The sequence below is a fragment of the Peromyscus eremicus genome, chromosome 13, assembly GCF_949786415.1.
Source record: "Peromyscus eremicus chromosome 13, PerEre_H2_v1, whole genome shotgun sequence".
Classification (NCBI taxonomy): Eukaryota; Metazoa; Chordata; class Mammalia; order Rodentia; family Cricetidae; genus Peromyscus; species Peromyscus eremicus.
The window spans coordinates 45365640-45437728 of NC_081429.1; the positions used below are offsets into that span (position 1 = coordinate 45365640).

The 72089-nt window shown below is 37.9% G+C and overlaps 1 pseudogene; it reads right to left on the reverse strand.

Annotated features, from left to right (window-relative positions):
* Positions 1–4744: 4744 nt before the first annotated feature.
* On the reverse strand, positions 4745–23078 carry LOC131923181 (alcohol dehydrogenase class-3-like; annotated as a pseudogene).
* Between the last annotated feature and the right edge of the window lie 49011 nt (positions 23079–72089).

Genomic DNA, 72089 nt, shown 5'->3' on the forward strand with positions numbered 1-72089 from the left:
AAATTGGTTAGAGATCATTACACTTTGAATTCTCACCATACCAGAAGCAGATCACTAGAAAGCTCAAACAAAGAATATTTAATCAACATTTCCTGTTATTAATTTTTTAATTAATATACATATATTAATATTGATTTGTAAACATGAGAATTCTAAAATACTAAACCAAGTCTTTTCTATTTGCTCCACACAAACACTTGCCTTTATTATTTTGAATTTTAATGATTTTCTGTATAATAGGCACCTTCCCCATGGGCAGTTTAGTTGTTATTCTTTTTCCCTGATTACCTGGAGGAAAATATAGGATGTATGCTGAATTAATTAGTAATTATTCATCTCACGCAAGGATGCCTTTGATCATTTGAAATCAACAGGTGATGACTTGGGTCACCACTGTATGTGTTTATCTTTCCGTGTCCCTCTTAGTGTCCACACAACCCATAATAGTCATCCCACAGATAAAAGAGACACCGTGCTCTCCTCGATTTCACTTGAATTGTGATACTGTTGAAGGTACCAAAGGAAGCAGCTATCTCAACAAAGATAGAATAAGCTGTGATGGTCACTCTTGGGGAACTTCCAGGGGGGAAAAATGTTTTATATAGAAAAGTTCAATATGTGTCACTGATTTTCATTTCTTTCTGTCTTTTCAAATTACTACATATTCATTTATGTTACGCTTACTCAGTTTACGTATTTGAAGGAACTCCACAAAACATGGGCTGACATGCCCATTTTAAATTTGTAAATCTGGGTACCTCGAAGTTCATGGTTTGCTAGGGCAACCACAGAACTGAGTTGTGTAGCTGTGGTCACAGTTCAAACCTAATCAGTTCCAACTAGTCCTCCCACCATGACATGAGATGTCTGAAAAGATAAAAAATGTATCACAGATCCTTAAAGAAAATGTGTGTGTGTGTGTGTGTGTGTGTGTGTGTGTGTGTGTGTGTGTGTATTTGGTTTTTCGAGACAGGGTTTCTCTATGTAGCTTTGTAGTCTGTCCTAGAACTCACTCTGTAGCCCAGGCTGGCCTCGAACTCACAGAGATCCATCTGCCTCTGCCTCCTGAGTGCTGGGATTAAAGGCATGCACCATGACTGCCCGGCATAAACATTGAAAGAACTTCTGTATTAAATAAACTATATTCTTTATAATATCTTTACTTCTGTGATGATCCAGATCATTTATATTTTGCTTCTACTGTTGAAAAACTTTGTCATTTTATACATTAAGCTATCTCCTACCATGCTGAATTCTTACAATACATGACTTTCTTAATTATTAAAAATGTGTTGTGAAATTTATGGGAACCAAAATTCTCATTTCCTGGGAGAGTCTTAGAACAAAGTAAAAAAAAAAAAAAAAAAAAAGCCTTGTTTTTATTCTCTTGTTTAAAATAAATACAATTTCCTTTTCAGAAACCCAAATTATATGAATTTGCCCAATGTTTTAAGTAACAGAATAGTATAATTGTATATCCTGCAAAACATGTCTTTGGGAATTTCTTGAGTGAGAGATTTTTGTTTTTCTCATTAAGCTGTGTTGCACATAGTTTCACTAGAAGTAAATGCTTTGACTGTTCCTGACTGAGAATGCAGAATTTTATCATTGATTTAAAAAAAAAAAAAAAAAAACTACAACCCTTGAAAGCTGACAGATTGTTAGTAGAGATGTTGGTTTCCCGAGGGGGATTTTTTTCTCTGCCATCCTTCCTCATTTTCTCTTTGGAAAGGGTAATGAAGTGGTTAGCAAATCCAGGCAAAGTTTTCCTTTTTGAGCCTAAGCTCCGTTAACTATGAAAACGTAGACAAAGTCCAAACAGGATAATTTCGACCATGCCACTGAAATATGCTGTGGGTTTTACTTCTATGTGAAAGGGCTTTGCTGCCATTAACTTATCTAGAAAGAGACCTTTTCCCTGGAAGTACTAAAATGGATAAGACCTATTAACTACACAACTCAAAAAAAGGAAACAAGGACAGACAGGTGGGAGGAAAGAGAGGGTGGAAGGGAGACCCCCCACAAATTAGTTAAAGAAATCATAGTGTCCTAACCATACCATAAGCTGTGCTGTGTGTTACAAATGCAGTAGATACCTGAAAGAATCCTAAAACAAACTAGCTGCCCTTCTCTCTGCTTTCTTATTGTTTCTATAACCAAACGTCTTTGTTTAATTTCTGAGTTTAAAATGAAAATGTCCAGAACTTTGTAAGAAGAGTGTTGCCTTTTTCACCATAGCCTATGTGTAACAGCATTCTGCTTAGGAGCTGAAGTCATGCTTGCTAAAGACTTTGAAATGCACAAGTACTGCCAGTTAGCTTCCATCATCTCAAGAACTGAAAAGCAGTTTAGGAAGAACATTGTGCTGGCCTGAGCTGATGAATAATGCCAGAAACCTGAAACACGATGCAGACATCATATGGGATGGGTCTAGTCAATCAGCATTTCACAAATGGCCACCAGTGCTATGATGCCAAATATCTGCATAATTGGGTAATTACTTTCTCCATTTTAATTTGAAATTGTGCTTTCCTTGTACAGATAATGATGATCGCCAGCTGCATTAGAACTATTAGGAGTTGACAGAAAAAAATTCTCAGTGTCCCCTGACAGAGCAAAGCATGCATATTTCCCAACATAGGATTCTGTGAAGACTGATGGTGGATGTGGGAGCACATAATACAGGAAAAGTCAAAGGGAGCTTAAATTAAGTCAAACAGGGCCCACACTGATTAAACATTAATGGGATCAAGGCTAGATAACATGAAAATACCAAAAGTACATGCTTTGCCACACAGTGGAACATCAATTTAAAGAGATGATTCACACGAGGGTTTCTCTTTTATATTAATAGCTACTTAATTGCCTTTGTGACTTGGGGAATGAATGCCCCATATAGTAGCTAAACTTTCATAAATGTCCCTAAAATGAATTTAGATGTTATGATTTTTGTTTCTGTTGAGTAATTTGTGCGAAAACATAAAATTTTAAATGCATTAAAACAAGTTTCTGCAAACATATTTAATTTCCAATTACCCAGGCCTCATCTCATGAAAATCTTATTTTTAACTCAGTAATTTTATTTTATAAGAAATGCATTAGAAATGACAGCAGATGTTGCCATTTAAATTATAACTAAGAGAATCTGTATTTTCCCCCCCAAAAATTCTGAGAATAACATGTTCATCTCCTTTTAATGTATTGTAATATATTTTATCATGACTAGCATGCAGAAAGATCAGGATTTCAAGCAGTGTATTTGAACAGTGTTCATATTACTATTAAAAGGCATAAGCATCCCTGATGGGAAACTACTAAGAAAAGCATAAAGCTATGCTGGTAATGCAATGTCAGGATGTAACAGTAGAGCATCCACTCATAATAACAATTCCCAGATAGTACACTGGGCATCCTTGTCTTATGGAGAACAGAACATGGCTCAGATGAACTGTTAGGCATTTATTATCCAACACAAGGAAGTTAGAAAACCCAAACAACTGCTTGGGCTTTGGAGGAATGAATCAACATTTGAAACCATTCTGGTTACCATGGAGACCCTTGGGATCTACTGGACACTTGTATAACATTCCTCAGAAGCCAGCTTTTGCTTCTTGCATTCATTCTACTTGAATTCATCATAATTAAGGACAAGCTTGTTTACTTTTTCAAATGCTCATGTCAGTGTCTCTGGTCCTGTTCCCCTTTGTCTCTCCGGAAACCTGAATGTAGCAAAAATGAGGGTATGAATAGTTATCGTTAGTCATCATTCTGCCATTAGTTAGTCATCACCAGACTGTCACTTCATAGGCTGCTGGTATAACGAGCCTATTGGAAGGATGAAGATTTAAGTTAACCAGTGCTTTCTTTCCACTAAAGCCAAAGCACATGATGAAATGCAATGAAAAAACCAATGTGATCACATGGACCACAGACCACTAAGGCACTTAATATTACACAGGGTTTTTTTTTGGTGTAATGACAGAAGGTATAAGTTATATATTATTAAACTATTAAAGAAAGTTTGGATTTTTAAGGAGGTTTTGTTTCAAGCCACATTTCATTAGTATTTAAGTAAAGTGTTATTAAAAGTACTTATATAATATTCTAGGTTACACATCTTCCTTAGGTTTATGTAGTTTCTCTCCCTGAAACCATCAGGCTTTGCTCTATCATAGATAATAAGTATTTAGAATGAGGAGTGATGAGATTCCTCCGTGGGGAAAGTCTTGCAGAGCAAGTATAAGGATCTGGGTTTAAATTCCCTGTGCCTACATAAAAGTCAGGGATGTCTGTTCATGTTCTTATCACTGGGACGTGGAGACAAGAGGTTCTCTGGGTCCTGCTGGTTAACCATGGCTGAATTGGTGAGCTTCCTAATCCATGAGAGACTCTGTCTCCAAAACAGTAAAAAGTGGAAAGTGCTAGAGGACGTCATCTAATATTGAGCTCTGGCCTCCACACATATGTATACACACACACACACAAAATAGTCAAGTTAACTTATTTCTTCTCCTTTTGCCAACTATTTTTATTGGGTTAAAATATTCTTTGATGAGCAGAAATTATTTATGTGGAGAGTTCAGAAAACCAACTTGTGACTATTTGCCTTGTCTTTGGTTACAGCCACGATTACACACATTCCTTCTAGTAGTGTTGGAAGTCTAAGAGGCTGTTAGCTTGCAAATCTGTCTCTCTGTTTATATCCAATCACAGGAAAAGGTACAGGGTGGACAGTGATCTCTTTTCAATGTAACATCTTTAGGACAGTTCGAATACTTTCTCCCGAATGCACCAGGTGAAAGGCTTTGTTAATTTGGTCCAAGGACTCATTGCCAGTAATGAAGTCATCAACTTTTATCTTGTTGGACAGATATTCAGACATCAGCTTTGGGATGCTCTCTACACTCTTCCCTCCTCCAAAGGCAGCCCCTTTCCATGTGTGTCTTGTCACTAGGTAGAATGGACAAGTGGCGATTTATTCTCCTGAAACAGCTACGCCTACCACCACACGCCTCCACAACCTTTGTGGACAGCCTCAAGGACTGCTCTCACACCCTTCACATTGCCAATACATTCGAAGAAGTAGTCCAGTCCCCCATCTGTCATTTCAATGAGTACTTACTGAAATCTTGGGGGTTAATACATTCAGAGGATCCAAATTCGTTGGCCATTGTGAATTTATCTTTATTGAAGTCGATACCCAGAATGCACCAGCCACTTTACATCCCATGGTCAGCACCAGTTCCACTCCTTCTGGGACAAAGATGGAGCAGGTAGAACCAGGCTCTGCCTTGGCAGTGTTCACAGCAACACTCTAACAGGTTGAGATGCCACAACCGATAAGGCAGGCTTTATCCAAAGGGGCTGCAGGATCAATTTTAGCAATGGAGATGGAGCATACTTGGAGATGTGCCGGTTCCCATGATAGGAAAAATAGACTTCCCTTTGCAGGTAAATCTGCTAGTGCCATCTGGCATTAATCCTTACCCCTGAGTGACTCTTATCTTCTGGCAAATGTTTGTTTTAGGATTCAGACAAAATGTAAAACGGGATGACAGTATCACCTGCCTTCAGCTTAGTAACCCCCTCTCCAATGGTTTCTACAATTCCAGCACCTCCATGTCCCAAGATCACTGGGAAACATCCCTCCTGATCAGCTCTACTTGGGGTAAAGGCATCAGTGTGACAAATAGCATTGGAAATGATCATAATTTGAACTTGATGAGCCTTTGGAGGTGTTACTTCTATCTCCTCTATAGAGAGAGGCTTTCCAGCGTCCCAGGTGACTGCAGCCATGCACATGATCACCTAGTTGTCCACTTTTGCAAGTTTGGATCTGCACACCGATCATCCACCTATTTCTTCTCCTTAAAGAATGTGTGCTACTTTAAAAGATTATCTATACATATGTATCTATCTACATACCTATTGGCTATTTAGGAACTATTATGTCTACACTCAAGGCTATATGTTTAATATTATAGTATTCCATTTTGTGTTCTTAGCTGATTAATAACATACCTTTGTACAATATGAGAAATTCTAGAAAGCAGTAACATAAGCATTCTGTGGCATACAGATACATGCAACCATATCTAACTTTTTTACATGGGTTCTGGGAATCAAGCTCAGATCAAGAGATTTGTGTAGCAAGGGCTATCCCACTGAGCTATTCCTCCAGCCCATAATTATATGACTCTGTAAAAGTAGAAATAAAAAAGCTACACCACAATTGATGAAGACTTTATTAGATACATTCTGACACATCCTGTATTTCTTCACTCAGTCTCAAAGCATGATCATTTTATAATGTTTAGGAGCAGATATTATTTGCTATGTCAACGATTGTATAATTGTAATTGATATTTTTCTTACTACTTTGTCCACCTTTTATTTGACAGTGTTCATGAAAATGATGGCAATAGTCATTCTGTGGAATCTTCAGAGTAAAGCCCATGCCGGCAACATCTTAAAAGGCACTCAGGGAAATAAATGTTCTTAAAATGTTTACTTATAATATGAATAATAGATAAAAAGTAAATGTTGTCAGTGATTCCCAAGAAAACACAATGTGGGGAAGACAGACACATGAAGTATTAGGAACTGGGAAACAAATCTAAATCTGAGCACTCAGGGACTTTTGTAGCTGTTTACATTACATAAAGACATATGGGAAAACTGCTAAAATTACACAAAGCAACCAACCAATGCAAAAATAAAATCCATTAAAATCACACAGGATCTGGCATAATTAAACCAAACATTTCTTTAATGAAAGAATCACTGTTGTTTTGTTCTTGTAAATTGCCAAGAAAATCCTTCCTCAGCCATCAGGAAGGGGTCACAGAACATTTCCCCCAGAGGTAAAATGGGTTACCAATGCTCATTCCCTCATCCACTTATATTCTCCTAGTGTTTGTTGTTTGTTTGTTCATTTGTTTTTTGATTTTTGAGGCAGCTCTCTCTCTTCCTGAACTGTGAAGGGGAGAACATGAGCAAACTTTATGTGGAATGTCATCAGGGAAGAGCAAAAATACTTCTGTCCTGTCCTGTGTTGTGCAAACAATCCCATCTCAGAGGCCCTGTGTCTCTCCTGGGAGCACTCAGCCTCTGGACAGGATTTGAAGTTCAAGACGTAGAACCATATACCTGGAAAGCTTGGCCTAAAGTTAGTAGAACTGTTTGGGAAGGATTAAGAGGTGTGGCCTTGTTGAAGGATATGTGTTACTGGGGGGGGGGGGGGGTGTCAAGATTTAAAAAGATTGGCACCATTTCCAGTCTCTGTAATGATGTAAGGAGCTAGTAAAACATTCTAGTACAATATAATAAGTAGACGTATGGATACCGACAAGAGGAACTTTAAACTGGGTTCTGAGGGGTAACAAAAAGCCCACAAGAATATCACTTGATTATGGTCTTAGGTGAATTTTCTGGATATCAGAGTCCATATGCCCAAAGTTAGTTGGCTTTTTTATGTGTTTCCACAACAATAAATCTGATCCACTACTAGCAGGACATAAGTTTTGAAGAGATTGATGGGAGATGGACATTTTAGGACATCAACATGTTGCCTTTCTGTAGCATAATCTATAACTTCAAACTTACATTTCTCTGAAGTCTTGTCATGTTAAAATTCATCTTAAGTATCTCCAGGCAGAAACCCCTAGAAATGACCTGTTTCTGGGCTGTGTATACATTATAATAATCTTTAGGTATGTTCTCATGTTTTACTGTCCTGATTTTTACAGCTGTATATTAAATCTTAAAATCATGCATAGCAACTCCTTGATCTTTGTTATCTCCAAACAGAAAAGTAATAGTTTCATGTATATTGCACAAGCCAGAGCTAGTCTGATTTTAAAACCAGAATGTAGTGGTTTGAGTAAGAATGGCTTCCATAGGTTCATATATTTGAATGCTTGGTCCCCAGTTAGTAGAACTGTTTGGGAAGGATTAAGAGGTGTGGTCTTGTTGAAGAATATGTGTTACTGGGGGGGGTGTCAAGATTTAAAAAGATTGGCACCGTTTCCAGTCTCTGTCTCTGTCTCTCTGCCCCCTCCCTCTTTCCCCCTCCCTCCCTCCCTCCCTCTCTGACTCATAGCTTTGTCTCACTACATAAGCTCTCAGCTCCTGCTCGAGTGCCATGCCTGCCTCCCTGCTGCCATTCTGTCTACCATAAAGTTATGAACTCTAGCCCTCTGAAACTGTACATGTCAAGTTAACTCTTTTGTTCTATAAGTTGCTTTGGTCTTAGTGTCTTATCACAGTAATAGAAAAGTAACTAAGACATGGACAATGAGCACAAAGAAAAAGTCTTACAGACTAATAACAAATAAATATGGGCACAAACTTGTTTTTATCAGCAAATAAAATCTAGCAATATATAAAGAGAATAGTACATTTGACCAAGTAGATTTTATTTTCTGATGAACTCAAATTTGTTTTGACAAGTCTAAAAACTTTTCATTTTCTTGTAAGGTTTAAAATAAACTTTTTTAACTTCAACAAATTCCTGCCAGGATTTTGATTGGAATTAGATTCAATATGATGATCAAATTAGGGCAAATGATGCCCAAACAATAATGAGTTGCTTAACTCATGAAGACATATTATATTTTTCATTGATCATTTGTTTATTAGTTCATGTTTGATTCTTCTCTGCAATGTGTTAAACTTTAAAATAGTGCATGATCTGAAAATTTAACCATGGATATTTCACATAAATAGATGCTCTTGTAGATGGTGGTGTCATTATATGTATATTAATATTTCATGTATTTTTACTTATTATATTTCATTGTTTTTATTTTTTAATTTTCATTGCCTGTATAAAAACAGAGCAGAAGTAACAAAGGCCAACTCTTAAAGTAGAGATCATATTTAACAAATGCTTCACTCAAAAAAGATTCTTAGGAACTAAATAAGCTTATGCAAAGATGTTCAACATGATTTTTAGCCATTAGGGAAATGGAGTCATTAAAACTGCAGTATAATTCCACCTTTCATCTATTACTGAAGCTACTATTTATATGAAATGCTAATAATCCAGTACTTTTGGTAACAGAATACTTAGAATTCATATATATATATATATATATATATATATATATATATATATATATATGTCAAAACTGCATAATCATTGAAGAAAACTACTCAATAGGTTTTTATATATTTAATCATCCATTTACATATCATCTATGAAGCTCATTGCTAGGTTTTTGTCAAATTGAAGTATAGCTTACATTTATACAAAAATCTGTACATGAACATCTACAGCAGCTTAATTATAATTGCCAAGGATGGCACATAAGGGGATATTTTTAGTGATGAGTTTTCATCATCACTAAAATACCTGGCATCTTAGTTATGCTGGTAATTACCTGAGTGTACAATTTTGTCAAATATCATTAAAATGTATATTTAAGATGGAAAAGTTTCTTCTATGGTAACCATACCTCAATAGACTTCACTTAGAAATGCTGTAGTCATTTGTAAAATTACTACAAGGAAGGTGATTTTTAAGAGGGGCTGGAAAGCTGTGCCTGAAGAAGGAAAATAGAATTATTAAAATCCACAAGGACTTTGATTTCCCAGGATTCAGTTTAATGAACAATGCTGTGTTGATCACAGCTTCAAGAGCACTTGCGTTACTTTACCTCTTGTTTTTTCCATCCATACTTTCAAAAAGATTGAATTTCCTGCCTCCTAGAGAGGGAAAGAAAAGCTATAGAGCAAACAAGAATGACGCATCACTCCTCACAGGGTTCATTCATATCTTTTATGGAACAAATTCCGTTTTCAAGATGCGAGCATTTCTTAAGTTTTATTTGGAAAGTCATTACCTGATGAACAATTCTTGTTCAAGAGTACCTTATCTTGACAAAGCTCTCTTTAAGTCACATCTATCTATTTCTTCTGAACAAAACACTGGTTCTCACTACAGAACAAATAACATCACAGTATTCTAGAACTCTGGGCGGGTGGGGGGGAGAAACTGTCTTATTTTAAATAACAAGTCATTTTATAGACAGAAGCTAGTGAAGCAACTGTAAATGATACATGGAATGCCTTTCACCCAGCATATATGCACCTACCAAAAATTAGTTTCAATGTCTATCATCTCTGTAATTCTGACATGTGAAAGACATTATTATCTTAATGTCATTATTATTTTAAATATCATGAGTTTCATAAAGATGATGCATGTGAAGACATAGATATTTAAGGAATAACTCAAATAAAAAACACTGGTGAAGATTATCACAATACCATAGGGTGTGTGTGTGTGTGTGTGTGTGTGTGTGTGTGTGTGTATACACATATAGTTATATCTGCCCTCATTGGTTTAAAAATACATAAAATCATTCCCAGTCTATGAAATGTTTAGGAATAAGTTTGCATTATTATTCAAGTCTTTATTTAATTTGCTTATTTATAGATTTTCCTTATTAAAGGCACCTTAGGACTCAGAAGGAAAAGGGAGGGGTACAATTTTAAAGACTGCAGGACCAGAACCCTCTGAGCTGTGTCAAGTTACAAACAGCCATTCTTCACAGGGTAACCACAAAAGGAAAAATGGAATTCCTTACCAGATGGTAAGAGCTGACAACAAAATGCTGTTAAAATTGTTTTCTAATATATATCAAAGATAATCTAGATCAGGTAGGTACAAGTGAAGGGATAGATACAGAAGTAAAGGACTACCAAGAAATATGAAAGACTTTCCTGTAAAATTTTAGAGTTAATAAGTAAATATCATGAATTTGAAGCAAGAAAGGTATGTGACATAGGCTTCACATACAAATATGAAAACAAAAACTTATATTTTCATCAACTACAACATAATTTATCATTTTATTCATAGGGAAAAACTGATGTTTTGAACATTTTAAATCTGTATTACTTTTTTAATGTGTAGATGCAATATATGTGTTACAATTTTAAAAACTCAAAAGAAAAATAAAATTTCAAGAACTTAGTGAAAATTGTATTATTTGCTAAGAGGGAATATAGCAGGAATAATAAACACAAATGCACAGAGGGGCAAATTATTTCAAGGAGTAAGAGAAATGAGTTGTGTAAGTAACCATGTGGTGGCCTGGTTTTTAACTCACTAGAAATAACAAAGTATACTGTTCTTTCTAAATTCTACAGAATCTACAATCTCTACTTTAGGGTGTGTGTGACAGAGAGAGAGAGAGAGAGAGAGAGAGAGAGAGAGAGAGTATTTACTGGAACATGGGCAACTCATCTGCTGCTATATCACTAAAAATGATGATATCTCCTTCCTCCTAGCACCCATTAACTGCCCCTCAGTGAAAGGCAGGGTCTTACGAGCCACTCTCCCTACATAATGAATGGTGACTGGTCCAACCTTGTGCAGGTCTTGTACAGGTAACCACTGCTGCAGTTATCTTTTGATGTTACCATGTTCTCAGCACTCCTTCCCAATCTCTCTTCTCTAATGTTCCTTGAGCCTTGGAAGAGGTGGGCTAGAATTTGTAACAACAAAGTGGAAACTCATTCCTCATTATTTAAAATAATATTGAAGTTTATTAAGACAAAGTATTAGAAGATGTTTCATGTAAAAGACTAAAGTTTCCCTTGAAAATAAAAAAAAAAATGACACGAATATCCATCTGACTAGCACAGATTAGGTGTGATCCACTCTAAATATCAGACCTTCTCCAACTTTCTTGTCATGTATCACATGTATTTTTCCTTGGTATGTTTGATAGAGTATTTATAGGAAAAGTTCACAGGCTTCAACTCCAATAAGACGTGAAGTTAGCAACCTTTAATGTAGCTTTTTCTAAGTCTCATTAACATGACAACTATTAACAATTTAAAACATACCAAAAAAAAAATCTAGGCTTTAATCTCAGCACCTGAAAAGAACTGACATTACAACGCTGCCGGAAAGGTCTGGAGGAACAGCTTAGCTTCAGATCACAGGACAATATGAACAAAAGTAGTCTACATCTATACTATTAGAAATTGGATACCTGAGGTCAGAGAGCACTTGCCTGACAAGCATGAAGTCTAGGGCTTAGTCTCCAGCATCACAGACAAAGTTGGTCAATTGCTAATAACAATGTACTATGTTCTTAAAATTTTTTGAGTATAGAAATTTTATGCAATCATACCACACAGAAAAGACATATACTGGAGTGATGCATATGTCAATAAGCTCCATTTAGCCACTCCACGATGTACACATATTTCAAAGCAATGTATTATGCAAGAGTAAGTACAAGAGTAAAAATTTTAGAACCTCTCCAACCAACCAGATCCTTCACATTCTTCAGGATATGGCCCAACAGTCCTCATCCTTCATCAAGGAAAATTATCTTTGCAACAGTTAGAGACCATTACAGAAAACCACAACTGATCAAAATGCAGAGGTGTAGAGCTCCGTCCCAAAGGATACATCTACAACACGGTTCCCACACCTGAAAGATCATTGTGGAAGAAAGAAAGAAAGAAAGAAAGAAAGAAAGAAAGAAAGAAAGAAAGAAAGAAAGAAAGAAAGAAAGAAAGGAAGGAAGGAAGAAAAAAAGACAGAGAGAGGAAAGAAAGAAAGAAAGAAAGAAAGAAAGAAAGAAAGAAAGAAAGAAAGAAAGAAAGAAAGAAAGAAAGAAAGATTGTAAGAGTCAGAAGAACAGAGTTTCCTGTGAGATCATCTCCTAGTAATGTCAGAAGCTACACCTATAAAGTCTCACTAATATGACCATCCAACTGTAGCAGGAATCTTAAAAGTTCTTATTACTAAAATCAAACCTGTGGCCAGTTATTGGGGTGAATGCTGAAAGGTCAGAGAAGCAGAACAAGCCACAGCTAACTTCACCTGGCCAACTGCTCAGCTGGTCTTGTTTCCTCAGACTGGAAGCTTTTGTGTCCTCATCCCAATGGCTCTCAGCTGAACTGCTGCTCGAAAGCCTGAAGCTTAACCAGCTAAAAGCTTCTAGTTTCTGGTCCTCACGCCTTATATACCTTTTTGCTTTCTACCACTACTTCCTGGGATTAAAGGCGTGAGTATGCTTGGCTGTATCCTTGAACACATGAATTTCTGCCTCTGGAATGCTAGGATTAAAGGCATGGGCAACCACTGCCTAGCCTAAGTATCTAGTGGCTTTTCTGTTCTCTGATCCCAGATAAGTTTATTAGGGTACACTATATTTGGGGGAACACAATAACACCACACCCAACCATGAGCTAAATAAGGACAACACCAATAGGCATGCCAAGTGGATGGGGGAAACTCCACAAGGAGTCAACCCTAGAAAAAGAACTATAGGAAACTAAGGAATGCTGAGAGCAGGAGAAGGTCTTCCCCTGGGAAGATCACATCAATTGGTTATCCCATACCAAATGTTCAGCCTGGAAAACATACATAAAAGTAACATTATACAGACTGAATTGGGTTGTACTTATGTGTTTGGAAATACACACACAAAAAAAAAAACACCACAAAACAACAACAACAATTAAACAATTGGGGCCATGATCACATCAATTGGTTATCCCATACCAAATGATCAGCCTGGAAAACATAAATAAAAGTGTTGGTATTAATGGATTTTTCAGAACCTCTCAACATAGTAACTGACTCTCAGTATGCTGAAAGAGTAGTATTACATATTGAGACTGCAGAATTTATCCCTGATGCTTCAGAATTAACTTCACTATTTATTCAATTACAAGATACAATCAGGAAAAGGAGTCATCCTTTATATATAACTCACATTCGATCCCATACTGGTCTGCCAGGCCCTCTAGCACAAGGCAATGATGAGATTGATAAATTATTGATAGGAAATGTGCTGGTGGCCTCAGAATTTCTTAAAAAAACATCATGTTATGTGAGGTTGAACTGTTGACCTTGTGTACATCCTGCTTCACAAATGAGTCTGTCAGGTACGCTAAGCCTATAGGCTGAAGATGATGCCCCAACACTGTAGAGAAACATCAGATGACTGTCCAAGCAGCTGGCTGTTTCTGTTAACTCACAATTTTTTGGAAGTTGCTTGCATGTACTTACTGTTTTTATTTTTGTTAGCTAATATTATTTCCTTCTTGGGTCTCTGAGGGAGTTGAAGATTAGTTACAATTGAAGATTAATTAGGATAGAAAGTGAATTAGATACAATAGGATAGATAATGGAATTATTTTCTCTGAATTTGTCAAATATAAATGGACTAGACATTGTTTAGGTATTTATTACCTGTATATATTGTATATAGTTATTGTACTTTTGTATATAGTTTTTCTTATGTTAGTTATAAGCTTTTTCCTTTTTTTCTTTTTATTAAAATAGAAAAGGAGAAATATGGTGATATTTTATTTGTATTAAAATGTTATTTGTATGTTAATAAATAAAGTTGCCCGGGGGTCAGAGCTATTAGCAAGCCATAGGAAAGCTGGGTGGTGGTGGCGTACGCTTGTAATCCCAGCATTTGGTAGGCAGAGCTAGGTAAGTCTCCGTGTGTTCAGGGATATAGCCAGTATTGGATACACACGCCTTTAATCTCAATACCAACCATAGAAGACCTGGAGGTTTATACAGACAGGCCGTGATGAGGCGGTCATGTGGTTGGGTTTACAACCAATGAGAAGGCAGAACAGAAAGTCTATATAAAGACTTTAACACAGGAAGTAGCTCTCTTTCAGAGAGGTAGGACCACTGCAGGAGGAAGAGTAAGGTTTTTGCTCTTAGCTCTGACCTCTTGGCTTTCTTCTTTGCATTGGTTCTGTGTTTCTTATTTAATAAGACAGTTGGCTACATTTACATAAAAGAAACATTATACAGACTGAATTGGGTTGTATTTATATGTTTGGGAATACACACACACACACACAAAAAACACACGAAACAAGAACAACAACAAGTAAGCAATTGGGGCCATGAATTTGAAAGTGAGGAAGGAGGGTTTGGAGGGAGGAAAAGGAAAGGGGGAAATGATATAATTATATTTTAATCTCAAAACTTAAATTGTTAAATGTTGGAATTTGTTCCTTTCACATATTTAAAGTTCTCTTATGAAGCTTTTCACAGCCCCTCAATGTGTAGCCTGCCATACTACCATTGTTTTCCCATAATCAGAAACGAGAAGTCCATGTTTAACCGCTGTAGATTCTGAGATACATGCACTCTCCAACAGCTGAATTCTGTAACATGAAATGAAACAAAGTCCTGACCGCAATTCAAGTTCTTGCCCCATCAAAATCAGCTTCCTGTGTGTTTGCTGCGAAGCCTGGAGAACAGAATGCTATGATTTTCACGGTGTCGTTTATTCTGTTGCCTCAGGACAAGTGAGAGTCTGCTACTGAAAGCTCTTTGAAGTAGAAGTGCTAAAGATAAAAGCGTAATAGGCAAACGGAAGTAGACACTGCACTAGTCTGAAAAATAAGCATCAGGCATATAGACAGAAAACAGAAGCAAGGTCAAATTACACGGGAGCCAGCAGCAAATGTATGCCAACAAAAATGCTTTGAACTGGAGTCTCAACAAAACTAGTTAATAAGTACGACTACAGAAATGATAATGATGGAACAATGTCTAGAAAATGTTCAAGGAAATCAAACCACCTTGGGTCTGAAATAAAAGGGAGACAAGAAAAAAATCTCTGGAATTCAAGAGTAGAAACAGAAACTACACAAAATCTGAAGAAGTGGCTAGGAAATCCATTCAAAAGCAGGAAGGACCAAAATATTTTTCTAACAAAAAAATAAGAAAATGCTACAGTGATTTTAAAAACCTGGAAATATTCACAATAATCAAAGCATAAATAGTTTAACATAGAAAAAAGAATGAATATAAAATAGGCAAATTTCAAATAATTTGTTGACTCAGAGTAAGGTCTGTGACTCTAAACTGAATCGACTTTTAGATTATTTTTAAAAACAGATTTATTTTTCTAATGTACTCTATCCTCTCTGGCTCTTACACTCTTTCTGCCCCTGTCTCCATGGCGTTTCCAGAGCTCTGAGGGAAGATATTTGATGGAGACATCTCATTTAGAGATGAGGGTTCCAAGGTGTGTGTGTGTCTCTCTCTCATTCTCTCTCTCTCTCTCTTTCTCTCTCTCTCTCTCTCTCTCTCTCTCTCTCTCTCTCATTCTCTCTCTCTCTCTCTCTCTCTCTCTCTCTCTCTCTCTCTCTCTCTCTCTCTCTCTCTGTGTGTGTGTGTGTGTGTGTGTGTGTAATGTCTTTCTTTGGGTCTCTTTATTTGTTCCTATCTGCTGCAGGAGGATACTTCTCTGATGATGGTTGAATAAGACACCAGTCTATGAGTATAGCAGAATATTAAGAATCATTTTATCACTACTTTTTTTAGGACCAGCATTTGAGCCTTCTAAATCAAGTGGGCAAAGTTCATTAGAACACACAGAGGCTGAGGCAGCAAACACAGGAGCTGAAGATGTCTGCACCAGGTCCTCTACACATACCTCACGGCTTCCAGTTTAGTGCTGTATGGGACTTCTGAGTGTGCGAGTGACTGAGTCTCTGACCCTGGTGCCTTCCCTCGGTCTTTTTCTTCTGTAGGATTGCCTTGTCCAACTTCAATGTGATGGTTTTTGTTTTATTGTATTAGACTTTATGTTGCTTTGTTTTGTTGTTATCTCTTAGAAGACTGTTCTTTTCTGAGAGACAGGATGGGAGTGGATCCTGGTGGGAGGAAAGATGGGGTGCAATTGGAAGGAGTAGAGAGAAGAGAAACTGTAATCAGGACACATTGTATGAGAAAAGAATTTATTTTCAATAAAAGGGGGAATTTTTTTATTTTTTCTTTATTAGGACATTTTTAAATTAATTTTATATACCAACCACAAATCCTCCTCTCATCCCTCCTCCCACTCCCCCACAGCCTCCTCCCCCAACCCATCCCCCATCCCCTCCTCCAAAAAGGTAGGCCTCCCATTTATTTTTGTTTTCTGTGTATGGGTTTTCTGTTTGCATGTACCTGTGCACCACATGGGTGCAGTGCCCACAGAGGCCAAAGAGGGTGTCAGATTCCACAGAACTGGAGCATGTGGGTGCAGCAGTGCCAACCCAGGTCCTCTCAAAGAGCATCCAGTGCTCTCAACCGCTAAGCCATCTCTCTATGTCCCTGATTTTCAGATTTTAAGCACAGACCAAAATTCATACTCAGAATGTCTGGCAAAATTTTTGAACTACAAAGTTTAAGTTCACTAACAAAATCTTAGCATTAAAAAAAGGCAATTATCAAAATGTGATTATTATCAACATATCATGATGTTACTGATATTGTCTGTGCAGTTCTGGATGAAAATACACAAGGGGAAAATGATTATATAAATTTTTGTAAATGTTTGTATTTTTTCTTTTATTACATTTTTTTATCATGGATTTAGTTTCATTTTAACGCTTTAGTTAAAATAGAAGTACATCACTTTTCCCCTCTCTTTCCTCCCTCCAGCACCCCCAGATACCCTCCCTCCAACCTCTCCCATGCTCCACCTCTCAAGCTGATAACCTTTTTTTTTTTACATATGTAAGTGTGTGTACAAATATGTAATGCAACCTGTGAAATCTACTTTTGTTGTTTGTATGTATGTGGTTTCACAGCTGATCACCCTTCATTGGGGGTGATTCAATAAGAGGAAGGGGCTAATTCTCCTTCTTCAAGAATCTATTACTTGCCTATAGTTCTATGTGCATGAATGAGACCCCACAAACATTACTTCTCCCCTTTCCTTTCCTCTGGTCAAATCCTCCCATGTGCCCCCTCACTCCCTCTCAAATTGTTATTCTTTTATAATTGTTATTATAATTATTATATATATTCATAAACATGTAAAAAACCAACCTACTGAATCAATTTAGTGTGGTTTTGTATGTATACGATGTATATGATTTTTATGTATATGATTTCAGGCCTGGCCACTTTGTACTGGATAACCAATTAGAGGTTTCATCCCTGGGAGTGACTCATCTTCTCTCTCTCAGTAGTCATTTAGTTGCCCATAGTGCTTTGTCTAGGGGTTGGACCCTGTGAGATTTCTCTGCATTTGTATGTCTATTCTCATTATGTGTTCAGGTCTTATTTAGGCATCATGTTGTTGAAATATCACGGGTGTAGCTTCCGTGACATTTCTAGGAGACAAGATCTCAGAGCAGACTCCCTGGTCCTCTGGCTCTTACAATGTTTCCACCTTCTATTCCAAAGTGTTCGCTGAATCTTAGGTGCAATCTTGTGTTGGGGCTGTACTCTACAGGGTCCATCGATATCTGCATCATGACCTCTTGTGGTTTTTCTGTAAAGATAAAGAGAAGCTTCTTTGTTGAGAGCTTTGGTGAGAAATATAATTATCTGTGGGTATAAGGTTAAGTTTTAGAATGTGGTTAAGGATTGCACTAGTTTAGTAAAGTGATAGTAGTAGATTCTCCTCTAAGATCCAAGACCTCACTAGTCTCAGATAGTTGGATATGTTTCTAGTCTAGGCATCATTTCCCTCCTGTGGAGTGAGCCTTAAGTCTAATTTAAATAGCTGTTGGTTACCACCAAGATGTAAGTGCCACTACTGAACCTTTATAGGTGTTTTGTCATGCTGGTCATTGCTATAATTTATTGGCATAACAGTTGGGTAGGACTACTGATTGCTTCCCTCCATCAGCAGCATACATAGTACTTTCAGGGACTATAAAAGCTGGACTGCAGTAAAGAGACTTTCAGGTTATCTCCAGATCAAATCATCTGAGTCCTGTGTCCAATGTGTGCAGTGTCTTCATGTAAGGACTTACCTTCGACCTCTGAGTGGCAACCAAGGGCAACAGCATCAGCCTATATTGTTTTGGCACCCCTTTGGACTAGCCTGATCAATGAATTCAAGTGGAGGCTTCTCATGCCTGGTACTGGAGTTTTTGTTATAGTGTATATGGCTCTTGTGGGAAGCATTGTCATCCCCTGATGTAACTTCACTTAATACTTAATACACATATGTGTACTTTTTATTATGTTAGGTAAATATGAAATGGCATGATTCCTTAAGATACTATCAAACATCTTCAGTGCTATTTCTTCCCTCCTCCCTTCCTCTCCTTCTGTATTGGACTCCCTCCCCCTCACAACTTTGTTTTTTTAAAGTTGCAACTGGAGATGTTCATAACCAGTTCCAATGTAAGAAGATACAGGTTTAATGTAAATACATTTCATTTATTATTTTAAGTAAAAGTGCTTGAAGGCATTGCTCAAAGAGTTCCCTGGCAGCATAAATATTTGCTCCAATTGTAGACAGTGTTTTGCAGTATATGGTATAACAGAAGACTGCCTGAGCATAGAAAGGTTACTGGTGTTTTGCTATTGATCTCTAGTCTCATGAAATAGCTGAATTTTATTTTAGTGGTTCTAATATGCTCTTAATAGATCATATTGGCTACAGTTTGTGGACAATCATATCACCTGCAAACAACAGTATTTTATTTTGTGCCTTTGAGTTTTTACCACTTAATTCTATTTTCATCCTGATGACATTGACTATAAGTTATTGCTGTCATACAAATTTGTTTCAGAAACATGTTAACAGTCTTTGGTGTCTGAATCTATAGACTCAATTGATTTCACTGCTCAACTCTGGTCCTTGAGAATTTGGTTTCTAAAAATTCAGGTTCATTTTTTCTAAAAAATTGGTTCATTCAAAAATCAATGGAGGTAAATATAAGAACATTTTGGTCTGTTCGTTTACTGTTTTATAAAGGAAGGTACATTTTGGAACTCTTTTCCAATATTGGCTTATTTTTATTTGCTCTCATCCACTATGCTTACTGTGACACTTTACTCCCCATGGGAGGCCTTACCTTTTCGGAGGAGAGGATGGGGGGGTGGGCCTAGGGGGAGCAGGAGAAGGGATGAGAGGGGTATCTGTGGTTGGTATGTAAAATGAATAAAAAAAATCTTTATAAAAAAAGAAACTGTCTTTTGGATAGTTTACAGGATGTACGTGGTCATCAAATGTGAAGCTACAGTGTGATGATACATGGCTGGATTTGTCTTGGGTGTTACAGGATACTATGAACACTAGAGAGCTAAGAACAAAACAATTAGATAATTACTGACTTGGAAAGTAGTTTCTGTTAACTTGGAAAGTAATTTTCAAGTTCTGGAATGAGTCTTGAAAACCATGAATCTAAAAGACTACTCTAAGTTTTATGAATGTCCTTTAGATAATTGAAGGAGAGGGTAAGGTGTTATGCCTGTTAAATCTAACATTTTTAGAAGAATGCTCATAGTTTTTATATACTTTTATTTGTATCTTAAAAATAATAACTTTTTTATAGACTTAAGGTACTTAGTGGGGGGATGTCAGAGGACAACTTGGGGAAATTGGTTCTATCCGTTCATCATGTGTGTCCTGGGAATCAAACATGGGTGGTCAAGCTTGACTACAGGAGCCTTTACCTGGTATGCCAACTGGTCAGTCTTATAAGCCATACTTTGAAAGTTTTACTATCCTTAATTTAAATATAGCAATTGACAAAATTATGGCTACAATGTGATGTTTCAATACATGTTACTTATTTCTTGGTTTTTATTTTTATTTTTTGAGAGTATCTCATTTTATAACTCAGGATGAACAGGAATTGGTTACTCTAGCTAGCTGGCTGGCTCTAGAGAGCCCCCTTGTATGCATCCAGGGGGGGCAGAGTATAGGAGACTGCCCCCTCTGCCCAGTGGCATGTTCTGGAGACTCGAACTCTCATCATCAGATGGTTTACACAGCAAGTGTTCTATCCAGTGGGCCACGCCCTCAGCTCCTAAAAGACTTTTTAAAAGGCTATTTCATCTTAATTTTCTAGAAAGACGTTATTATGATAGATTTCGTCTTTCAGTGTTGATACGTCCAATTTAGATCCCTTCCCATTTAACTATATGGAAACCACAATGTCAGCAATCCATAATTTACATTTAAATTTGATAAATTACTTCACATTATTCCCATTTATTGACTTGCCCAATATTAGTTTGTTCTGATCTAGAAGGCCATGATTCTGGTATTTATTTGCTTAGAATTTTAATAGGTTCTTTTTTTGTTCTTTTTCGCTTTATTTACTTACCCAATGATAGATTTTCTCATATTCAACTTAGTTTTCACTTTGGAAATTTTAACTAGAATAAAAAAGGAAAATTTTTCATATTACAAACCCCGCACCCCAAAACAAATTTTAAAAATCACTCAGATGGGTCAAAGTGACAGTCAATCATATTGAGTGACTTCATGGCTGATTCTTATTGCACTAATATCAGTGGAATTTTAAAGAAAATCCAGCTTTCACAATCATATGTCAAATCATTTTACTGTAATGCTATTTTATATGTAAACTGTATTGCTATACATAAAATAAAGCATGGTGTTTAAAATAAATTTTAAAGCCAGGCAGTGGTGGTGCACACATTTAATCCCAGCACTCAGGAGGCAGAGGCAGGTGGATCTCTGTGAGCTCAAGGCCAGCCTGGGCTACAGAGTGAGTTCTAAGAAAGGCACCAAAGCTACACAGAGAAACCCTATCTCAAAAGACAAAAAATAAAATAAATAAATAAAATTTAAAAGATATGAATTAAATTTGTTTAAAATGAATCAATTTTTAATATACAATTTGAGTTGTCAATGTTTATTTGAATTTTTGGATCTGTATCTGTAGCTAATACTTGATTTTCCAAATTGAGTATTAAGCTGTCCTGAAACAAATGGGAAAATCTTAGTTTTTCTCTTTGTTATTAATATTTGTCTTATTTTCCTTCAAAAACACATTTTTCTTCATGTTATTAATGGGAGTCCTTTTGTGAAAAACATATTTATCTATGCCTCCAGGTGGAAAATTTGGCATTCTCATGATTGGATTTTCCTTCATGACCAACACTTTTTTTCTTATTAAATGAAAGGTATGATAACATATATACAAATGTATGTATTTATATGTGTGTGTTTCATGTGCATGTGTTTGCATGTGCATGTGTATATATATTTGTATGTACATATGTGTGTGCATGTGTGTGTATGTGTGTGTGTATATGCATATGTGTATGCATGTGCATATATGTATATATGTGGCTGTATGTGTGTGCAAGCATGTGTGTGTATATATATGTACATGTGTACATATGTATGTGAATATATATATATATATATAGTGTGTGTGCATGTATGTGTACAAACACACACATACAACTAAGTGAAGCATATGAATTTAGAAATACTTAGGTGGTATTTCTAAATGAGGATGAGGTTTCCAAATTCCCTCTTAGTCATTATTTCCTTCCCCCTTTCTTCTTCTATTCCTATGTGTCCCCCGAGTTTTATGACTACTGATTTTATAACTTTTCCTTTTCAGCTTGCCATATATTGATGCTTCTGTCAGCAATACGATATACTTCTCTGGTAGTAATAGACAAAGAACAGAGCATGCAAATTCGCTTAAATCTCACTAAGTCAGCACTTTTGCAATAATCGTGCATATTCTGTATGGATTTTCTTTTCATAGATGTTTAAGTTACTCGGATCTGGGCCACAGTAGTGGAGGGTAAATTTTAGTTTGGAATGATTACAAATAATCTATAATAATTTTAAAAGTCATATTATGTTTATTTATTTATTACATACATTGAGATACATGGGTGCCGTGGTATGTACTCAATGGAAGTCAGGTAAAAACTTTCACCATGTGGAACCTGGGGCTTGAACTTATGTCATTAAGCTTGGTGACAAGTGTCTTTATTCACTGTGCCATCTCACTGGCCCACAATAATCTCTGGTATTCTTTTACGTATAGTGACAGTCCTATGCAAGCATTATTCTAAGGTACACACACTCATATACCCTACCAGTAGAACAGCTGCTTTGTAGACACTGTAGTCTACAAACATTCCAATGAACTACATAAAGTCAAAATGCTTTCCAAGCTACTCTATCAACTTACCCTTCCATTATCAGATACGAGTTTCTCTTGCCAGTATACTTGCTGAAATATGACTTTTTCAGACTCTTCTTTTTGGTCTGTTTTCTTATATCTTCTGGAGAAGCTGCACTACCTGGTTGAAATTTTCTTTGTATGATCATTGCTATGGAACTGTTTCTCTTTTATATATTTCCTACAGGGGCTAAGATCTGCCTTACACTCGTTTCCTGACTGTATCAAAAGAAAATTGGTGTAAAGCTGGAAATGGAACAAGTTTGGGTTAGAATCTTGGCACTGATTTTTATAAAATGGAACCACTTTTGTTTCCTATGAGGTTATAAGGATGAAATTATGCTGAATGAAAAAAAAAGACACAAAAGAGCACACTCCATATGCTTCCATTTATAATGTATTTTAGAGGAACTGAATTTATTAGATGTATGACCTTAGAATAATCAAACTAATTCTCTGAACCTAGTTACCTTTATTTAAAATGGAATTAATATCCACTTCAGTGGTTATTTTAGAATTAAGGTATGTCGTATAAATTATAGCCTCAAACACAAAACCTCATCCATATTGGAAGCCTAATGTCCCTCTGTCTCTTTTGTTCACTTTCACTTTTTGTTACTTTACATAACAATTACCAGACACCTGTGGGCTGAGACCCTGGTGTCTGCTCCCGCAGACAGACGGGAAGGCAGACTTCCCTGTTTCCTGATGTTTTTACAGATTTTAAAAACCACAGGCTGATTTTATGAGAAATCTTTTTTAAAATAGCGCATCTCTTAGAACTATTAGTGTATTTTAGAAATGTAAATTGTTCCCCATTGATGATATTGTTTCCTGACTTCTGAATAAATTTGTTTGTATTGTGTTTCCACGCAATTTCATTAAACTAGGCTAAAGCAATGGTTCAACTATTCTCTGCTACAATGTTACAAAATTCTTATCGACTTCCCATTTGTCCTGATTTTTTTAGACAATAAGCTTTCGTTTAAGAGTTTCCAAACAGCCACCCCTACACCACTGATCACACATGTGGACCCATATATCAAGAGTGTTCCATTAGAGACAGCTAGAGAACAAAGCTAGTAAGGCTCAATGTTGCCAATATCCTATTTCTTCTGTTTCTATTTCCATTGCATGACTCACAAGGGAAAACTGACTAACTGGTTTAGAACTTTATTCCACTTATGCTAGAAATATCTTTGCAGGAAAAAAAATGCATCAGATTAGATAAAAGCAGTTTTGAAAACCCTGTGCTCATTTTGAAATTTAGGGAGCAATTATAAAGAATGCACAATTATTAACTTTGAATTTTGGGTCATATACATACATCGACCTTTTATTAAGCTGCAGATACATAGAATTTATTTTAAATTTCTGGTTTTAGGAGGATCATTTTCACCATGCCATAAGTAAAACTCAGAAATTTGGCATGGCCATTGAACTCTGTCTTTAATAATGGAAAACTGATGCTATTTTGTCTATCAGTAAAGAAAGAAATGCAGCTCTAATGAATGAAGACGGTCAGCCATTCTGAAGAATGAGAACAGTATTATAGCCAACTCCTATACAGCTCAAATTCTTCCCTGTTATTTCTGGAAGGAGAAGCCACAGCCCAGCAAAACAAACTCAAGTATTCAATGTCCTACTCCTGCTTGCTATTCTACTCTTCTTATCAACTCCAAAGACTCTCCCGTTGTCATACTGCCACTGTTTGTGCTTCTTGCACTTCTGTTCACACTCATGTATGCTTCTACACACACACAAGCATGCACACATGCATGCATGCAAATACAAGAGAGAGAGAGAGAGAGAGAGAGAGAGAGAGAGAGAGAGAGAGAGAGAGAGAGAGAGCCTGGCAAAGCTAGACCTTTCTTTAAAGTTTGAAAACATAAGACCAAAGCCTCATGTGGTGGCGCATACCTTTAATCTCAGCACTAGGGAGCAGAAGGAGGCAGATCTCTGAGTTCGAGGCCATCTTGATCTTCAAAGCGAGTTCCAGGACAGCCAGCCAGGACTATTACACAGAGAAGCCCTGTCTCAGAAAAGAAAGAAAGGAAGGGAGAGAGGGAGGGAAGGAGGGAAGGAGGGAGGGAAGGAGGGAGGGAGAGAGGAAGAAAAAAGTTGAGACATAAAAAAGAAGAGAAGACCATTTTAAAATCTTACTGTTTTGCTAGCACAGAGATGTATAAATTATCTGTCATTTATTGAGTATTGACAATTTGTGAGTGACGTTGGAGACCTCTGGTCATGTTCTATGTTACTTCATCATCATGGCAACCTTATGAACTAAATAATATCTATATTTACACATCATAGATGAAATAAAGGTGCAGAGAATCTTATTATCCACACAATAAAAAATAGTATCCTAGCTCTCTCTTAAACCTTAATATGAGTCACTTCAGTCTTTTTATTTCCTAATGAAATATGAATCCTACTTATTTTCTATATGAATATAAATCCTTACATTTCAAATAATTCTTTACATTAGTACAAATAATTGCATTAGAGGCAAGGTTAGTCTATTACATAACAGAGGCAGAATTGTCTGTTAGTTGTTGATCTGATCCTTAAAATGAATCTAGCTTGTCTGACTCAAGATTATGAAACTGGGAAAGTCATCATATTGGCTATGGACTTAGTTAAGAAGGGAGGAAAAATTTCTTTGTGATTCCTGAACTTGTTTCAAAGGTATCTCCAAAAGTTAGTAAGTTCTCTAAGTTTTAATGTCTGGGCACTTACTCTTAGAGAGGCATTAAAGCTCTAGCTAAAATCCAGTCTTGAGACTGTAGGCATATAGGCGTATACAATTGTCTTTTATAAGTAACAAAAATATGACTGTGCAATGTGTTTAAGATATTGAAATACTAGAAATGAGAGCAACACATTATATGCAAGAGCCATTGACTTTTATGCTAATTATAATAAATTAATTAATTTACAGCCATCAATTTATATGTGCTATATTTGCAACTGAAGAATAATTAAGGAAGTAAAATTGACTGATTTTAATAGGAAAAATTGAAAGAAATTAATATAGATGGCAAAGCAAATGACCATGATAAGCCAGAAATGAAAAAGCAAGTGAACTTGAGAGACCATTATTGCAGGTGAAGACAACACCACAGAGGCTGAAAATACCATTTTCACATGATCAGAAATCTCCCCATAGACCTAGAGCAACTTTTTGCTTCTAAACTCAGGAAGAGATTTCTCTTCCATGTGGCACCTGGGCATCATTGGTTAAAACCAAAAGAAGCAAGCAAACAACAGCAGCAAAAACCTTCCTGCATAAATTAGGAGAGGTGGAAGAATTAACACGTGTTAGAGGGACAGGAAAATAAATGTAGTCATTAGCATTGGACAGTTTGGCTATGGATGAGCAAATAGGGCCTTAATGACCCAATATGTCATAAATTTCCTGCTAGTTGTGAAATTAACAAAGTTGACCTTGTAAAATGGAAACACTTAGAAATAATCTTTCAATATTGCTTCTGAAATGTGAATAAAAGAGAGAGAATTTCTGTAACACAAAAGAAGCTATTTGTCTCAATATGGCTAATCTAGGTATTCATTTCTTTTTAAAATACGTATTTTTAATTTATTTTATGTGTGTGTGTGTGTGTTTGAGCATGCATGCACACTTGTGTAAATATATATTTGCAATGCCTGCAGAGTCCAGAAGAAGGAATCCTGGAAACGGAGTTGCAGATGGCTGTGAGATGCTCCTTGTGGGTCCTTGCAAAAGTGCAAGAGCAGAGTGTGCTTTTAACCATTTAGCCATTTCTCCAGTCCCAGGTACTTACTTGCTGCATTGGCTCATAACTGTTCTTCAATCGCATCCAAGGCAGCAACTCCATACTTCAGTTTATATCAGAATGCCTTCTTCAGTGACTGGATAAAACATAGATTCCCAGGCCTTATCCTCGGAGTTCCTGACTTGGCCTTGGATGAGGCCTTGGAATCTCAGTTCTACCATGTGTTCAGTGATGGCAGCTTGAGTTGAGCTTTGAGACCCTCTGATCTGGATTCCTGGATGTGTGTTATCCAGGAGAAGAAAAGGAGCATGAATACCAAAAGACATTCTCAAGGTTCACAGTGACCTGATGAACTCAACTGTAGAATAACAGAAACACCTTCTCAAAGCGCATGACTTTTCACCTTTCCTTTACTCAAAGCTTTGGTCCTTATGTATAAACATGTAGATTGTAGTTTAGTGTGCTAGCTTTTTCCATCAATCTAGAATGCACAGTTTGAGCACACTGCACGATGCGCTTACACTGCAATGCAGTCTTCCAACTGTGTATAGAGACAAGTGCGTTTAAAATATTATGTGTATATTGTTCATTTTGTTTCTCAATCTGAGTAGAGAAAAATGCCTTGATGTCAGTCAAAACACTTCTAACTTGTCAAATTGTTTTTCATGAAGTTACATAACTATAAAAGACAGAATTTTTCTGTACAGTAAACAAATGCTTTTTCACTCTGTAGCAATGTTATTTGTATTTTGATTCTCAATGATGACTCAGAGTGAGTGCAATATAAATGTTTCCTTGAGCTGCAAAGGAAATTATTAATAGAGACTAAAGTTATATTGGAGCAGATTCTGGTTACCTGCTCACAGTTCTCTCTTGGTTTCCTCCTGTATCAACTAATTGAGTGCACATTAACACCATTTGCTTAAAGGACAGATGAGAAGGCTTTTTGGTGTTCTGTGGAAAGAGAGAATAGCGGAACCACCTTTGCCCTCTCCTCTATCCCTGTCTGTGTTCTTCACTCTTATCCTTTAGGTTTATCCTCTGCAGGGTATGGAATCCCTCCCAAAATACATATGTCTGAGAACAGATATGTCATTAATGGCTTCACTTGGGCTGTGATACCGCTGTTTGAAAGACATCCATTCAAGGGATCTGACTGGATCTGAAAGAGTCATCTACAGAAATGGTAGTCATCCCACATCCCTCCCCAGCCTTCATTGGTGGGTGGCCTTTTTCGCCAATCAGTGAGCTATATTACAGAAAACCAGTGCCCTTTCTCTCTAATCTGGTTGCATACCTGAGTAAAATCCTTATTTAGAAAAACAAACTTCAGTGTTACATCTGAAGTGTGGGTTGCAGTTTCATTGATTCGTTTCACCTTAGGAGCCTCGCAGTAGAGATATAATGGCTCAACCAGGACTAGTCTGTTCACTAGCTCTGGAAGTCTCCTCACTCGTCTTAAAGGAAAATGTAGTCAACATGTGCCTTGCCATTTCCAACGTGAATGCACCAGGAGAACACTATGCTAAGTGAAATAGACTTGTAACAGAAGAACAAACTGCATTCCTTCCCTGCAAGAGGTATCTAAAATCCTCAAATTCATAAAAGCAGAGGAAGGAATGGTGGCTGTGAGGGTCTGAGGGAAGAAGGAAAAATGGAATTAATATTCTGTGTGTGCAGAGGTTTTTCTAACCACGGTGAATTAGCTAGATGTCTGCTACCGAGTTGTTGTTGTGCCTGCAGTTAGCAATATGGAAATCCATGCTCAAATTTCATGTTAAGCATCTATTATTTGAGAAGCTTTCTGCCAAAATATACACAAAAGGGACCCAAGGAAACGTATGGAGGTGAAGAATGGCAACTGGTTCATTGTGCTGGTTGTACCATTGGTGTGCGAATAGGACTACGTTCATCAACCACATGTATTAAACAGGTATAGATTTGTAATGTAAAAGCTATCACTGTCACTTGATAGGGCTTTCTACTTACAATAAAACTTTAAGATAGAAAATAATACACGCCTTGTCTCAACATCTTAAGCAACTTTGAAAAGTGGACCTTACCATACTCACTTTTCAGATAAAGAATTTGAAGCTAAGTTAGATAGTGTCCTAAAAATACTTGTGTGCGTGTTTGTTCACAAACATGTATGCTTACATGCATATATATGTACATGCATACATCCATAGAAATTACTAACTTAAAAACAAAAGCAGAAAATAATCAAACACACACACACACACACACACACACACACACACACACACACACACACGTCACACTAGAAAGACTTTAATGATTCATCTTTTGACTCACTTTCAAATCCTCTTATTTTGTGTATATAAAAGGCACTGAGAATGCACTTTGGAAAAAAGGGAATTTAAAATATTCAGAAAACTTTTTTTGAAGCACAGTCTCAATCTGTAATGTAGGCTGTTCTCTAACTTATGCCAATCCTCCTGCCTCAGCCTCCTAAGTGATGGCATTATGAGGATATGTACCATGCCTGGAATTATTTCTAAAGTAGGAATATATATTGGTTGTGTTTCCTCCCTTGAAAGAAACCTTATAAACATTGATGTAAGTCTTAGTTATTGTTCTAGTGCTGTGAAGAGACACCATGACCAAGGTAACTCTTAAAAAAGAAAGAATTTAACTGAGGGCTTGCTTACAGTTTCAGAGGGTTATCATTAATATCATGGCAGGAAGGAAGCAGGTATGGCTCTGGAGCAGCAGCTGAGAGCTTTCCATCCTGATCTACAAGCATTAGGCAGACAGAAAGAGAGAAAATCACTGGGCCTGGTGTAGACTTTTGAAACCTCAAAGCCCACACTTCCTCCAACAGGCCATACTTCCTAATCCTTCCTAACAGTTCACCACCTTGGAACCAAACATACAAATATGGGAGCCCATGGAAGCCATTTTCATTCATTAAAACCACTACATTGCCTAATGACACACTCTAAAGTATAGCCATTTAATTATAAAACTTGGTAAACACATCTGTAATCTACCTCTCACCTGCTTGTGGCTAGTTTCTTGATGAAAGATAAGCAAAATATTTACTGAAAACTAATAGAGGATTGGAATAAAAATCAGTTTTCAATACACATCAAATCTTTCTCATTCTTCATTCAGTAATAAACGATTAAATTTTTGGCAAACTTATTTCACAACAAATCAAAACCAATTTGCCAATAAAATTTTTAAATGCCCCATATGCCTAAATAGTTGTAATAGACTGATCGAATTTACCACACCTCTAAAATATTCACTAACACTGATATTATGTTTTTAATATTTTCAAAACAATTTCTTTTTAATAAATAAATATATGGAAGACAAGATGCCCTCAGGCCAAGTGATGTAAATTTAGAGTCAAGTACCAGTACATGTTTTCCTTCCTCAACAATACTCCTCATTACATACTGCTGTATAAAAACCCATAATTATAAACAGTTTGCACAGAATGAGTTAGATACATCTTTTTTAAATATTTTCGTTTTTGAATGTTTCACACATGTATACAATATATATTGATCACATCCTTCCACCACTTCCTCCCTTCAACTATCCTCCATTCTACAACTCCATCTCTCTCCCAACTTCATGTCCTTTTGGTTTTTATTATCATTAATAACGTAACACTTGGTTGATTTTATTTTATAATTTTATGTACAATAATCCATGTCTAAATGTGAATGGAGTATTAAAATAAATCTTTAAATTTTTAATTTTAACAACTTTTTATCATTTTCTATCCATTTCTACACTGTATTTTTCCCAAATGTTATTCAAAACCTTTGAATCATTCCTTTTCTGCCTTCATCCATCACAGATTTTCTTACACTTTGGCCACAAAAGCTATTGTGATGAATTAGACTCAAATTAGTCCTTTAATTATCCAGTCTTAGTTCTGAATGTCCTGGGAGATATTTATTACTTTAAGGTGAATCATTCCCAAAATGAATTATTTGGTTTCTTCCCAGATTCTAAGACATAAACAAATCATTACCAATTTCATTAAACAGAAAGTAAAGATAAAAATTAAGACAGTACATTTTTCTTGAACATCTCAGTCGGTTTTGTATTATAGATGATGTCATATGCTCCAAATCTTTCATTTAGTTGATGATGATTGTTGCATGACGACAAGTTGATTTAGGAGAAATTTTATTTTTAAAACTGGCAACCGTTTAATAAGACTTAGCAGAAAACACCCAGCCTTTGCATGAAAATAAAGTATATTATTTAGATCCTTTGGCTGGACTTTTTCGCTGAAATATTATGAACTTTCTACAGAGAGGTCCTTGTGCACAGAGAGAAGCACTGGAGAAGCCAGGAGAAGTTAAACACGCAGGCTTATTTCGTCAAAGGAAGGGTATGTTTACCTGTCCTCTTCCCAGAATGCTGGAAAAGGATGTGGTTTACAACCTGGTGATCCCTTGCCATCTGTGGAGCCAGGCTTCACCTTTATCCTACAGAATGTTTTGTTTATGACCCTTTACCCCTAAATCTTGAGCATTGTTTCTATGCCATAAAACTCATCATTCTGAGAGATGTCACTTGTAGTTTGCAACAGCCTAAGTGACTTCTGTGTTACCTTAGGGCCAGGCCAATGCTGACTCCCACAGGCATTATGGTTACCTCATTCTCCCTAGACCCTAAGCCTTGAGCACTGATTCTGAGTCAACATTACCCATCTTTATGAAAGAAGCCAGTTGTACTTTGCAAAGATTTTAATATGAACATATCTTAAGTTTTGCTATACTCACAGGACTGAGTTAATTGTCATCAGAAAACTTTTTCCAAAATTGTATGGCTGAAATAAGTAACCTGGTGTCAGACTCCAGAAGTTTGAACCAGCGACAGCTAACTAAGTGAGCCTGAACGGACTTTCGTTCTTACCAAACCTGGATCATTTCCCTGCCAGCCATAAAGCTTGCCAGGAACCCCACCAACTTTCAACAATACAATTTGAATGAAAATGAAAGCAATCAAGTAGTTAATAACAAATTAAAACATAAAGCTTATTTGCAAAAGTCCCAAGTAAATTAGCATAAAATATATCTGATAAATCACTAAGAAACCATTCTATAGACTGTAAATTTAAATTTAAGCCATATTTTCTAATTTGATGGAATCAATTTCACTTTACTCTAATGTTAAGCCATCATTGGCTTCCTTTTGAAAAATTTAAATACTCTTCTTTCTAAATATAGACTTGTATTACTTATATGAAATGAACATATTTAATTTGAGAAAGTTTTTAAGAAAATAGTAAATATCTCAATATTTAAATGTTTCAAATTTCTAACTGCAATTTTTGGTAAATAGATGGTTTGCTGTTTAGAAAGACTTTCTGTTGATCACTGGTGTAAATCCAATCTAGATCTATTCAATAAAACAGACAAATAAAAATGTGTCCAATAAAATGAGGCAAATGTCTCAGTTTGTAGATGGCATGGTCCTATATGTAGAAAACTCTACAGACTTTACATATAAAAAATTAGAATTTATAAAATAAATTTCTTAAAGTTGTAGAACGTAAAAATCAACAAAAAGTCGGTTTTCCATACTAGTAAGGAAGTATATGAAAAATTTAAAGAAATGATGCATTTACAACAGGAACATAAATAAAATTTTAAGAATAAAACAAATATTTGTATATAAACATTCAAACTTAAGATATATAAATCAATAAAACAAAGGAGGTGAAGACTTTTATATTCAATAACTATAAAAAACACCAGAGAAAGAAATCAAATGAAAGACAAAAATATATACTAATGTTTGTGATATGGAAAAATTAATGTTATCAAAATATTTGTAGTACCCAAAGCTAACTATAGATTCAAAGCTTTCTATATCAAAATACAAATAATAATAGAGGACTTGCATCTGCAAATAATCTGAAAGATTGCCAAGAACTACACAATGGAGAAAGACAGCCACTCTATAATGACAGATCTGGAAATCTGGGCATTGTAAATTCCAGTGTTATTGATATATACAAACTTAACATAGGGCAGACACTACAGCTGCTGAAGATGCATGTCCTAACCCAGCTGCTGAAGACGCATGTCCTAACCCAGCTGTTGAAGATGCATGTCTTAACCCAGCTGCTGAAGATGCATGCCCTAACCCAGCTGCTGAAAATGCATGTCCTAACCCAGCTGCTGAAGATGCATGTCCTAACACAGCTGTTGAAGATGCATGCCCTAACCAAGCTGTTGAAGATGCATGTCCTAACCCAGCTGTTGAAGATGCATGTCCTAACCCAGCTTCACAAATGTTTTCTTGCTGTGGGATGGTCTGTATGTCAAGTGTGTTGCTGACTGGTCAGTAAATAAATCACTGATTGGCCATTGGCTAGGCAGGAAGTATAGGCGGGACAAGGAAAAGAATTCTGGGAAGTGGAAGGCTGAGAGAGAGACACTGCCAGCCGCCACCATGACAAGCCGCAATGTGAAGATCCCGGTAAGCCATGAGCCACATGGCAAGGTATAGATTTATGAAAATGGATTAATTTAAGCTGTAAGAACAGTTAGCAAGAAGCCTGCCACGGCCATACAGTTTGTAACCAATATAAGTCTCTGTGTTTACTGGGTCGGGTCTGAGCAGCTGTGGGACTGGCGGGTGAGAGAGATTTGCCCTGACTGTGGGCCAGGCAGGAAAACTCTAGCTACATTTTCTCACATAGGTTTTACAGCTCTGGGTTTATATTTAAGTCTATAAATCATTTTGAGCTCATTTTTAAAGACTTTGATATTTGGATTCTAGCTCTTTTGTTTTACTGATTCAACTAGTTCTTTGACGATTACAATTGAATATATGCATAGTGCATTCTTTTTCCCGCCAACCAATATTATCCCCACTTCCTCCACACAGGTCCACTTCCATATTCATGTTTTTTATTTTGTTTTGTTTTGTTTTGTTTTGTTTTGTAACCCACTGAATTAAGTCATCACTGGGTCCATAATCAGGATGTGGAAAGAGATGGACACTGTTTCTCAGCTACTTTACTCTTTATATGGAGTCCAGGGAACCAGATCATAAAAACACTGCCCATATCAGGATAATTTTTCCCTGTACAGTTAAACCTTTCTGAATACATTCTCATAGATAAACCCAAAGGTGTGTTTCCATGGTGATTCTAAACCCTATCATGGGGATAATGAAGATTAATCATCACATTGTTTATGAATAGCAGCACCTCTGGAGATGAAAAGCCACATGTGTACCGTATACACTAATGTTCATGGGAGCTTCATATTCTACTTGTAAAGCCCATTTCTACTTTGGGCTCCCAAATAGAGTTATAATTTAAGCTACACTGGTATCATTTCTCACAAGGGCTTGCTATAGGCACTAGATGTTTGAAATTCAAAATCAATTTCCTTCAGAACTGTAGAGAAAGAGGAAATTTTCTTTTGCTAGAGAAAATGGAATAATAAAAAGATGATACCTATGCAAATTATCTTCCCAGGGACATAAATCTTCCTAAAACTCTTCTCTTTTCCCATTCATCCTTCCCCAGATGCTTTTGTTTAAAATGAAGGGTGTTTTCAGCCTGTTATCAAAGCCAGCATTTTGGTCCCATGTACCACCATAGGCATCTTCATCCATACCTCAACGTTAAGCAGTCATGGAGTCCTCCTTCTAGTTCATTCTTCAGCAGACTCTGGGAAGCCCATTAGGAAGAATTTCATCCAGAAAGACTATGAATGAGTGTGCCAGTCAGAAGAAGAGAGAGAGAACATGCACAGAAAATGAGAGTCGTTGAAATGAGGCAGCAGATTTCTTCTCTCTGCATTTCTATGTGAAGCTGCATCCTGGTGAATCAGTACCTTCCACATATAATCACCTCCTGTCAAAGGAAAATACTGGAAGAGGTGAGGGTATAAACTGCAGTAAAAAGGAAGAAGAATAGCTTAGAGGCTGAGGATGTAGCTCAGTTGGAGGAGTGCTCACCCAACATGCAGGAAACACTGGGATCAGTCTCTAGGAGTGAATAAATTGGGCCGTGTAACCCCCACATTCTTAGGGAGATGGAACAGTAGGACCAGAAATTCAAAGTTATCCTCAGCTATACAACAAGTCTAGAGTATGAGGGCAGTTTGTGATACACAAGACCCTGATGAGAGAGAGGGAAAGCCTGAGGGACAAGAGGAGGAGCTGAACCATGCAGGAGAGTATAATGCTCTCTTTGTAGACCCAGAGACAACCTTGTTGTTTGGTCTTTTATTTATGGCCTATGTCATCTCACTAAGAAAAGAAAAATCAAGGTACCAGAAGATGTTCAGTTAGTAAGAGCCCTGAGTTGAAATTCCTAGCATCCACATATAAAGCCAGACATGGCCCATGTGTGTCTGCAACCAACCCCAGCACTGGAAGAAGAGAAAGGCAAAAACAAGAGGATCACTTGGACTAGCTCCAGTTTCAGTGAGAGAACCTGCCTCAAAGGACTAGAGTAGACAGTGACAGAGTAGAAAACCTATGTCCTCAGCCCCAAAGAATATATATATATATATAATACACATATAACACACACACACACACACAGACACACCTATAGAGGAGGAAAAATTACAGAGATAGGGGAAAGAAAGGGAAGAAGGGAGAGAGAGAGGGAGGGAGGGAGGGAGGGAGAAAGGGAAGGAGGGAGGTCAATCAAGGCCAGATGTAGTGACACACAAGCAGGAGAATCCAGAGCTCAAGGTCATCCTTGGCTACAGAGAGACTGAGGGCAGCCTGGGCAATATGAAACACTGTTGAAAGGAAAGAAAGGAAAAGAAAATAAAGGCCTCATGCCTTTAGAGTGGGGAAAACAGTGGCATTATGGCAATGGTAAGAACAACACATTCATTAGCAGACAGTGAATGTAATAATAGTTATATTTTAACAAGAGAAGTTACTCACAAAAGAATTTTCTTTTTTCACAGTATGTAGGAGGGTAAAGTGAAACTCTATGTGGTATGGTTTGGAATATATATATGTGTGTGTGTGTGTGTGTGTGTGTGTGTGTGTGTGTGTGTATTTGATATATATATATTTGATGTATATGTATGTATACATGTATGTGTGTGTGTGTGTGTGTGTGTGTGTGTGTGTGTGTATGTGTGTTTGTAGGGAGGAAGGCCAAGAATCTTCTTTGGAATAAAATCATTCCAAAGGAATCAACCAAGGAAGAAGAATGACTACATGTGCCAGAAGGGAGAGGCTGTTAGAGAAGTCTTGTGTAGCTGCTCTCTGAGAATTGTGTCATGTGAACCCAAGGGATGTATATCTGTATGCAGAGGGAAAACTGTGAATAAGAAAGAAGCAGGCTTTCATTAAAAGCTGTCACAGGATGTCTCCAACTGCCACGTTGCTATTAGCCTGCACAATGTAGCACATGAGTCCAAGAGAGAAGGATCATTAGTGGAGCCTGAGGAAACAGCAGATGGATGGATGGATGGATGGATGGATGGATGGATGGATGGATGGATGGATGGGAACCTCAGGAAACCAGTGTGGTCAAATGATCCTCAAAATGCTTGGTCCAGGTAGGAAACTGAATACAATCTGCTCTGGGCAAGACAAAGAAAGTCATTATTTATTTAAATTCACCTACTATAGCAAACGGAAAGCAGAAGATGTAGCTGTGGTGGTATGCTTTAGTTTCTGAAACTCAGGTCATCATCTGAGAGAATTAGGACATGGAGCTAAGGGTCTCCCACAATAGCTACCATGATTTATCATAGTGGAAGAAATGAGGAGGAAAAAAAAGAATAGCTGTCCTGGAAGAGAGGCAGAGGAGAGACACCATGCTAGGTTCTTTGCCTTCCTTGTGGATTGCTGATGCTGGAAACATGGAGAATAAGCAACTCTAGGTCTTATGTCAAGTATAGGGAGTGATGGTGCTGATAATATACAGGGACAGGTTTCCATTATGACTGGCAAAGGAAGAATATGTGCCCAGTACTTATTGTTCTCAACATGAAGTACAGGCTCACCTCACTCCCCGAAAAACTGAAAAATCTTGCATGGATAGAAAAGATTTTAGACCAGAAAAAGTAAACTCTAATACATTTCTTTAGGCACATTTATGGAAGAAAATATAGCAGGAGTCAAATGTATTAACAATGATTAGAGGCAACCACATTAGACTACAGGAGAAGATAAAACAAGAATAGAATAAGAGAAACAGATCTAAAACACATAAAGTGTGTATAGTGACTCTATTTGTAATTGTTAAATTCTAAAAAATAACCCTCAAATCTCACAACTGAGAAATGGATAACCAGATTGTAGCCCATCCGTATGACTTAGAAATCATATGTTGGTAAATACAAGAACAGAAATTCACTCAAGTGCACATGCTACATGAAGGAAGAAAGATGCCAAATGCACTGTACTGCATTACTTCATTCCTATAACATTCTGTGAAATAAAATTCTAGAAAGATGAAGATATCCGGAAGGATATTATACATGTATGTATGTATGTATATATAAAACATTATAGAATATTATTTTAAGGTATGTTATATTGTTTATGCTGTGAAATATTTGTTGAATGATGCAAAGATATGTTGTATTCTTTATGTTGCCTTTGTTTAAATGTGAAGCTTTGTTACTTTGCCTGTCTAAAACACTTGATTGGTCTAAAATCAAAAAGAGCTGAACTGCCAATAGCTAGGCAGGAGAGGGATAGGTGGGGCTGCCAGGCAGAGAGACTAAATCGAAGGAAAAACAGAGAAGAAGGAGAAACGAGAAAAGGAGAAGGAAAGGAAGATGCTGGGGACCAGTCACCCAGCCACACAGCCAAACACAGAATAAGAAGGAAAGAAAAGATACACAGAAACAGAGAAACATAAAAGCTCAGAGGCAAAGGTAGACAGGTTAATTTAAGTTAAGAAAATCTGGCTGGAAATAAGCCAAGCTAAGGTTGAGTATTCATAAAAGACAATAAGTCTCCGTGTGATTATTTGGGAGCTGAGTGGCAGGTACTTCAAAGAGCAAAGAGTAAAAATATAAATAGATGAAACCAACTACAAACATCAACTTAAATGGAGAGAAACTCAAAGCAATTCCACTAAAATTAGGAACAAGAAGAGGTTCTCTACTGTCTGCATACTTAGTCACTATAGTCCTTGAAGTCTTAGCTAAATCATTAAGGCAACTGAAGGAGACTGGAAACTGGAAATTGGAAATGAAGAAGTCAAAATATCTTTATGATACTACACGTAAGTGATCCAAAATTTACCTGGGGAGCTCCCACAGCTGATAATAACTTTCAGCAAAGTAGCTGGTTACAAAATTAACTCACAAATATCAGTAGCCCTCCTATATACAAATGACAAATGGACTGGAAAAAATAAAGGAAATAACACCCTTCACAAGAGCCACAAATAATACAAAATGTCTTGGGGTATCTCTAATGAAGCAGTTAAAAGATTTGTATGGTTAAAACTTCAAGTCCCTGAAGAAAGAAATTGAAGAAGATATCAGAAGTTGGAAAGATGCCCTATGCTCATGGATCAGTAGGATTAACATAGTAAAATAGCCATCCTACCAAAAGCAATCTACAGATTCACTGCAATCCTGATCAATTCCAACACAATTTTTCACAGATCTTGAAATGACAATTCTCAACTTCTTATGGAAACACACAAAATACCCAGAGTAGCTAAAACAATCCTGAACAGTAAAATAACTATAGAAGGTCTCATTTCTGATCTCATGTTACACAACAATTCTATAGCAATAAAAAAAACAATGTGGTTTTGGCATAAAACAGACCCGTTGATCAATGGAATCAAATTGAAAACCCAGACATCAATCCACACACCTATGGATGCCTGACTTGATAACAAAGACAGAAATTCATAATGGAAAAAAAGACAGCATCTTCAATAAATGCGCTGGTCAAACTGGATGTCTGCATGTAAAAGAATAAAAATAGATCCATATTTTTTAATCTACACAAAACTCAACTCTAAATAGATCAAAGATTTCAACATAAAGTCAATACACTGAACCCTATAAAGGAGAAAGTGGGGAATAGCCTTGAATGTGTTGGCACAGGAGAAGACTTACTGAACAGAATACCATTAATGCAGGCACTAAGATCTGCCTTCTTATTTTAGCTGTTGATACAATAGTTGCATCATTTTGCCCTATTCCATACAGAGAGCTTTCTTGAAATGTCTCCTTTTACTGCTATTAATTTGAAGTTGTATATCAATTGTATATATTGATATACTATATATATATATACATATATATTTTTTCAGTCATTAATATTACAAACCAAAGACCTGAAACAACCAAAGTGTCTTACAACTGGAATTGAAAATACTCATTCACTTTTCACTCAAGCCTGACACCAAGTTCTGTCACACATAAATACAGTGAAAACTTTCAGCTGTTAAAACAATGATGGTACATGAATATGAAACACATTCTCCCACTGTTATCATGGAAACTATTATTGTTGCTTAAATAAGCAACTTATTCTTGTAAAATCATCCCTGAGCTGGGTAGGAGCAGCAAAGGCAGATAAGTGGGAGTTCTGAAAGCAGTCAAAGATTTTTAACTCATTTAATCCTCAAGAAAGGATTGCAATAGTTTATTAGGGGTGAGGAATGGGAATTCCTGAAGAGCTGGTATATTCCAGGTACAACAGGGAGATAAGAAAGGAAGGTTCAATATCTTTGGACTGCATCTTAAGGCCCGAAGAGAAGACATAAAAATGTAGGTGAAATATATAAAAGATCTTAAGACAAGTTACACAGAGTGAGTCACAAGACATCAACAGAGTGAAATACAAAAGAAGCAGTTGAAGAAAAGCCATAAGTCCCAGAGTTCAAGGGCATGGACAAGCAGTTCCAGAGAAAAGAAAATAGTTTGAGAGGATACACTTTGTTACTGACAAAGTATGGCACATTTTGTTTTACTTTTCATATGTTAACTTTCCACAAATAGGAATTAATCGAATAATTAATCAAGGTATCCCATTCTCCAGTCACACTAAGTACCAAGACAGGACAGATATGACGCTGGTTTCAGAAACAAATCTTAGAGGCTGCCAGCTTCCTGATTATGTAAAGAGTATAAATAATTAGGGGGAGAGTAGAAATTACTTTCAGTTTCTCAAAGTGTAAATGTTCCATTTAAGGTGTAGAGAGTAATTAATCTGATGAAATCTGTTAGAGGAAGTATTTAAGGGAAGAGTTTTTCATTAAAGTGGTCAAATTATAGTCTAAAAAATTAGACTTAATTGCTAATGAACCATTTCTGTAGGGAAATGCTGTTCATTTCACTGAAGGAATAGGGATAATAAACCAAGTAAAATTCCCATTTGTCTTTTTGAATCCAAAAACAATCTGCCAAAAATTTCCCATAAGTATTTCTCTTAATGAAATTGGAAGATGAATAAATACATCTGTTTTGTGTGACTTATATAAGCACTTTCTAGTATATTGGTATACCATGTCGTTTTTCCTCTCACTCAAAATGCTATAATCATACAAGCACTAAGAATAACTTGTGTCTAAGCCGGGCGGTGGTGGCGCACACCTTTAATCCCAGCACTTGGGAGGCAGAGCCAGGCGGATCTCTGTGAGTTTGAGGCCGGCTTGGGCTACCAAGTGAGTTCCAGGAAAGGCACAAAGCTACACAGAGAAACCCTGTCTCGAAAAACCAAAAAATAATAATAATAATAATAACTTGTGTCTAATTCAGTAATAAAAGTGACAATTGTATTAAAATATTCATTTCTCATTCGTTATTTCAAAAATTTGTATCTCCCCCGTACACACCCCTATAAGGTTCAAAGACCATATATTTAAATTTTAGGTAAAATATGTGAAGAACATCACTAAGAAACAAAATAATAGGATCCAGTCTTGAAGAAAAACAGCATATCCATATTTAATCATTTCACTGATTTTACCAAAATGGCAATGTTCTTCACTTATGTAATCTGAATGGAATTATGCAGCCAAAGCAGTGAGCACTATCACATGTTAAAGGACAACTCTGAGTGAATGGACTAAACTATCCTACATTAAAGTGAAGGCAAGAAGCTGCTTCCAACTTGGGAGGAATGAACCATAAAGACTGTCTCAGCTCACCCATTCTTTGGAGTTTTGGGTACCTTGAAGAGTAGCAGAACAAGTTGTACCCTAGAAACATCTCAGAACATTTGCCACAAAAAAAAAAGAGATTTGGGGCATCAGTCTTCAGTGTAAGAGCACACTTCCTCCAATGTGATGGTATATTTTATGGCATCTTTTCAGGCAGTTTGAGAAATTTTACAGAAAACAAAGTTTACAGAAATGAGTCAGAGGGGAGAAACCCACAACATTTGGGACATAAACTTATTCTGCTTTCCAACAGCATCAACTGGCATTTTGGGGAATTTCTGCATAGAGTGGCTGTGGATAGGACTGATGGCCCGTCCTCTTTCCTTTTTCCTGGCCCATTTTGAGACTAGTGAAGGCCCATGTACCATATGGAGTACATTTGAACTGAAAGAGTAGTTAGGAGAAAATAAAGCTTAATGTTAAGGAAACATTAACATTTATTTTAAAAAATAGCACTGTCTGAAGAAAGAAAATAATTCAACTGAAACCTGGGTTTGGAATCCCCTCTGTACCTTTCAGGTGTCTAAGTGACTGAGTTTTCTTCAAATGGGCAGCCAGGCTTTTCCTGGCATTTTTATCATTGAATTTCTATGAGGATGTGAGAGAGCTTTTGGCTTTGTAATATGGGAAGGAAGCATTCACATTTCGATCTTTAGCAATGGGAAACTGTAAAGAGATGTCATCCTTTTGGAAGAAAATGATTCCAGATTCTATTTTTCTGCTACCCTTTTTTTTCTACTTTCGACTGCTTTTTAATTTCATTCTTTTAGTCATAAGGTTTGGTTTGGTTTTGCCACTTTTGAGAAATGCAACACGTTCCTGCTTTATCTTCCCAAGAGATCTCAGAAATGGGAGCAAAAAAAGGTGGGCTCACCCTGACATCTTTCTGAAAGTGAAGGGAGATCTTTGTAGACAGTCATGAGAAGGGATACTTCCAAGTAGCTGGAAATTGGGTGTTATCTTTCTTCCATAATGCTCCTTTCTTAGAGTCCTTAATAATAGTCTTTTTATTAAAAGATTATTCATATTTCTGAACCCTGGACTTGTAGGGATTTCTTCACATTTTTATATTTGTGAGTTTTCATTTTTATGTGTTCAAAAATGTCAGTCTTAGAGTATTGCCAATAATGTCTAGTTTGAATTCTGCCACTATTCTGTGCTTTCAAATACCTTTAATGTGTATGTCACTTCCCTTTATCAGTGGAGTATATATAATTAGTAAATTAACAGTGCATAAAAAATGCCCTCATGCTAAATTATTTGCTGTAAGCTCTGGAGTAGGAGAGCATCAAAAGATAGAAAATTGATATTTAAAAATTAAACCAAACAGGAACTAAGAAAGTAGCTTAGTCAGTAAGTGTTTGCCTTGCAATCTCAAAGGTCTGTATTCAACACGCACAACCTAAATTTGAAAATACAATGGAAATGAAATAAAAATAAAAGCATTGGGGCATGTGTGTAAATATGCACAAAGCTGTAATCCCAGCTCAGGGAAAGTGGAGACAGGCAGATCTCGCGGTCTCACTGGCCTGTCAGCCTAGCCTGCTTGGTGAATTCCAACCCAATGAGAGACCCTGGTTTGAAAAAAAAAAGTTAATGGCACCTGTAGAAAAATATCCAAAATTGGGCTCTGGCTTCTGCATGCACACACAGACAAGTAAACATAGGTATCCATGCACACAAAGCAATTAAATCAAATAGCTGATTTTATTACTGTATCATAAAGATACATATGTCCTGAGTGAAAGATTTAAAAATTCTAAAAATTTACTTAAAATCAGCGTCTACATTGGGAGAGCAAGAAAAGACAATCAGCATAGTCCACATTCTTTCAAGAAGTTGATAGATTGTGTTTGCTTGACCCGAATAGGTAAGATATGGTTATAGCTACAGTACACATGTGTGTGTTCTTCAGCAGAAAATGGTGCTCTTCTCCTGCTCTCCCTTCTCCTTTACCCTCTGTGACTCTGTGGGGGTTGCTCTGAAAATCATGTGACCTAGAATAGCTGGTAGCGATAGAAAATAACACATAGGCATGCAAATTCTGTCCTCTCAGGCTCAATTGAGTTCTCTAGCTATTGCCTTCCTTTGTACATTCACTTTGACATTCCTTTAAATAAATTTCTGCTTTGGGGATTCTCCCTTAAATTGGTTGTAACACTTCAGTGATTTCCTCATTAATAACGTAAATAAAATATTCAACTTGTATTCATTTTCATATCTGGATAATAGTCACAGTTTTACCTGTTTCGAAAATTGTCTCCAACATTGGTAAAATACTAAAATAACACAAAATATTTTTTTTTTACATAAGCATAGAAATAACACAAAGAGAATGGGGGCATTCTTCAATGAAATTAAAGCAAAATAATTTTATAGAAGCTAGACCTTTTTCACACAGACCTAATCTTTCAAGGCTTGCTACATTCTTGCAAAGTTATGTGTGTTCTTGATTAGTTCTCTTAGTGAGGATTATACAGTGGGTTTTTCCTTATTGTCAACCGAATACCAGAACTAATAGTTCCTTCATCTTATTGACAGAAATCAGAGTTTCCCCCACTGTGTAACCATCATATTTGGTTGAAATAGTCTTGACTCAAGAACTTCTGATGTAAGCTGGCTAACATACACAATTATCACAGTCACATCACCTTCACCTGAGGAACTGATTTATGATTAGCATATGAACTAAGGTTGGTCCATAAATCTAAAAGCCTGGTATTCTCAAAATAGCTACAGAAAATAATACAAGGTCTTTGGAGCTACTGAGATAAATATAAGCTGATCAAGAAGAAAGACACCCTTAAAATGGATCTGAGTCTCTGGAAGATGCTATGGAGAGAAAACAAAAGTAAAGACAGTCCCAGATCGTTAAAGTTGCCAAACTACTATGTCACACTACCTTGAAGCTTACTTTGCTCTAAACTTCCTGCTTATATGAGTAAATAAATTTATGTGTGGGGGGGGTGCATGTGTGCTTGTGTTAGGGTCCACAAATCACCCCACAAAAGACTACCACTCACATCTGCAAAAGCACGAGCGTTTATTTCTCGAGAACAAATTCAAGCATGCTGGGGTCTGCCACACAACAAAATGGTGGGGGACCCCCAGAGAAGCTTGAAGACTTCTTTTAGACACAGCTAGGGGAATGCCAGGGACAGTCAGGTCATGTCCAACAAACGTTTGGCTAAGCAAGTAGCAATTACACTAATACATTTCTGATTGGCTGGGGCATGTCTGGGCAAGTCTGGACAGGCCTTAAGGGGAAGTTACAGGATTTGTACTGTAGGGAATGACTCAGCCTGATGTATACTGTCTCCCTCACCTCCGTACTGTTACAGGGTGTTGTTGACTTACAGACCATTGTTTGTGTTTTTCTAGGGAAGCTTTACTTTCCCTATCAGGGAACAGACACTGAAACTTGAAACAGAAATAGAAACTGAAACTTAGGCCTAATAGTGGCTAGGGGCCTGGAGAAGTCTACCATGGCATTACCATGGCTTCTTACTTGTGTGGTGTGGTGTGTGTGTGTGTGTGTGTGTGTGTGTGTGTGTGTGTGTGATTCTTCTGCAAATGTGAATAGGTGGAGGGAAGAGTCTCGATCTCAATTTTGTTCTGTTTTCTACTTCATTTTTTGTTGATGCTTTTGTTATGTTACATTAGGTCGTGATGTTTCGTTTTGTAAGACTAGGTCTCTCGCTAAATTCAAAGCCCACTGAGTTCTCTGGCCAGTGAAATTCGGGGTTCTTCTTGTCTCTGCCCCATTCCAGACCCCACCAGCACTAGGGTTACAGGCACCCTCTACCTGGCTCATTTTTTACATGGGTGCTAGGTGTAAGGATTCTGTCCTTATTACATCATCAGCCTGCGAGGGCATCCCAGCCTAAAAAGTGGGTGTGCCCTCTCTGTGTTCTCTTTTTCTGTATTCTCTCTGTCCTCTGTGAGGTCTCTTTGTCTTCTCTCTCTCTCTCTCTCTCTCTCTCTCTCTCTCTCTCTCTCTCTCTTTACCTCCCTCCCTCCTTCCCTCCTTCCTCCTAATAAAGCTCTAAAAAGGTAACATGGCTCGTGATTCTTCTGCCACCGCAGCATCCAGCGCTCTCTTCCACCTCGGCGGCCACGTGGGTGGCAACCAGACATGAGCGCAGCCACTTAACCCCTTCACTAGGATCCAAACTCACATCCTCACCTGGCATGGCAGGTGCTTTGCCAACTGAGCCACATCCCGGCATCAAATTTCTTAAACATGTTTTTATTTGAAATAGAATTACATCTCTTTTCTCCTCCCTCTACCCCTTCCTATGCTCCTCCAACTCTCAAATTCATACCTCTTTTTCATTCATTATTATTGCTGTGTGTGTGTGTTTGTATGCACAAATATCTATAAACACAACCTAGTGAGTCTGTTTATGTGTATATGGCTTCCAGACTCACCACTTTGAACTGGACAAGCAATAAGGGGACCCATCTATGGAGGAGACGGCCGCCCTTGTCCCAGCAGTCACTAGTTACTTGTAGTTCTTTGTAGAAGGTAGGACGCCATGAGATTTTCTCCCTTGCACATTAACATTTTCACAGATACTGCCATTGCTCCAGTCACGTTTATGCAGTCATTTCTAGGAGATACTGTTCAGAGTATTTGTTCTGAGGTTAGAACCTGTGGTTTACCATTTTCTTCAGACCTCACAGAGCTCAAAATGTCTCTCAAATGAGCACTCCAAAAGCATTTTTGAATTTTAACATTTAAAAAGTACCTTCTTTGTCTCCAGTTTTTACAGTCTGTCACTCCAATTGTCCTTTTGCATTCGAAAGCCCTTTTATCTCTTGCCTGTGTCTCATTTCTCTTTTTCTCTAACTCTTACTGTACTGAAAGTATCCTCTTCGTGTTTGGGCACTTACTACAGCTATTTCGCTTTGTACCTTTTAAAAAGGTATTTATGTTCTTTTAATGGGGTTTTGTAAGGTCCTTCACTGTCAAAGCTTTCCTTTGGTGACATAGGAACGAAGATTCTGTGTAGAAAGCACCAAACCGATCTTAGCCGTTCATCAGCATCATGGCTGCTCCAAGCACTTCCTAATTTGCTCATAAATTCCCCTATAAGATTTTAATATGACTTTATAATAAGTCAAGCTTGGTTTTCATCAGTGAGTATTTTAGAAGGGAGCAGTTTCAAAAATCACTTGTCTGTAAAGTTTCACAACCTCACAATGTGTTAACTAGAATCGTATTATGAGAGAAAGTCAGCTATCTATTGACATGAGATAAATATGTCTGTCTGTTGGCTTAAATATTTTTTATCTGGTTGAAATAGTTGCATCACAAAAATAAGAAAAAATACCTAAGTACCTTCTGTGGAAAAATGATCTAACACGATCAACGAGTCGCAGAGAATACAAACCAGCAGTTGTGGGGGCCCTACCTGAACATAGCACGCTGGCTCACAGCTGCCAAAGCAACCACTCTGGAAGGCCAAATGCTCATGTCTGCAGCAGTCGGCCCAGGCCAAGATGATCAAAATTCAGTAAATGACTGACAGCTTGCCTACTTCTCTTTCGTCTTTTAAATTAATACCAACCACAAAACTGTGAGGCAATAAATGTCCATTATTTAACACATCCAGTCTATAGTACCTTGTTATGGCACCCCAGAAAGCTATTTCAGTATTCAGTTAATAAGCTGTACGTTGAGGGATGACAAATTTTTTTACATGTAAATAATACCCAATAAAACTGAGAAAGAAAGCCAGGTAAAAACAATACCATTAGAAATGACAATAGTCAGACTCTGTTCCTGGAGGCTTGTTATCACTGGTTTATTTGACTTCTCTACATACAAAGCCAGGGAGTTTTTCTTCCTATCTCCAGGAAAGAAATAAATGTTGTGAGGGAGTACCATGATGAACACAGTGAATGTGGCCTTGACTAAAGGTAGCAAAACAAGATCCTTCCACCCTATAGGCTCTAAGTTCCATCAACTGAACAAATGAAACCAATGATTTGCTGTTAAAACGAGTACTTCTCTATTATTTCGACATCAGACATAGTTTGCTTTTTAAAACTGAAAAAAAAAATAGGACACATAATGTGCTTAGGATACATCTTCTCAAAGCCCTATGCTAAAAAATGTGCTTTTTTACAATACACATTAGGCAATGTCATTGTGACTCAAATTGTTGCCCTTTTGTTCCTACTTTTTGGTGATTAAATAAAAATAATAATTCCTCATAGGTAGCTTTTCTGGCAGAAGCAAAAACAGTGTACCAGCCAGGCCCTCAGGAGCTCCCTCCAAACTGCATATCCAGTGCACATGACAAAATAGCAACAGATCACTAGCTCCATAAGGGTCTGTGACTCTATGTACTTCTCTTTAAAATGTACTTATGATTGTGATCTTCTTTAAAGAAGTAAAATCATGTCATTTTCTCTCGTGGTGGACAGAGGAACTGAAAACAGATGTCTGATTTGGTCAAACATTCCCTGTAATTTCCTCTACATTTAAAAAGATACAATACACAGTTTTACAGATAGTGTCTGCCCTGGGTAACTGCTGTAGCAGCAAAGGGGAGGTTGATAGGAACCACTAGATGTCACCTTAGTTTATGGTCCAATTCTCTTGAAAGGACAAAAGATCTTCCTGGGCATCTACAGCATCTCATTCTTCTAAAATCTGAGAGGGTAAATCAGTGCAATAGTCAGGAAAACGAATGATGCTTGAGTAAGTCATAATGAGTAATCTCTTAAGTAGATGCCTACAACGTTATCATAGATATTGAAGGATGCCTTGGAAGAACACTTTGCTTTGAAAATCATAAACCCAGAGGCCAGAGCAGCTGTGATGAGTAATCATGATTGTCAACATGATGGGCCCTAAAAACCACCTAGGAGACCAAAGGCTTGTCTAGATTTTAGATGGGAATACTTGCCCTAAATGTGAGTGGCACAATGAGCTAGAGTCCCAGACTGAATAAAGGAGAGAGCATGGAGCACAAGCACCCACCCCCTCAGCTCCCTAAATACAGCCATAATATGACCAGCTGACCACACTCACCATGCCTTCCCTACCACAGCAGACTGTACCCCAAACTGTGAGGCAAAATAAATCAATCCTTCACTAAGTTGCCTTTGTCAGAACAAGAAAAGTCACTGATTGAACAGCTGATATTAGTCTGTAAGGCCAGTGGTTAGTTAGATGAGAGATCATGGATGACAAGATGCCTAAGCTTTGAGTATGATTAAAAATATCAGATGTGATAGATACTCTTTTGATCCCTCTTTATATCACTTTATTTTCTCCTTACACATAAAGTATAAGAGAAGGTGTATCGATAAAATCATACTGCTTTCTAGGCAAGACAGAATCTTGACAAAATTTCCCTTATGCCAGCTGTTTTGCTGGAGTGTCTTGCATATGACAAGTAGGTCAAAACCTCAGAGCCATTCTAACATTTGAAAAGGACATGGAAGTATTAAATGACCACTATAACTTAACCCATGCATCTGAGAAAGCAAGTCATAGTATTGCACCATCAGGTTTGCAGTTCAAAAAAAAAAAATGTATCTCCCCTTGAGATGGGATTTAACAAGGAATATAGTAAATGTACTCTTTGAGGATTGATAGCATTATATCAATGTGTTCCTGGAAGGCTTAAAAGTATTCCTAGGCTGGGTGAAAAAATTTCCACAACTTACTGAAAAGAAAATGGAGTTGTGATATATATATATATATATATATATATATGTGTGTGTGTGTGTGTGTGTGTGTGTGTGTGTGTGTGTGTGTGTGTGTGTGTGTGTAAAATGTGTTTCTCTTCCCAGATCTTACAGACAGTGTCTCCCCAGGAAGCTGTGCTTATGAGCTAATTTTGATGACTTGTGGAGACTTTGCTTTACTATTATTATGATCTTCATCTGATAATGCTATAAAATATGAGAGAGTGGGAGAAATGAGAAAATGGAGGGGAAAGGGGACAAGTACATACCCTACACATACTCTATCCCTACACATATACTTACTCTGGTCATTTCCACTTTTAAACATAGTTTTTAAAGACTCCTTGTTCCTTTTCCAAATTAACCTAGTAAAGGTAAGATGTATTTCTTTTTAAAAACACCTTCAGTTTGGAAGTACATATTACCCTTTCAGCAATTTGAAATAATTGATTCATTGTCTACAAAATTAAATGATGTCTGTGCCCCCACACAGACACACACACACACAAATGCCCAGGAAAGCCTCTTGACCTGAAGAGAAAGACTCTTAAGGTTTTTATCTACCTAACCGTGGTGACCAGTGGAATCAATGTCTGAACAAAGTGTATGTAAAGTGTTAGGCACACAACAAAACACATGTTGAAGAAAAACTAGTACAGGAAAGCCCTACTCAAGATACTTTCTTCCATTCAAAGCAAAAGAGAAAAATCTCACATTTACACGTTTCTTTTTTTTTCCTTTTTTTATTGTTTTTATTTTTCAATACAGTTCAGTTCTATATATCAGCCACAGATTCCCTTGTTCTCCCCCCTCCTGCCCCCATCACCTTCCCCCCAGCCCACCCCCTATTCCCACCTCCTCCAGGGCAAAGCCTCCCCCGTGGACTGAGATCAACATGGTAGACTCAGTCCAGGCAGTTCCAATCCCCTCCTCCCAGGCCGAGCCAAGCGACCCTGCATAAGCCCCAGTTTTCAAACAGCCAACTCATGCAATGAGCACAGGACCTGGTCCCACTGCCTGGATGCCTCCCAAACAGATCAAGCCAATCAACTGTCTCACCCATTCAGAGGGCCTGATCCAGTTGGGGACCTCTCAGCCATTGGTTCATAGTTCATGTGTTCCCGTTAGTTTGGCTATTTGTCCCTGTGCTTTATCCAACCTTGGTCTCAACAATTCTCGCTCATATAAACCCTCCTCTTTCTCGCTATCACATCACCAGGGAGGCTACCTGGAAAACAGGACCCCAAGAAAGACACAGGGATCGCCCAATGACGGAGAAATGGAAGAGATCTACATGAATAGCCTGGACATGAGTGGGGGTAATGAAGGGCGAGGGTCAAGGGAAAGAGAGCTTGGGGGAGCAGGAGATCCCAGCTGGATCAACAACAGAGAGGGAGAACAAGGAATAGGAGACCATGGTAAATGAAGACCACATGAGAATAGGAAGAAGCAAAGTGCTAGAGAGGCCCACAGAAATCCACAAAGATACCCCCACAACAGACTGCTGGCAATGGTCGAGAGACAGCCCGAACTGACCTACTCTGGTGATGGGATGGCCAAACACCCTAATTGTCGTGCTAGAAACCCCATCCAACAACTGAGGGATCTGGATGCAGAGATCCACGGCCAGGCCCCGGGTGGAGCTCTGGGAGTCCAATTAGTGAGAAAGAGGAGGGTTTATATGAGCGAGAATTGTTGAGACCAAGGTTGGATAAAGCACAGGGACAAATAGCCAAACTAACGGAAACACATGAACTATGAACATTCACACGTTTCTGATGAGGTGTTTTCCGTTCCCCCTGCTGATAAAGATCAGATGGAACCAACCAGAGTGACACTTAGCTGAGTTTTAATGGGGTAAAATTATAAGCATTGTATGGGTTGCAATAATATTTGTTCACATATCGATGCCTTTCCTTTGTAATGACTGCCATTAACAGGATTCCTTCTGGAGGCTGCAAGGGACAGTCTGCTCCATGCTTCCCTCACAGCTCCCAGTGCTCCCTAATAGCACCCAGCATCTTTAGGGATGTGGGTTCATCATCACAACCTTTGACTTCATCTTACATTCAGTTTTCATCGGATGCTTTGCTGTCTCTGGGTCCAGATTCTTTTTTTTATAAGGCTATTAGTCAAATTATATTAGGATCCTGTGATAGCGTTCATGTCAGATTGTCAGAATATAGAATCACCTAGCAGATGGGACTTTGGGCATGTCCATAGAAAGGTACTTAACTGTGGTAACTGAGGAGAGAGGAGCTGCACACTGTAGGCCATGCCATCCCCTGGCTGGAATCCCGGACTGTGTAAAATGGACAGAGTGATCTCAGCATTGACCTTCCTTCCTCTCTATCTCCTGACTGTAGATGTCCTGTGACAAGGTGCTTCAAGCTCCTGCTACTTTGACTCTCATGCCATGATAGACTGCATCACTGAACTAGGAGCTGAAATGCATCCTTCATCCTTGAATTGCTTCTGTCAGGGTATTTTATCCACAACAGCAAGGGAAGAAACTAAGCCACACCCACCTCATGCAAACGTGATCATCTCACAAGAACACATTTTCAGATAAGATCACATTAAATGTCTTTTGGAAGAAAATAATTCAGTGCCTATGTGTCTTTGATTGCTGGTTTATAGTGAAATACCATCAGAAATTGCTTATTTATAGTGAAATACCATCAGAACTAATTTGCAAGTTTGATTATGGGCTTTTAGCAGATCTCAAATGGTCTAGGAAAGAGTCCCAAATGATAAGAACTTTGGACAGTAAAACAATTCAACTTTTGGATGTTGTAGGTCACATACGCTCCTCCATGCTGCCTTATAGATGTGCAAAACATTAATTTTTTTGCATTTCAAATCACAGTAGCACTAAAACACTGTGTATACTGAAAATGAATGGGCTTTATCCAAGAGTGCAAGGCTGTTAACGGAGAAACTGAATTAGAAGTCAGGACTCCCCTGGTTCTGCCCCTTTTGTGAGGCTGCCATTCAAGGAGACAGTAGACACTAGAGCAGTGTTTCTCAGCCTTCCAAATGCTGCAACCCTTTAATACAGTCCCTCATGTTGTGGTGATCCCCTAACCATAAATTTTTTTCATTGCTACTTCATAACTATAATTTCCTACTGTTACAAATCACAATGTAAATATCTGATTTGGAGGATATCTGATATATGACTCCCGTGAAAGGGCCATTTAAACTCTAACGGGGTTGCGACCCACAGATTGAGAACTACTGGGCTAGAGCATAGCGTTAACGAGAAAGACTGACAGTGGCCAGGTAGCCTACAGCTGCGAGAAGAAGCCTAGGTCTGGATATGCTGCTGAACTATTCAGAAAGAAAACATGGTAGGGGAAAAAAAGGAGTATTTCTGAAACATTTCTATGTGCTAGGACTTATTTTAAACACTGCACTTACTTTAGCTTATATAATCCCTATAACAAACCTACAAAATAAGCACAACTGTTCTCCACATCTTACAGCACAGTTAAGTAAGGTACCCCAAGTAGCTGGATTTGACTTGGTTTCAGACAATGTTTTCTTAACCACGATGGAAGTCCTTATGTACATTATGTATTAAGATGATATTATCATGTGAATGTGTAGACTATGTGCCATGACATATATATAATATTATGAATCAATTAAAAATAATGAATAGTTAATGTTCTCAAGTAAATTAATATATGTAAAACATTTAATTGCAGTTTCCTTTGGAAGACTACATTAATTTTTTCTTGCTGTGTAACATTCATTTATTTATTATTGTGATGATAGTCTGTCTAGTGTTCAGTAGCTGATATCAGTGATGGTGTATGTGTGATTGAACGGGATTTCTTTTCATATGTCATGTGTAAAGTTTAAAACAGGGAGGTAGCACAGAACTCAAAGCATTAAATATTTATAAACTGAAACAAAATATCCAGAGATAGAGTTGGTTGCTTGAAGAGCAAGGATTCAAAAACAAGAAATTTCTCTATAAGCATTCTATTTTGTAAATAAAATTTTATCCCTAATTCTAGCCTACCATAAATAAAGGAAATTACACCTAATTTTATATGAGGATTTTCACTTGAAAGTGTATTCTGGACATGTCAAAGGGTTAATAAATATGAACATTTATTATGAGTTCTCAAGGGAGATGATAAACAAGACACAAAATCAGAATCCTCTGGAAAGTTTGTTTTTGTTGGGCTAATAGACAAAAATATGAATGTCTCTTGTTTTGGATAATGGTATCATACCACAGCTGGATTCCCTTATTTTAAAAATTGAACTGTGATTTTGTTAGGAGTATATACTTTGTGTATGTGTGTGTGTGTGTATGTATGTATGTATGTGTGTGTGTGCATGTCTATACATCTCTCTGTGTGTGTCTCTCTCAGTGTCTGTCTCTTTCTGTCTGTCTGCCTCTATCTATCTATCTACCTACCTATCTATCTATCTATCCATCCATCCATCTATCTGACCGGGGGAGGGGGGGAGGGCTATGTGTTTAGAGGCCAGAGGTTGACAGATACAGATAACTTCCTCAGTGACTCTCCACCTGACTTTGAGACAAGGATACTCACTGAACTTGGAGCTCACCAGTTTAAATTGAATGGATGAATAGCAAGTGCCAAGGTTTTTCTGTCTCCCTTGCTTTCCTGAAATGCTGAGATTACAACCACACTCACCCATGCCCAATTTTTTACATTAGTGCTAAGGTTGCAAACTCAAATCCTCGTGTTTTCAGGACAAGCGTTTTTGCCCACTCGGCTATATCCCCTAGACATATATGATCAGTCTTAAGAAGAGCACTATAGAATATTTAGAGGTAAAGAAAATAAACCATGACTGCTTTGGGCCAGGCATGTTTAATGCCTTTGTAATGAAGTGGAAATTTGGGATTGATAAGGTAGTTTATGTTTCTGTGTTTTAATGGCAAATGTAGCATTTCTGTCCATGTCTGTCACTTTCTTTGTCTCTTTATTTGTAATGATGTAGAACATTAAATGGGAATGTTTGTGGGTGTTGTTAATTTACTTCATCAATGCGGACTGACATAAAGCATAGATAATGGGTTCTTTGGTAGGAAGGTAGACATCTCCCCTCTGAGCTTGGTTATTTTCTTACTCTTCTTTTCCAGGGCTGATTTCCACTGTGCTTCCTTTTCAAGTGATCTAGTTCCCCCGTCTTTACTTTTTTACATTTCAGATAATGGCGATGTGTAGTGTCAATGAAGCTGCTCAGAGAAATATGAGCATGTAAAAAGGAAAGCATTTACTGTATAAAATCCAAGTGATTAAAATACATTCTAAATATTTGTCCTTGTATGCACAGATAGGTGTAGTCCTCTTCCCTCATCAAGGAAACGTCTCTTCACAACAGATGAAAAGCATTACAAAATCCCCACAACCTATCAAAATGCAGAGTTGTGGAGCAGAGTCCCAATGAATACATCTACAAAAGAATTCCCACACATAAAGCTCAGAGAACATGCATAATGGGACAGAAAGATTGTAAGATATCGAAGATCAGGGAGCTTGCTATGAGAGTGTATCTCCTAATAACGTCAGAAGCTATACCCATAAAGTCATCAACAGACCACCCAAACATGAGCTGAACAAGGACAACAGTGGACATGCCCAAGTGACTGGGAATGGCCCATACAGCCACAACCCTACACAAAGAACTATAGGCAACTATGGAATGTTGAGAGCAGAAGAAATCATCTTCCTTGTGGAAGAGCACAATTGGTTATCCAATACCAAATGGTTAGCTTTGAAAATGCACAGACAAGTAACATTATACAGACTGAGCAGATTGTATTTAGTGATATATATATATATATATGAATATAAAAATTAATGAAAAAAGAAGCCATAAATTTGAAAGAGCGTAAAGAGGGGTGTATGGGAATATTTGGAATGAGGAAAGGGAAGGGGAAATGGTGTAATTATAATCTCAAAAAATAAAAGAGGTAATAAAAAATTACAGATGAAACATCTGCCCTAGTAATATGCAAAAGTGATGCACAAGGTTTCAACCTTGGATTTGAAAGTAAGTATAAACCCATTATACTCTGCATAGGCAAGACAATTAAGTATAAATTGTGCCAACATCCCAGATTAACGTCTTCCTAAGAAAACCAAAGTTTATATAAATGACTCTCTGCCACTAAAAAGGGATCAAAACATAATTCAATGTAAATCACAAAAGGGAAATCAGAATAGAGTGGAATACAAAAGAGAGAAGTAGGGCATATGCCTTAGTGAAAGTATAAAGTATGATTTTATGCTTTGTTGACTATTAAATAAAATGCTAATCCCAGGACTTATAAGGCAGAGGCAGGCAGATCTCTATAATTCAAGTTCCATCTGGTCTATTTAGTGAGTTCCAGACCAGCCAGAACCACATAGTAAGATACTGTCTATTAAGAAAATATAGTAAGCCGGGCGGTGGTGGCGCACGCCTTTAATCCCAGCACTTGGGAGGCAGAGCCAGGCGGATCTCTGTGAGTTCGAGGTCAGCCTGGGCTACCAAGTGAGTTCCAGGAAAGGCGCAAAGCTACACAGAGAGACCCTGTCTCGAAAAACCAAAAAAAAAAAAAAAAAAAAAAAAAATATAGTAAATAAATAAATAGCACATATGTATACTAAGAAGTAAACTTCATAAGAACTGGGACTAGCCTAAAAATAGAAATTTTATGAATACCCATAGAAGTGCTAAAACTTCTGAGTCTGAAGCAAAGAACAATTTATTACCCAAAGCAATAACAAAAGCCCAATTACCAACTTCTTGGCATTGGTTTCTTGAACTCAATTTGCACACATCAAATGAAGGGCTCAGACAGCAGCTGCATACACAATATGTGATGTGACAGAAGAATTTGGAGTATTGAGCACCCAAATTGTTAATAATGGACAGTATATATGCCACCCATGCTTCAGAAAGCAGTACCATTGTTATTTTCCAAGGCTAGTGTCAAAAATTCACAGGGGAGACATTACTTCCCATCAACGGTAGCTGCTCATTACAATACTTGCCTTGAAGACAGAGGAACAGAGGACTGCCACATCCTCCAGAGAAATATGAGAGATCCATGGTTTCCTAAAATCCTGTAAAAAGGAAGGTATCTTTGCATTCCATTAAGCATAGAAAACATAAAACTGTAGCTGGAAGGTTTCTCAGGTCCCACCTGGCCCCACAGTCTCGTGTTCCTCTGGTCCTGCCTATCCCCATGGTCCCTCAGCTGCTTATAAAATAATCATTCAGAGGCTTAATATTAATTACCAACTGCATGGCCTATGGCAGGTTTCTTACTCGCTAGCTCTTATAACTTAACCCATTTCTATTAATCTATAAGTTGCCATGTGGCCGTGGCGTTACCAGTCTGCTGGCATCTTGCTTCTCCTCGGGTGGCAGGCTGGCGTCTCCTCTGCCTCTGCCTTTCTTCTTCCTGTCTTTCTCTTAGATTTCCTGCCTGGCTATAATCTGACTCACCATAAGCCAGAGCAGCTTCTTCATTAACCAGTCATAGCAACATATATTCACAGCATACAGAAAGGTATCCCCCAGCATAAAACTCATGCTTTCTATAATCTATATAAACATGCTTGTCTATAGAAGCACAGAAAAGTATAAAGAAAACATAAGCATCCTGTGTATTGCTTCTCAGATTGCATCTAATGCCACTGCACTCACCCTTGCCATTTTTATCTTGAACCTACTTGGGACACAGAAGATGTGCATAAGTCTGGGAAGATCGGCAAGGTGTCCCAAATGATCTAACTGTCTCTTCATTTGTTTTACGGCAATACACTCTCCATTGGAATCTTACTCACATGCCCTTGCTATGAGACGAATACTTGATTTCTGTTCTATTGCTACTGATTGATTCAGGTGTGTCTTTGTGTTTGGTGCCCAGAGGAGGCATTCATCTGTCACGATGAATACCCAATTAGGCTGTACTTACTCTCTTCCTGCCATTACTTTCCTCTCTGATGCACCCCTGAGGTCACAGTGATTATTTAATGGACCAGAAAACATCTGATGATAACCCACCACTCTGGACTTGTGAATTCCTGCAAATATCTATGGAAGTTCTTTCCTTTTGACTTCCCCTGTGGAGCTGGCACTGTTAAATTAATGGGCTGACCTAACTGAGGTCATCAGTGAGCTATTCTTCTCACATGAAAGAGCATATTGTCCAGTTTCTTACACACATAGGGGAGTTCATTTTTCAGGTCCTTTTGCTTTGTGATAACATTTAATAGCCTGGGAATTGCTGAAACGCTTTATCATTGATACACCGATATACATACCTGTTCGACCGCTGTAGGCGCTTGAATTTGAGACTTACTGTTTGAAGATAATAATGAGAGAGACAAGAGGTTACTAAATTGTAGTTTTTGACCTTTTGATCATAACAGATATAAAACCAAATTGTGTTTAATAACAAATACCTTGGGGTAAATGTGGTAAATTTCATGGAAGCAGAAGTTGTCATAAGAAGTAAAATATATTTTACTTCGGAAATTAAATAAAATTATCTAGTAACCATTATGGTCTTGATTGAGGTTTTTATTGATATGGTAAAGCATCCTAACCAAAATCAATTTTAGGAGAAAAGGGTTTATTTCAGCTTACAACTCTCACGTCACACTCCAGAGTGAAGTAAGGGCAGGAACCTAGAGGCACTAACTGCAGAAGCCACTGAGAAACACTGTTTACTGACTTTCTCCTCGTGGCTTGCTCAGCCTGCTTTCTTATGCCAAGAAGGACTACCTGCCCAGGGATAACACTGCCTGCAGTGAGTGAGGCCCTCCCACATCAATCATAAATCAAGAAAATGCCTCACAGACTTGCCTACAGGCCAATTAGACGGAGTGACTTTCTTAATTAAAATTGCCTCTTCCCAGATACGTCTAGGTTTGTGTCAAGTTGACAAAAACCAGCAAGCACAATATGATTTAAGTAGTGGGAGTTAGGATTCACTTTGATGGCTTGTAACTTATGAGCAGAGAAATTGTATTAGAAGTGTGAAACGTTACAAACCACTACAACAAAACAAAATATATAGGAACAAAAGTTTTAAAAAATACAAATAGCATTGGGAAGAGAAGCCATTGGTTAACTAACAGCTGGCATAGATTTTTTTAAAAAAGTTTTTAGTATTTATGAAAGATGTAGGGGGAGGTTTAAGAAAAGTAAAGCCAAGAAAAGCACTTACCAGAGCTATGAAAGACAACTGGCTATCTCAAGATTGAGGCTACTCCAAGAAATGAGTCAAAAGAGAGTAATCATTTTTTTTTTGGGGGGGGGTTGATGGAATTGTATTCATTCACTATTTTCCTCGGTATCTAGGAGGTAAACAGGAACCTGAGTACATCTAGAGGTTGGTGGTAATTACCCCAGAAAGACAGAAAGAGATTATGTGAAAGCCAAACATTATTCAAATAGTTAGCAAAGTATTAGGATGAGTATTAGGCTATGTAAATGAAAACTCAGTCATATTAAAAGTAATACCATTAAAAATCTGATAATTGCCGGGCGGTGGTGGCGCACGCCTTTAATCCCAGCACTCGGGAGGCAGAGCCAGGCGGATCTCTGTGAGTTCGAGGCCAGCCTGGGCTACCAAGTGAGTTCCAGGAAAAGGCGCAAAGCTACACAGAGAAACCTTGTCTCGAAAAACCAAAAAAAATAAATAAATAAATAAAATAAATAAATAAATAAATAAATAAATAAATAAAAATCTGATAATTAATGCTAAATTAGCATATAAAATATTAAGTGGGTCACTAGAAACAGAAAATGAGGGATAATTAATAAGGATCTTTGTAGACTAATTTCTAAACAGTCTTATTAAATAAGAGACAGAGCCAAATACAGAGGTGCAAGCCGTAGAGATCAGAGCAATAGCCGCCAACTAACCTTAGCATACCACCTTGCCATAGCTTATCAGGAGAACCTCTTCCTGTCTAACCTACACCTTTATTGCCTTCCTGTTCTGCCTTCTCATTGGCTGTAAGCCCAGCCACATCACTTCCTCATCACTGCCTGTCTATACAGACCTCCAGGTCCCTATGGTTGGTGCTGGGATTAAAGGAATGTGTCACCACACTTGGTTGTGCCTTTGAACACACAGAAACTCTGCCTGCCATGTGATCGGATTAAGGGCATGTGCTACCACCGCCTGACTTCTGTTTGTGACTATGGCCTCTGATCTCCAGGGAAACTTTATTTATTAACATACAAATAAAATATCATATTTCAGGACAAATAAAACATCACCACAGATCTTAGAGGTTAAGAATGCACTGCTTAGAGTAACTTTGTAAGGGGAAAGTTTCTGGACGCATCTTTCAGATGTATAACAGTGGATTGTAGCTGGATTTTGTTTTGTTTGTTTGGGGTTTTTCATTTTTACATTTATTTTACTTTATTGTATGAGTGTTTTGCATGCAAGCATGCATGTGTATCAAATGTGTTTTTGATGCCTAAAGAGGGCAGAAGAAAGCATGGATCCCTTGGTTTTGAGCCACCGCATCGGTGTCAGAATCGAACCTGGGTCCTCTGCAAGAGCAGCATGTGCTCTTGACTGCTGAGTCACTTCTACAGCTCTGACTCATAACTTTGTGTTTATTTAATCATTTTTTCAAAAACATCTTTGGTATCTTACAGACAACTTTTGCTCCCTCTCTCTTTTTCAGTTCTTCCAAGCTCAGGCACACGTTTCCACCTAATCTTTGATCTCCAGGCATCCTCTGAGGGTCACACCCATATTCAAAAATAAGGACCTCTGCCAACAAAGACTGGTAAACACCATCTATCCCCACAGAATTCTACATGGACTATTGCATGTCAGGAACTCAGGCTCTACTTTATATTGTGTTGAGAACAGGGGCAGAGGAGTCACTAGACATCTTCATTGCATTCCATTCTGAAAGGCTTTGTGGTTAAGCTATTTATAGACCTATTCTACCTTCTAAAGAGAGAAGCTTTCAGAAGGCACCAGGCACAATTTTCAACACTGGCACTCTCAAACTGTGCTTTCATTTCTGATGACTAAAACTTGTCCACTGCCATCTCATGCATGCCTTTTATTAGTTAAACATTCAGTAACTGTCATGAAGGACACCAAGAGATAATGAACATTTGACATTTACAGTTTTATTATTAATATATGTACTTCACTTATGTTAGTGAAATCCATGAGAGTCTGTTTAAGGGGTATCAGGGATTTATTAAGATAAGAAATGGAGAAATACACTCACAAATATAGAATATGGTAAATCTAGTTGTAGAGTCCTTGGAAAGCTGGGAAACAATCACACACTTCATGCCGCCTGACCCGGTCTTCACCACCCAAGAGAGAATGCGACCCCCCTTTCTCCTCCCTTTTAAGAGGTCACATAGGCAGACAAGAAGCACTGCCCCTATCGGGCCAGGTAGACCAAGGTCATTGGCCGAGCAAATATCCACTACACACTTATAACAATATATTCTATTTAAACTATCTTGATTGTAGTCCTAGCCAGCTGAAACTGGTTCTTTAAACAGCAATAATTCTACTTGGCATGTATTCCTGAAGTGAAGAGGGCTTTGTTCACGTACCTATTTTATTCCTTTGTGATTGAATATGAAATTGCCCCCCTTGGCTCATGGGTTATGCCTTAGTCCCAGCTAGTGGAAACTTTAAGAAATGAGACTTGGCTGAAGGAAGTAGATCACTCAGGACATGTAATTGGCATGTAATTGGTGTAATCTGGGGCTTTGCTCACACTCTTCTTCTCCCCCTTTATCTATCTATCTATCTATCTATCTATCTATCTGTCTGTCTGTCTGTCTGTCTGTATGTCTGTCTGTCTATCATCTATCTGTCTATCATCTATCTATCTATCTATCTATCTATCTATCTATCTATCTATCTATCTATCTATCTATCTATCTCTTATTCCTGTCCACTATGAAGTAAATAACTCTCCTGTACCAAATGTGCATGCTGTATACTGGTCTACCAAAGACCATGAGACCAAACAACTATAGACAGAACCATTTGAAACCATGACCCCAAATGACCCACTCCTGATTTAACATTGTTCTTTCATTGGCTTCAGTAACACAAAATTAAGTAATTCACTTCCACAGTGAAGTGACTTAGGTTGAACACCACAGAAGTGAGACAAATAACAATATACTTGCATGTATGAGATCCTACAGCTGAATTTATCAATCCATAACAGACTTTTCCATCCTTACATGTCTGGTGGCCACTCACAATTAAATTTGTGTTCCAGGACATACATCATACATATATACACACATACATACATGTTTACAGAATTTGTTCTCTAGTTTTCCAGTCTTCTCAGTTTTTTTTATTGTCTAGTATCCTGGGGCCTCATGCTGCCATGTACTATCCACAGTGAATAATCATAGGATATACTTGAACTTTTATAATATTTAGCTTTTTGTAACAACTTGAATAGTTACTGGCCACAAACATACAAAAATTCACCCTAAAACCACTTTGCCTTTCTGTAATACAGGGATTTTTAACACCAGCCCTAAGAAACTGATTATTGTAAGTTCAAAAGTGATTATAGTAGTACCAACTCTCAGAAAATTTCACAATTCTCTACAAATTAATGGGCTTTCTATTTCTATGTGCAGCAACAGCCATTATGAATAATAAAAGCTTTTACCCTGTTTTTGCCAATAAACATTTGCTTGAACAAAATAATTTTGATGATTATAATGATAAATGCTATATTTTATAAATTATTTAATTTGGCATCCATATATTTATAAAAGTAAACTTTGAAGTTCAGAAAAAATGACGAAGACATATTTAACAGATAACATGAGAAAAACATCCACTCAGACATTACAAAAATGCACCAAGAATGACAAGGATGCTCTTGTCCAGTGTGCATTTGCTTCAAGCACAGCAACTGTATATCCCATTTAGATTGTACATGGTTCCTCTGGCATCAGTAGTTCAAACATAAATTCAAAAGTGGAACAACAGAGTGAAATTTCACCTACCAAGATATAGGCATTGGTCAATATCCATTTTTCAGTCAAATAGTCCTTTTCCTTCCTATTAGTAATAGACTCTTTCATGAAGGTGTTTGAGTGCTTAGATGACTCTGTCCTAAGCACAGGTCTAGATATAAGCTCAATCCAATTAAACAGAAGTTCACTCAGTGTTTTCTGTCAGTCACTGGAGTCGTCAGAACTTTTAACATCTCTGCATTTACTAAATGTTTACTATGGATCCTGAAGCCAGGAAGGTTTCCTTTGTCACTTTGATTAGAGCCCACCTGAGAATGACCTTCACATAGGTGAAACAAAGACAAAAGATGGTAGAAGGTAGACTTATGATATTTGTTGAATTTAGTTTTGCCTAAATTATTAAATTCCTTCAACTTTTCACTAACATGGAAGTGGGTATTTTTTCCTTTGTTTCAGTTAAAGAAAATTGGGTTATTCACAAATGCAATCCAAAATGTATCTATGAATCTTCTATTATTTTCTCCTTCAAGAATGTTAGAGTACAGAAGAATCTCAAATGGCCAAAAGACAATTAAGCAGTTGTTCAGCATCCTCAGTCATCAGGTAAATGCAAATAAAAATGACTCTGATATACCATCTTACACCTGTCAGAATGGCTAAGATTAAAAATACTGATGACAGCTTATATTGGAGAGGGTACAGAGTAAGGGGAACACTCCTCCACTGCTGGTGGGAGTGAAAACTTGTACAGCCACTTTGGAAATACTATGGCAGTTTCTCAGAAAATTGGGAATCAATCTACCTCAAGATCCAATGATACTACTCTTAGGCATATACCCAAGGAATGCTCAATCATACCACAAGGACACTTGCTTAGTTATGTTCATAGCAGCATTATTCATAATAGCCAGACCCTGGAAACAACCTAAATGCCCCTCAACCAAAGAATGGATAAAGAAAATGTGGTACATTTACACCATGGAGTATTACTCAGGTGTAAAAAACAATGACATTATGAAAATTGCAGGCAAATGGATGGTGTGTCATCATAGCAATAGTAACCCTAATTAAGACACCACATTCTGTCTTTACATTTCTTTCACCAAACAAATTAATCCATTATTCCTGTGTTTAGCCTCACTCATGTCCTCAGAACATGGACGGAATGCAACCAGACTCTTTTCCAGAATATCACATACATGGCTTCTCACCCGGTTACCCATTGAATCTCAGGTCCCGTCTAGGACCCTGTGAGCCAGGTTTTCACTTTCAACATTTCTCTCAGCATTCCAGTTTTATAAAGTTGCCCATAGATGAACCAATACACTCTGCTTAGAGTGCGCTAAGGCTTTCGTAGTCCAGAGTTCCAAACTCTTCCACATTTCTCCTACAAACCAGTTCGAAAGGCTTAAGAACCATGTGGGTAGGTTTATCAGAGCCATGGTGCCACTTCTCAGTACCAAACTTCTGTATTAGTTACTTATTTTGTTGCTGTGACAGAAAAAGATTGAAAAAAGTAACTTAAGGAAGTAAAGGAAGTCATGGTAGCAAGACCCTGAGGAACCATTGCATATATCATCAGAAGAAGTAGGGGGTGGTGAATGCTGTGCCCAGCTTGCTTTCTCATTTTCATTTAGTCTGAGACCCTAGCACATGAAATGGTACTGTCCAAATTTAGGTCCCCAATTAACCTAATCTGGGTAATCCCTCACAGGCATACCTAGAGATTTGATTCTTTAATGATTCTAGAACAGGTTAAGATGTCAATCAAGCTGGGCGGTGGTGGCGCACACCTTTAATCCCAGCACTTGGGAGGCAGAGGCAGGCAGATCTCTATGAGTTTGAGGCAGCCTGGGCTACAGAGTGAGTTCCAGGACAGGCTCCAAAGCTACACAGAAAAACCCTGTCTCAAAAAACAAACAAAAAAATCATAAAAAAAAGATGTCAATCAATATTAACCACCACCACACCTCTTTTGTTTTTTTCCAACAGCCCCTTCCTAATCTGTAGTGGTATTTGCTCCACCCATGGCCTTGAGCTATATGGCCCAAGGGAGGAGGTGCTTCCTGCCATTGTACATGACCTCATACAAGGAGTTGGAGAATTGCTCCTGCCTTCGAGGTGGATTCAGTCCTGGTCAGATAAGAGGACAACTTCAGCCATCTACTCTGTTCTGTATTCATGAGTGTATTTCCTCAATTTGTATCTTAATAAATTCTGTTACCCATTTAATAGACTCCTGTGGATTGATCATAATAAGTGGTGCCCAATGCGGGGCTAGGTGGAACCTGAGAAACCTCTGGTTACACTAATCTTTTTACAAAGTCTGAAGTCCCCATTCTTCTTTTCATCATTCTAATTCTAAAGAAAAACCCTACTTGAGTGGTTAATATGTTAATTGCTAAATAGTTTTCCTTTAGATTTATAGAACCCTGAGCATCTAGTAACCTTTGATATCCATCCTTAATAGTTATTTTTGTGCATTATACAAGGCATGCAATTTGAGGTTTAATTGGAAAGAAAATAATATGTATTTTTAACAAAATATAGGAACTACAATCTGGTAATAGAGGTGCATTGATGCTCTGTCCAGAGAAAAGGTGAAACAAACTCTGAATAACAAAGACCACACTCAGCAGGAAGCCTTCCTATTCCAGTCTTTTCCTTCCCTATAAAAGCCTCCTATGACCCCGTATAAGCAATGTCGTCATTAATCCCCCATCTTCTAAGATGCTGGTCCTTGAATAAATCTTATTCTTTCTTACTGACTCTTATCTCCAAACACTGGCCTCTGACTTGCAGTGGAATAATTCTCTTGTATCTTTGTAAAGGTTTGTCACTCAAATTGGTTTAATAAAACACTGATTGGCCAATAGCCAGACAGGAAGTGTAGGCAGGGTGACCAAACTAACAATGCTGGGAAGAGGAAGGGTGGAGTCAGGAGTCACCAGCCAGACAGAGGAAGCAAGATGAGAATGTTGTATTGAGAAATGATACCAAGCCATGTGACTAAACATAGATAAGAATTATGGGTTAATTTAAGTGTAAGAGCTAGTTAGTAATAAGCCTGAGCTACCAGCCAAGCATTTATAAGTAATATTAAGACTCTGAGTCAATTCTTTGGGAAGCAGCTGCCACGTATTTGGAAGTTGTTGTCCAGACACAGAAACTACACTGACTGGTAGACAGCTATTCTTTTCCAGAATACACTGGTAACAATGCTATCTTATAGCAGAGAACCCAGACAATTCATTACCTACAATAATGTGGAAAATCAAAAATATAAGTGGTGAAGTGATATGCTGATTGATGTTTTTCCACTGCCATGAGACAAAACACAGATAATTGAAAGTACATGCAAGATAATAATAATAATAATAATAATAATAATAATAATAATAAACGTTTTGTTTAAATCACAATTTAGACAAAAATATAAATAAGCTAGGGTATGTTGACTCCTAAAAATGCAATTGTTTCCCATTTTTCAATTTCAACCTAAAAGTAAAAAGAGGATGGGGAGTGCACACCATCAGAGTATGAGTGAGGATGGGGAGTGCACACCACCAGAGTGTGAGTAAGGATCAGGAGTGCACACCATCTGAGTGTGAGTAAGGATGGGGAGTGCACACCATCTGAGTGTGAGTAAGGATGGGGAGTGCACACCATCAGACCGTTGCTAGGGATATCTTTTTGTATGCTGTGAAAATATGTTGCTCTGATTGGTTGATAAATAAAACTGTTTGGCCAATGGTGAGGCAGAATAGGTTTAGGTGGGACATTCTAACTAGAGAGAAGGAAGGAGAAAGGCAGAACAGAGACACTGCCAGCCACCACCATGAGAAACAAGATGTAAAGATACCGTTAAGCCATGAGCCATGTGACAAAGTATAGATTTATGAAAATTGGTTAATTTAAGATATAAGATCTAGCTAGCGAGAAGCCTGAGCCAGTAGGCCATACAGTTCGTAATTAATACAAGCCTCTGTGTTCATTTGGATCTGAGTGGCTGTGGGACCATGAGGACACAGAAGCCAGGTGGGCACAGAAAATCTTTCAGTTACAGAGTGTGAGTAAAGGTGAGGAGGAAGGAGGGCACATCATCATAGTGTGAGTAAGAGTGAGGAGGGAGGAAGGCACACCCTCTGAGTGTGAATATTCTGTTAGATTGGCTATAAGAATTGGGTTCTGTTCTTTGGCTAGTGCTTATCCAACAAGCACTGGTTCTATCTCAGAGCAAGAATTTAAATAAATCTTTGACTGATGGTGTTCCTTCCAAAAAGATTTTCTTAGCATCATGGGAAAAGAAATTGATCTTGTATTATTTGATAATCATAAGAAAACAAAATAAATTCAATGCTTAAGATCAGATATGCTTCGCTGTCACTTTGAGAGAAGATGGGTTGTACTAACTGAATGTTCAAGTGAACAGGATATAAGTATTCAAATTGCACATGACCAGAATAGCTGGTATGTGCTCCCTGCCACTTGACTCAAGGGGCTAGCAGATTGGAATTGGAGTAAGATAGTTACAGTCTGTTCTTCTATAAAGATGGTCTTACTTCATCTAAGAAAAGAAAACCAGATACTTCAGCAATGAGGAAGATAACAGAAGGGAAATTAATGAGTACTAGATGTAAAGATGTTTGGTTATTACATGGTCTTTTCACTGACAACCAGTGTGTGCCTTCCTTTAGAAATTCTAATTAACTGGACAAAGTATTTTAATTATTACTTTACTTTTTGAGATTATAATATAATTGTATCATTTACCCCTTCTCTTTGCTCTCTTCAGTCTTCTCATATACCATTCCTTGCTCTCTTTCAAGTTCATGGCCTCTTTTCTAATAATTGTGTGTGTGTGTGTATGTGTGTGTGTGCATGTGTGTGTGTTCTTTTCTAATAATTGGTGTGTGTGTGTGTGTGTGTGTGTGTGTGTGTGTGTGTGTGTATTCCTAAATGTAACCTATTCGATCTGTATACTGTTACTTGTATGTGTGTTTTCAGGGCTGACCATTGGGTATTGGATAACTAATAGAAGTGTTCTTCCCTGGGGAAGATTATTTCTCCCACTCTCCACATTCCCTAGCTGCCTGTATTTCTTTGTGTAGCGTTGAAGCAGTATTTTTTAAATATAAATGTAAAAGCTGTTGGTTTGCTATCTTTGAGCTAAATAATTCACCCTAGTGAGTACACTAGTTGCAGGAGTTGGCTCCTGACTCTAGGACCCAAATTACTGTTTATTTGAATTATTAACCAAAGGAATTTCCCTGGTATGAAATACAAGCATAGACTCAAAATTCAGAGGGAAACCTGTCACTTGCTAAGAGCTTCACAAAGGAAGCAAACACCCCTCAGCATCAAGGGCAGTGCCACTGCCCACCTCAGGTCCCATTAGGACTTGCTCAGCCTGTTTATGTCTATGCTGGAATGAGAGCTGCAGCACAGAACACCTTCACTAGACCATTCCCATCCGTGCAGCTGGTGCACCCCTCATTTCCTCCTCTGCTTCCACAGCTCTTGTTTTACACAATGAGGGAGGAGTTGTCACTTAAGAAAGGACTATGACAGCACATGCCTTTCTGCCCATCTTCCCTCAGGTATGCTCCCGTGGGGTTCACTGAATCTGTGTCCTCAAAGCCTCACTCTGCCCAGCTTCTCCACGGTTCTTCGCTGCTTCTATCCTTGGGTCACATTTTTCCTCCCAGCATAAGAGAAAACTAAGAGCTTTTATTTTAACTTTTAAACAAATCATTTGAATACCTTTTGGGAATACACAGAATGGGTAAGGTGAAACTGTTGCTTCATGCTATGTTCTCATCTGACTTTTGCTTTGCTGGCCAAAAGTTGACTAAATCTTCCACAGGAGCTCAAGAAGAAGACCCATTTCGGCAGAGACTCACTCTGGGGAGACCTCAAACAGGTACCATTGGCACTATGGATTTGTGCATGTACTTTACACAGATAATGAGTGGTCAACCCACAAGCCTGTGTGAGGCATCCAAAACAGCATGGGATAAAACAATGATGGAATGTTCACAAGAAGATAAGGAGTATGTCTGTCAGCATTTCATAAAGCAACAAAATTCCTGGTAAGAATAACTCAGGAAGGAAGGATTTAGGCTCCCTGTTTTGGAGGAGTCTTTGGCTGCATTGATTCTAACCCTATGTTGAGGCAAAACACCAGGTGTCAGAAACGACTCTACTCATGGTTCAGAGAAAGCAGAGAGAGGGGAAGAGACCAGGGATCACCTTCAAGAGCTTGCCTGTAGGGACCTTTTCCCTTCATTGAGGCCCAACTTCCTAAAATCTTCATTCTCTCCCAATATAGCACCGCCAGGTCACCAAAATAGAAGCCAAAAGCTCAACATGTGAGCCTGTAGGGAAAATTGGACATTTAGCCATAATGGGGAGGTTATGGGCAATCTACCAAGAACAAAATGATGGGACGAAGTATAAAATGCCAAACAAATTGAAAATAATCATTAACAAGAAGCCTCACATTCAGCCGGGCAGTGGTGGCACATGCCTTTAATCCCAGCACTCGGGAGGCAGAGGCAGGCAGATCTCTAGGCTAGCCTGGGCTACAGAGTGAGTTCCAGAAAAGGCTTCAAAGCTACACAGAGAAACCCTGTCTCAAAAAATCAAAAAAAAAAAAAAAAGAAGTCTCACAGTTGATAATTATTAAATGTTTCAACTGCATGCTGATAAAAAAATCAATTGTGAATGGATAGGAAACCTCAAGGCTGCTTCAACATGTAGCGTTCTTCTATCTGCTAATTGTATTCAGTCAACCACAAAAGCAGGGCAAACAACATGGAGTCCAATTAGAGAATTTTCATTTCTCTAATTTGAAGTACTGGGGGCCCAGAGGGCAATTCAATGAGCTAAGAACACAAAATGCATCCTGACCTACTGACTGAGCTGCCGTATTTGTGTGCCTTTACTCACATCCTTAAAATAGATTCCCAGTCAAATCTGAAGTAAGGGCAGTATCCCACTCTTCAACACAAACACATAAAGCTTTGAAGGAAGGTATTTTTTTTTCCTAAAGCTGTGATACTTCTTATACTTTCCAGTCACTTATGTTAGAAATGTTTGTGGAGTAGTTGGACAAAGGGAGTTTATCCTGAAACATGAAACACCATGAGAATCAAAGTTATTAGGGAGTCCACAAACAATTTACTAACATGGCCCAGGTAAAATCCAAACTTCTGGATGCTAGGGTTCCCAATCAACACTTTTTTTGTAAAATGCTGACCTAGCAAAGGCAAAGCAAAGGACTTGTTGAAAGAGAGAGAGAGAGAGAGAGAGAGAGAGAGAGAGAAACTACTCTTGTATCAGTCGTCTTTTTTCCAAAACTCAACTCAAATAGTTTATTTGACAAGATTCAGGGTAAAGAAAGTTGGAAACTATTTATTCTGAACATGCAATTATTTTCTCCCTGTAACATTTATACCTCCAGAGAGATGCTGTCAGACTTGCTGACTTAAAGAAATCTCCCTCAGCTTAGCCGGGCGGTGGTGGCGCACGCCTTTAATCCCAGCACTCGGGAGGCAGAGCCAGGCGGATCTCTGTGAGTTCGAGGCCAGCCTGGTCTACCAAGTGAGCTCCAGGAAAGGCGCAAAGCTACACAGAGAAACCCTGTCTCGAAAAAACCAAAAAAAAAAAAAAAAAAAAAAAAGAAATCTCCCTCAGCCAAGAAAACTAGGATTTTGATGAATGTTTTTTTGAATGCTGCCAAATTGTTTAGAGCTCTTAGAGCACTTGTAATGTAAGTATCTTAACCTCCAACACAAAGTAGTGTAGGCCATTCTCCATTGCATTTTATTTCTCAATTTTATTTCAATTGGTCATGAAAACAGGGAATTGAGTTTATTTATTTTCCTGTTCATTATGAAAAAAAATCACTCATACCTGAAGCAGAGAGAAAGCGTAGTGAACTAAGATGTACCTGTAAGACTGTTTGACACTTTGCATTCATAGAAACCTGAACTGTCGTGCCCATATGAGGATACACCATCACATATGCAACCAACCCACTGCTGGTGGTCAACGGCAATGTTTCCTATTTTGTGTCTATGAGTAGTCTTTTATATATTGTTAGACAGAAAAATAAACAGGCATGCTGTGGATATTGCTCTGTATAAATAAAATGCTGATTGGCCAGTAGACAGGCAGGAAGTACAGGTGGGACAAGCAGAGGAGAGAATTCTGGGAACAGGAAGGCTGAGTCAGGAGACACTGCCAGCCACCGCCATGAGTACCAACATGTACGATACTGGTAAGCCACAAGCCATGTGGCAAGGTATAGATTTATAGAAATGGGTTACTTTAAGATGTAAGAACTAGATAGCTAGAAGCCTGAGACATTAGGCCAAACAGTTTAAATAATATAAGAGTCTGTGTGTTTATTTTATAAGTGGGCTGTGGGACTGCCGGGACTTGGCGGGAGCTGGAGAGAAGTTCTCCAGCTACACAGGTGCACTGGGACTGGAGAAAGAATTTCTGTCAACAGGCTAAGTCCTGTAACTGCACCAAACAACAATTGTAAAAGGGTTTTGTCAAACTCTGACTCCTGTCTCTAATACAAAACAGAAAAAGCTTACAAACTCATGAAAACCAAACAATTCACTGCTGAATGAAAAATGGATCAAGCGGATGTTAAGAAAGACATTAAACCAAGACAAAAACCACTGCTCTGTCCCACTTGTCGGATAGCCCACTCCAGTTTGTCTTTGCTTTAATATGCTTTGCTTTTAAATAAACTTCTGCATAAATTCTATTCCTCAACTTAATTCTTTCTTTGGAGAGGATAAGAAAGGAGGGTTCCCTGTAACTATATTGTGGCTTGGATATGAAATGCCCCCCATAGGGTCATATGTTTGAACATTTGGTCCCCGGCTTCTTGTGCTGTTTGAGAAGGCTATGTAACACTTGGGAGGTGAAGCTTCATTGGAGGAAGTGGCCACTGGAGGTGAGTCTTGAAGTGAGGTAGTGTGGCCCTACTTCTAGTTCACACTCTGTTTTCTGACTGTACATGCAATGTAACCAGCAGTTTCTTGCTCCTACAAGTGGATTCCATCTCCTCCTTTGTATCAAGACTGTTCATTGTACTTGCTCTGAACACAATGTGTACAAGTATGATCCCAGGTATCAAAAGGTCTTGTATATTTTTTACCACAAGCACAGGGTCATTACCACTATCAGGAGAACATGCTCAGTAGCTGCAGATAGTGTCCCAGACATGTGAGGGAGCCTCGGGCAGATTAGCAAAGCTGACCTTAAGGACATATGAGCATTCAGGCAAAGTTGGATGAACTGCTCAGCTGGGTACACCCTAAACTAAAGCATAGAATTGTAAACCAAGTAAATGTATGGCTCCTCTCCTAACCTACTACATTTTGTCATAACAAAACTGTTACCTAGTGATAAATAATTTATGCACTATATAACTGCCAACTACCCTGCCATTAATATTTCACCACTTTACACTGACAGCAGTAGCCATATGTGAGGGTAACTATGTCTTCTCTGCTAGATCATATCATCAAAGCCTTGGGAATTTTTCTCATAAAAATAAAAAAGAGTATAAAATGTTTTGTTTTGTATCTCTTATTGCCAATGGAGTTAAATCCTTTTATTAGATGATTAAGAACCCCTGTTGTGACTCATCAACAACTCTATGGTCCTATTGACCATCAGTATGCTCATCAGAAGATGCCCAACAAATGTAAAGCACTAGTCATAAATCTTTCAGGTCGGTGCCTCAGTTCTGATTTCAAATGTTCCACAAGGGCCGTGTGATGATTTGCTGCCAGCCTGTAATGCCATTGATGCTGGCACTTTCAGGGGGAAGAGCCAATAGAAAGAAGTTAGATTATAGGGGAATGTCTTCGAAGATGATATTTAGACCCTAGCTCCTTTCTCCTTGACCTTAACTTTCTGATTACCACGAGATGAGCAGACTCTGCAATCACACACTATAATATACAGTACTGCCATAGGACCAAAGCAGCAAACCTAAGCAACCACTCAAAGCCCTGAAACACTGAGTTAAATCTTTCCTACTTAGAAATTGATTGTCTACAGAACTGTGTCATAGTGACAGCTTCCAGACATTTGCCCTACTTATTAAATTCTCTGTGTCCCTACCCTCCCCGTGACTTTTTCTTCTTAGTGGGCACTATTGATCAGTTTCAAAAAAGAAAAAAAAAGTTGTATGTACTTTAAGACCTGAATATCCTGTTATTGAAGAATAAAAATTGAACAAATTAAAGTGGCTGGTTTCCTGCAAGTAGCACCCTGAAAAGCAGCATCATAGGACCAATTAGAAATCTGTCTCAATGGCTGTTTGGCTCGAACTGTTTGGGGGGCACCCAGGCAGGGGGATTGGGACCTGTCCCTGGTCAATGGGCAGGCTTTCTGGAATCTGGTGCCTGTGGTGTGACACCTTGCACAGCCTTGGTGCAGTGGGAAGGGGCTTGGACCTGCCTAGGCTCAGTGTGCTGGGCTCTGCTGACTCCCCATGAGAGACCTTGATTTGGGGGATG